Raw genomic sequence first — 72,089 nt, forward strand, 5'->3', positions numbered from 1 at the left:
TAGTTGTCTAGTGATACCATCATCAGTTGATCCAGGAAAAAAAAAATATTGATAGAAAATAAAAGCTAAATAAATGGTCTACATCTTTTAGCTATGGACGGCACAGAGAACACCAATACCCGAGCGCACCTGAAAAATAAAGCAATTAGCGCTCTAAACAGCTGACTGACAACAGCAAACAATGATAAATCAATGGATAAATCTATTGCATTGGAATAGAGGCATAGGCTATTTTTTTTAAATAACTTAGGTCTAGGACCCTTTTTTCTCCACTTCCTGCCTAAATGACGTGCCCAAAGTAAACTGCCTGTAGCTCAGGCCCTGAAGCCAGTAGATGCATATAATTGGTACCATTGGATAGAAAACACTTTGAGGTTTGTATAAATGTTAAAATAATGTAGGAGAATATAACACAATAGATATGGTAGGAGAAAATCCAAAGAAAAACCAACCAGGTTTTCCTCTTAGAAAGGCAAGAGATAAATGAAAATTACCTCCCTGGATGCAATTCCTATGGCTTTCTCAGGTTGTCAGCAGTCTATGTTCAAAGTTTCAGGCTTGTAACTTCAAAAACAAATAAGAAATAACAGTTTTAGTAGAGGGACACAGTCTTGGAAATTCATGGATGCGCGCGTCATGAAGACATTACGCATTACGTTTCCTATTGAACATACTTCTTCCGAAATAAATATTATAGTTTGATTACATTTTAGGGTATCTGAGGAGTAAATATAAATGTATTTTGACTTGTTGAAACAAAGTTTAGGGGTAGATTTTCAGATTCCTTTCTCTGCAAGGTAAACGAGTGGATTACTCAAATCGATGGTGCCAACTCAACTGACTTTTTGGGATATAAAGAAGGATTTTATCTAACAAAATGACACTACATGTTATAACTGGGACCCTTTGGATGACAAATCAGAGGAAGATTTCCAAAAAGTAATTGAATATTTTATTGTCATATGTATGAAACCTGTCGGTGGAAAAATATTTTGATGTGGGGCGCCGTCCTCAAACAATCGCATGGCATATTTTCGCTGTAATAGCTACTGTAAATTGGACAGTGCAGTTAGATTAACAAGAATTTAAGCTTTCAGCCGAAATAAGACACTTATATGTACATAAATGTTTAATATCCATAAGATTTATGATTATTTATTTGAATTGCGCGCCCTCCATGTTCAGCCCTACTGAGTGGACAGCGCTGGACAGGGAGACGGTTTGTGCAGTCACGTAGAAATAAATGGTTTAAACCAGGGATCATCAACTAGATTCAGCCGCGGGTAGATTTTTTTTCTTGAGCGGGTGGTCAAGGGGCCTAAACATAATTACGAATCATTTGTACACTGCAAATTAGACCGCAAGAAGCCCAAAAGGAATTGTTTGACTAAAACATAATAATTTCAAACCTTGTTACATTTCGATATGATCACGTGTCTCTATTATATGTGGGGATACTTGGGAACAGATTTCTTAAATTAAAATCACTTGGAGCTGATTTCCTGGTGTTTTTACAGTTTATTACGTACAACAATGAAAGAAAAATGTATATTTATTTTGTTCAGAAAACTTTGGCGGCAAAATAAAACCATCACGTGCCAAATTCAACCCGAGGGCCGCCAGTTGGGGAACCAGGTGGTTTAAACCATGGGGGTGGGGGTGTTTGTTTAATTTGGAAGCTCTTATTTTCATATGTACCACTGTAAAACATATTTACCAATAGGAGAACGGTTAAATTAGCATTATTTAGAGACCACACCCAAAGTTTGGCATTCGTTGCATTTAGGGGAGCTCATGTCTCATTCAGGGGCGAGGAGCTTGTGTAAAAGGATCTCAAGTTCAAGGGGATCTCAAGTACAAAGGTATACTTGAACTTCCCTTTGTTTAAATGGGCATAAATTATACCAATAGGGAGACAGTGTAACCGTATTCAATGCTTGAGCACTGATATGACCTATCAAGTCGACATGATTTGCTCTGAGGGGGTGATAGCAAGCATTGAATAATGTGGTTCTGTATGCACCTCTGTAGGATCCGATTATGCCCATTTAATATGGGCAATTATGGGCAATAACCAGTACTTCCTACCCCCTCCATCACTCTGGACAGGAGCGGAGACCATGTTAGTAAGAGGCACAGCTGCTAGACGAGGGCTGACAGTAACATCAGAGATAGATCCAACTCTTCCCTTTGCCTAGGTGATTTGGTGATTTGGTACAGTGCACAGCACAGGGGAGAGATGATGGAGCACAGCTTGAGCCAAATGTCCCAAATGACACCCTATTCCCTTTATAGTGCCCTACCTTTGACCAGGGCCCATAGAGGCTTGTAATAGGTGTAGTGCTGACTGTTGCCATGTGTCACTGAACAGATTATAGAGGCATGACCGAAGCCGAAATCAACCGAACATCCACATACGGATGAAATAGAAACTGGAAAATACATTATTTCACACCTTTGGAGTGGTTGAAAACAACCCAACCTGAACATCTATCCTCATCTTCTATTACTGCTCCTTGTACACAGCAAACGGCCACTACAGTATAAGGAGAGTAGAAGGAGAGAATAGTCATCAACACCAGCAGAAGTAGGAAGTCAAGCTTACTGAGATATGAGTCAAGGAAATAGATACTATGTAATACAAAAGCAGACTTTGGAATATTCTGACAAATTTCTCTGCTTTTCCAATACATGTCATTGATTTCCTTGCTATCAGCTGGACCTATAACTGGACACATAACTTCCTCTGAGGGTGAGGTAGAGAGAGGACAGAGGGTCATACATACAGACATAAAGTAGTACCCTCTTTTAGCAACCGAATAAAATGCAACAGTCTGAATTCAAATACAGAGTAGCTTTATTTATAGAATACAGCATCAGTTTTTGCAAAAATAGTTCTATCATAGAGAAAAATCTACTTGGTCTTAAAGGTCCAGGCATACGTCCCAAATTGCACCCTATTCCCTACATAGTGCACTACTTTTGACCAAAGCCCCTATGGGCCCTGGTCAAAAGTGCTGCACTAAATAGGGAAGCGGGTGTAATTTGGAACACACTTCGGGTTATAGTAACAGAGTCCCCAATACATATATTAACTAGCAGAAGTAAGAGACGAGGAAAACAGTAAATAGACAGGACAAGAGGAAAAAGCATCAAATGAAATAGGCAAGACTTGTGATAATAATAAACAGGAAGAAGGGAAAAACGACTACTTGAAGCATGCGGTGCTTAAAGTAAGGGCGTTGAAATACCATGCCAAGAGTGTTCTCTTTCTAGTGAACATTGAAATACAAAAAAAGAACAAAAAAAGAACAAAAAAATAGATTGGTGTACACCTAATGTCTCATCAGAATGGACAGTAATTCAGCACTATGATAACAATGTAAACCATGTGGAAATGAATTAGCCTGTACCCAGATCTGTTTCTGGCATCTTGTCAACTCATTTTCATGCCAAACATATTGGCACCCAGAAGTGAATGGGATTCGTGGAAAGAAAAAGCAGGTTCGTTTTCAACTGGCCCTCATACTCCGGGAATGTCAGTGTGAACTATCAACTATCAGTACTTATCTATCTAATGTGTGTACATTGTACAGGTAGTCACATACATATAGATTTGAGGAAAGTCCATACAAGTGAATGAAATAGCATGAGTCCCACATGGCACCCTATTCCCTATATAGCGCACTACTTTTAAACAAGAGGGCCCTGGTAAAAAGTAATGCACTATAAAGGGAATAGGGTGACATTTGCCATGCAGGCATGAACTATGACCCTTGACCTTACGTACGTGTGTTTCGTTGGTGGTGAAATGGTGCTTCATTTCTTTAAACACCCCAGGACCTCTGCTGATATAAGTAACATGTATACAAAAAGGTGTCTTTCAGGATTTCTTTAGATCCGTTTCTATGCAATAACACGCTTTATTTAACAGGTCTCCAACTAAAAAAAAAAAGAAAATCCCCTCACCTGTTGTACAATAAAATAAAATAAAATCCAAGTTGCAATGGAGTTTCAAGACTGCAAAGTCCCTCTCCTACCTTCTCTATCTGCATCAATAGGATCCACGTACCTTTTATTCACATATCTATTATAATACACACTCTGTACATCTTCACATACACACATATTTTCTGGTGTGTGTTTTCCAATCACTGATGTCAAACTGGTGAAATTAAGCTGTGTAAAAGTACCTTTCACTTTGTTTTCATACTAACGAACGTAAAGATAATAAAACTGGAAGAATTTAAATCAACTCCAGTCTTTGAGAAATGTGTAGATGTGTCCTTGCTGAATCGCTACCAAATTGTTCTTATGCATGACAAACATTGTGCGTGGTCATCATATTATTGTGCCCTTCCCACACCCAGGTCAATCACAAAAACATGAGATCCCTCTCAGAAGTACATCGGCAGTAAGTTCAACCTTCCTATATCGTCACAAATCCCATAAAATTCCCTCTGTAATGGCTGCCTCAGGATAGTATTCTGACTTGAGATCCGCAAGCTTAACTCGGCTTTTCACGCAAGTTTCCCTATTGATGTCGTTGAATGATTTACGTGGAAATCCAAGGTACTTGGGCTTATCTCAACTCTGAATCGTTACCATCAGTAACCAGATGGATCCTATGCACAGCAGACAGATAATGAAGGACGCATAGATTGGGGTGGTAGTTGGGTCTAGGCCTAATCCGACTTATCCTTTTTCTTTGGTGTCACTTTACTGGCTACTGCGGAGCCTACCGCTCCAACTCCTCCCGTCACCACGGAAACGCCCCCTTTGACTAATCCCACGCCGGCGGCCGGCACGCTGGTCACCACCGTCTTGGTGATGTCATAGCTCTTACAGCCCACCCAGGCCACGCCTCCCCATGTCGCGCCGACCGCCCCTCTGGTCATGTTGAAGAGACCGCCGGTCACCCTCCAGATGACCCCCGCCTCAGTCTTAGGGTGGTCCTTCTCGCCGTCTGGAGGGGGGAGGGTTGGGAGAGGGGGGGGGGAATGAGGGAGAGAAAAAAATATGACTATTTATTTATTTATAGATTCATAGTTTGTGTCTAGGTGCCTGAAAGAAAGTGCCAGGTGACACCTTCCCATTAGTCCTCTTCAGGGGTGTTCTATGGCTGTAGATGTTAGAGGAAAACAAAGCAGGTGATCTTTCCAGTCCCCTCAGAGGAACAACGAGGACCACCATACGCCAATCCATCATCCTGCATTTCCAATGCCTATCCTACATAGTCGACAACTTTTGACCAGGCCCCAAAAAGGATCTGGTCAAAAGGAAAGCACTATGAAGGGACTATAGGGTGCCATTTGGGACACAGAGCCTCTCTTTAATAATAGTTCTACCTAGAATACAACATCTCAATACAAAGATTAATGTCAGATATCTGCCACTTACTTACATAAGGAGAATGTTGAATTGGTGTTTGACTGTATCACTCATTATTGTAAATTGTTATTGTCTGACCTAAAGCCTCAGGTCCGCAAATAAGGTCTATTACATGGCCTGACTGATACAAAGCTGATGATGGGGACTTGTGTGGACTAAGAGTTCACTTTAAATCGCTCATATTGTATTAATTTCCTAATTCACATACAGTTGAATTTGGAAGTTTACACACACCTTAGCCAAATACATTTAAACTCAGTTTTTCACAATTCCTGACATTTAATCAAAGTAAAAATTCTCTGTCTTAGGTCAGTTAGGATCACCACTTCATTTTAAGAATGTGAAATGTCAGAATAATAGTAGAGAGAATGATTTATTTCAGCTTTTGTTTCTTTCATCACATTCACAGTGGGTCAGAAGTTTACATACACTCAATTAGCATTTGGTAGCATTGCTTTTAAATTGTTTAACTTGGGTCAAATCTTTCAGGTAGCCTTCCACAATAAGTTGGGTGATATTTGGCTCATTCCTCCTGACAAAGCAGGTGTAACTGAGTCAGGTTTGTAGGCCTCCTTGCTCACACATGCGTTTTCAGTTCTGCCCACAGATTTTCTATGTGATTGAGGTCAGGGCTTTGTGATGGCCACTCCAATACCTTGAGTTTGTTGATTTTGCCACAACTTTGAAAGTATGCTTGGGGTCATTGTCCATTTGGAAGATCCATTTAAAACCAAGCTTTAACTTCCTGACTGATGTCTTGAGATGTTGCTTCAATATATCCACATACATTTCCATCCTCATGATCCCATCTATTTTGTGAAGTGCAGCAGACCCTCCTGCAGCAAAGCACCCTCACAATATGATGCAGCCACTACCGTGCTTCACGGTGGGGATGGTGTTCTTCGGCTTGCAAGCGTCCCCTTTTCTCCTCCAAACATAACGATGGTCATTATGGCCAAACAGTTCTATTTTTGTTTCATCAGACCAGAGGACATTTCTCCAAAAAGTATGATCTTTGTCCCCATGTGCAGTTGCAAACTTTAGTCTGGCCTTTTTATGGCGGTTTTGGAGAAGTGGCTTCTTTCTTGCTGAGCGCCCTTTCGGGTTATGTCAATATAGGACTCGTTTTACTGTGGATATAGACACTTTTGTTCCTGTTTCCTCCAGCATCTTCACAAGGTCCTCTGCTGTTGTTCTGGGATTGATTTGCACTTTTCGCACCAAAGTACGTTCATCCCTAGGAGACAGAACGCGTCTCCTTCCTGAGCGGTATGGTGGCTGCGTGGTCCCATGGTGTTTATACTTTTGTGCAATTGTTTGTACAGATGAACATGGTACCTGCAGGCGTTTGGAAATTGCTCCCAAGGATGAACCAGACCTGTGGAGGTCTACAATTTGTTTTCTGAGCTCTTGGCTGATTTATTTAGATTTTCCCATGATGGCAAGCAAAGAGACACTGAGTTTGAAGGTAGGCCTAAAAAAACATCAACAGGTACACCTCCAATTGAGTCAAATGATGTCAACTAGCCTATCAGAAGCTTCTAAAGCCATGACATAATTTTATGGAATTTTCCAAGCTGTTTAAAGGCACAGTCAACTTACTGTATGTAAACTTCTGAGTTGTGATACAGTGAATTATAAGTGAAATAATCTGTCTGTCAACAATTGTTGTAAAAATACAAATCGTCTGTTCCCAGTTGCAACACTCACTACCGAGTTCCAAACTGCCTCCGAAAGCAACGTCAGTACAATAACTGTTCGTCAGGAGCTTCGTGAAATCGGTTCCCATGGCCGAGCAGCCACACACAAGCCCAAGATCACCATGCGCAATGCCAAGCGTCAGCTGGAATGGTGTAAAGCTTGCTGCCATTGGACTCCGGAGCAGTGGAAATGTGTTCTCTGAAGTGATGAATCACGCTTCACCATCTGGCAGTCTGACGGACAAATCTGGGTTTGGTGAATGCCAGGAGAACGCTATCTGCCCCAATGCATTGTGCCAACTGTAAAGTTTGGAGGAGGAGGAGGAATAATGGTCTGGGGCTGTTTTTCATGGTTCAGGCTAGGCCCCCCCTAGGGAAATCTTAACGTTAAAGCATACAATGACATTCTAGACAATTCTGTGCTTCTAACTTTGTAGCTGCAGTTTTAGGAAGGCCCTTTCCTGTTTCAGCATGACAATGCTCCCATGCACAAAGCGAGGTCCATAAAGAAATGGTGTGGAAGAACTTGACTGGCCTGCAGAAAGCACTGACCTGAATTGGAATGCCGACTGCGAGCCAGGCCTAAAATTGCCCAGCATCAGCGCCAGACCTCACTAATGCTCGTGGCTGAATGGAAGCAAGTCCCTGCAGCAATGTTCCAATATATAGTGGAAAGTCTTCCCAGAAAAGTGGAGGCTGTAATAGCAGCAAAGGGGGGACCAACTCCATATTAATGCCCGCCCATGATTTTGGAATGAGACATCCGACGAACAGGTGTCCACATACTTTTGGCTTATGCCGTGTATATTACAATATACAGGTCACTGCCAAAATAAAGGAAACACCAACATAAAGTCTCTTAAAAAGGATTTGGGCCACCACAAGCTCCCAGAACAACTTAAATGTGCCTTGGCATAGATTCTACAAGTGTCTGGAGGGATGTGACACCATTCTTTTCCAAGAAATTCCATAATTTGGTGTTTTGTTGATGGTGGTGGAAAACGCTGTCTCAGGCGACACTACTGCATCTCCCATAAGTGTTCAACTGGGTTAAGATCTTGTTGCACGCACGCACACAGAGAATGAAAATATAAACGCAACATGTAAAGTGTTGGTCCTATGTTTCATGAGATGAAATAAAAGGTCCCAGAAATGTTCCATACGCACAAAAAGCTTATTTCTCTAACATTTTGTGCACAATTTTTTTTAAATCCCTGTGAGCATTACTCCTTTGCCAAGATAATTCATCCACCTGAACGGTGTGGCATGTTAAGAAGCTGATTAAACAGCATGATCATTAGACAGGTGCACCTTGTGCTGGGGACAATAAAAGGACACTCTAAAATGTGCAGTTTTGTCACACATCACAATGCGACAAATGTCTCAAGTTTTGAGGGAGCATGTAATTGGCATGCTGACTGCAGCAATGTCCACTAGAGTTGTTGTAAGATAATTGAATGTTCATTTCTTTACCATAAGCAGCATAACAACGTCATTTTAAAGAATTTGGCAGTACGTTCAACCGGCCTCACCACCGCAGACCACGTGTAACCACGCCAGCTCAGGACCTCCACATCTGGTTTCTTCACCCGCAGAATCGTCTAAGACCAGCCACCCGGACAGCTGATGAAACTGAGGAGTGTTTCTGTCTGTAAAAAATCCCTTTTTGCGGGGAAAGACGCATTCTGATTGGCTGAGCCCCTTCCCAGTCATGTGAAATCCATAGATTAGGGCCTAATGAATTTCAATTGACTGATTTCCTTATATGATCTGTCACTTACTAAAATTGTTGAAATTGTTGCATGTACATTTTTTGTCCAGTATATATATAAAAAAAAGTCCTGAACACTTGTACTTGACCCCCCACCCCCCCCCTTCTAGCTCTGACTTTTCTGATTGCTACTTTATTTCTGAAAGGTGGACCATGCCTGGGATATGTGGTCGTCCGACCTAGCTATCTTAAGATGAATGCACTAACTGTCATTCTGGATAAGAGCATCTGCTAAAATGTCAAATGTAAAACATGTGAGTATCGTGACAATATCGTATTGTGAGGTCCCTGGCAATTCCCAGCCCTTAAATACAACTATATACACTTTATTGAAGCTGTCATCCACCACAAGCCTGTTGGTATAAAACGCTTATTAGTGGAAACTTGGCTTTACAGCCCGGGGAAAATAAAAGGCACCTATAAAATGGGTAATGGTGTTGTTGGTCTATGTAAGGTCTGTGGCTGTAGTGAATCACAATGCATGTCCATGGTTGTTGCCACTGCTTACAGATGACTGAGTCATAGGCTAAGGCTTTAAAATGTGGCATAAAATGTGGACAGAAAAAGCTTTTTAAAAGTAACTTTGTAGGAGAGAGAGAGAGACCTTTCCCTCCCCACATACCCCCACAGAAACAACTATGACAAAGTGAAAAACAAAAACGGAGTACATCTCGTGAAGCTCTGTCGAACACTGGGTCTGTACATAGTCAATGGTAGGCTGAGAGGGGACTCTTTTGGTAGGTACACCTACAGCTCATCCCTTGGCAGCAGCAACTACTTCCTCACCGACCTAAACCCAGAGTCTCTCAGAGCCTTCACAGTAAGCCCACTAACACCTCTCTCAGACCACAGTAAAATCAGTGTATCTGAAAAGAGCAGAACCCAACCATGAAGCATCACGGCCCAATAAATTACATGGTACAAAACAGGCCTATAGATGGAGTGCAAACAGTACAGACATCTACCAAAAAGCAATTAGTAGCCAAAAAATACAATCTCTCCTGGACAACTTTTTAGCCTTAACATTCTCCTACAGCAATGAAGGTGTCAATTTAGCCGTTTGGAACATAAACTTTATATTTGACAAATTAGCCTCCTTGGCTAATCTCAAGAAGCATAAGAGCAAACCAGAAATAACAGATAATGAAAAATGGTTTGATAATGATTGCAAAAATCTAAGAAAGTAATTGAGAAATATATCTATTCAAAAATACAGAGAACCAGACAACAAAAATATACGGCTTCAATTTGGGGAAACACTGAAGCAATACAAACACACCCTAAGAACAAAAAAGGAACAGCACATTAGAAATCAGCTGGATGGAATTGAGGAATCCATAGAATCAAACCACTTCTGGGAGAATTGGAATAAATTAAACAAACCTCATGAGGAATTGGCTATCCAAAATGGGGATTTGTGGAGAAATAACTTTGCAAACCTCTACAGCAATATAACAAAGAGCCCAGAACAAAAAGATATACAAGAAAAATGACAAATCCTTGAATCAGCAGTCAAAGACTATCAGAATAGTTACTAGTTACTTCCGGCGCCGACAGAGATGGCCGCCTCGCTTCGCGTTCCTAGGAAACTATGCAGTTTTTAGTTTTTTTTACGTGTTATTTCTTACATTGGTACCCCAGGTCATCTTAGGTTTCATTACATACAGTCGAGAAGAACTACTGAATATAAGAGCAGCGTCAACTCACCATCAGTACGACCAAGAATATGACTTTCGCGAAGCGGATCCGGTGTTCAGCCTTTCACCCAGGACAACGGAATGGATCCCAGCCGGCGACCCAAAAAAACGACTTCGTAAAAGAGGGAAACGAAGCAGTCTTCTGGTCAGACTCCGGAGACGGGCACATCGTGCACCACTCCCCAGTATACTTCTCGCCAATGTCCAGTCTCTTGACAACAAGGTTGATGAAATCCGAGCAAGGGTAGCATTCCAGAGGGACATCAGAGACTGTAACGTTCTTTGCTTCACGGAAACATGGCTCACTGGAGAGACGCTATCGGAGTCGGTGCAGCCAGCTGGTTTCTCCACGCATCGCGCCGACAAAAACAAACACCTTTCTGGTAAGAAGGGGGGCGGGGGCGTATGCCTTATGGCTAACGAGACGTGGTGTAGTCACAAAAACATACAGGAACTCAAGTCCTTCTGTTCACCTGATTTAGAATTCCTCACAATCAAATGTTGACCGCATTATCTACCAAGGGAATTCTCTTCGATTATAATCACAGCCGTATATATTCCCCCCCAAGCAGACACATCGATGGCTCTGAACAAACTTTATTTGACTCTTTGCAAACTGGAATCCATACATCCTGAGGCTGCATTCATTGTAGCTGGGGATTTTAACAAGGCTAATCTGAAAACAAGACTCCCTAAATTGTATCAGCATATCGATTGCGCAACCAGGGCTGGCAAAACCTTGGATCATTGCTATTCTAACTTCCGCGACGCATATAAGGCCCTGCCCCGCCCTCCTTTCAGAAAAGCTGACCACGACTCCATTTTGTTGATCCCTGCCTACAGACAGAAACTAAAACAAGAAGCTCCCACGCTGAGGTCTGTCCAACGCTGGTCCGACCAATCTGATTCCACACTCCAAGACTGCTTCCATCACGTGGACTGGGATATGTTTCGTATTGCGTCAGACAACAACATTGACGAATACACTGATTCGGTATGCGAGTTCATTAGAACGTGCGTTGAAGATGTTGTTCCCATAGCAATGATTAAAACATTCCCAAACCAGAAACCGTGGATTGATGGCAGCATTCGCGTGAAACTGAAAGCGCGAACCACTGCTTTTAATTAGGGCAAGGTGACCGGAAATATGGCCGAATACAAACAGTGTAGCTATTCCCTCCGCAAGGCAATCAAACAAGCTAAGCGTCAATATAGAGACAAAGTAGAATCTCAATTCAACGGCTCAGACACAAGAGGTATGTGGCAGGGTCTACAGTCAATCACGGATGACAAAAAGAAAACCAGCCCCGTCACGGACCAGGATGTCTTGCTCCCAGGCAGACTAAATCACTTTTTTGCCCGCTTTGAGGACAATACAGTGCCACTGACACGGCCTGCAACCAAAACATGCGGCCTCTCCTTCACTGCAGCCGAGGTGAGTAAAACATTTAAACGTGTTAACCCTCGCAAGGCTGCAGGCCCAGACGGCATCCCCAGCCGCGCCTTTAGAGCATGCGCAGACCAGCTGGCTGGTGTGTTTACGGACATATTCAATCAATCCCTATCCCAGTCTGCAGTTCCCACATGCTTCAAGAGGGCCACCATTGTTCCTGTTCCCAAGAAAGCTAAGGTAACTGAGCTAAACGACTACCGCCCCGTAGCACTTACTTCCGTCATCATGAAGTGCTTTGAGAGACTAGTCAAGGACCATATCACCTCCACCCTACCTGACACCCTAGATCCACTCCAATTTGCTTACCGCCCAAATAGGTCCACAGACGATGCAATCTCAACCACACTGCACACTGCCCTAACCCATCTGGATAAGAGGAATACCTACGTGAGAATGCTGTTCATCGACTACAGCTCGGCATTTAACACCATAGTACCCTCCAAGCTCGTCATCAAGCTCGAGACCCTGGGTCTTGACCCCGCCCTGTGCAACTGGGTACTGGACTTCCTGACGGGCCGCCCCCAGGTGGTGAGGGTAGGCAACAACATCTCCACCCCGCTGATCCTCAACACTGGGGCCCCACAAGGGTGCGTTCTGAGCCCTCTCCTGTACTCCCTGTTCACCCACGACTGCGTGGCCATGCTCGCCTCCAACTCAATCATCAAGTTTGCGGACGACACAACAGTGGTAGGCTTGATTACCAACAACGACGAGACGGCCTACAGGGAGGAGGTGAGGGCCCTCGGAGTGTGGTGTCAGGAAAATAACCTCACACTCAACGTCAACAAAACTAAGGAGATGATTGTGGACTTCAGGAAACAGCAGAGGGAACACCCCCCTATCCACATCGATGGAACAGTAGTGGAGAGGGTAGCAAGTTTAAGTTCCCCGGCATACACATCACAGCCAAACTGAATTGGTCCACCCACACAGACAGCATCGTGAAGAAGGCGCAGCAGCGCCTCTTCAACCTCAGGAGGCTAAAGAAATTTGGCTTGTCACCAAAAGCACTCACAAACTTCTACAGATGCACAATCGAGAGCATCCTGGCGGGCTGTATCACCGCCTGGTACGGCAACTGATCCGCCCACAACCGTAAGGCTCTCCAGAGGGTAGTGAGGTCTGTACAACGCATCACCGGGGGCAAACTACCTGCCCTCCAGGACACCTACACCACCCGATGTTACAGGAAGGCCATAAAGATCATCAAGGACAACAACCACCCGAGCCACTGCCTGTTCACCCCGCTATCATCCAGAAGGCGAGGTCAGTACAGGTGCATCAAAGCTGGGACCGAGAGACTGAAAAACAGCTTCTATCTCAAGGCCATCAGACTGTTAAACAGCCACCACTAACATTGATTGGCTGCTGCCAGCACACTGACTCAACTCCAGCCACTTTAATAATGGGAATTGATGGGAAATTATGTAAAATATATCACTAGCCACTTTAAACAATGCTACCTAATATAATGTTTACATACCCTACATTATTCATCTCATATGTATACGTATATACTGTACTCTATATCATCTACTGCATCTTTATGTAATACATGTATCACTAGCCACTTTAACTATGCCACTTTGTTTACATACTCATCTCATATGTATATACTGTACTCGATACCATCTACTGTATCTTGCCTATGCCGCTCTGTACCATCACTCATTCATATATCTTTATGTACATATTCTTTATCCCCCTACACTTGTGTGTATAAGACAGTAGTTTTGGAATTGTTAGTTAGATTACTTGTTGGTTATTACTGCATTGTTGGAACTAGAAGCACAAGGATTTCGCTACACTCGCATTAATATCTGCTAACCATGTATATGTGACAAATAAAATTTGATTTGATTTGATTTGAGAATCCTGTGGATACCCCAATTACAGAATAATAATTATTGGAAAAACTAACCCAAAAAGGCCTGTGTTGCTGTTGGTATTTTTAAATGAAATCAAATATACAGACAAATTCAAATTGGCTATACTCAAACTCTTCAACATTATCCTCACTGCAGGTATTTTCCCCGATATTTGGAACCAGGGATTGATCACACCAATCTATAAAAATGTAGACAAATTTGACCCCAAATAATAAGGAATTTGCGTTAACATCAACATGGGAAAAATTCTCTGCAATATTATAAATAGCAGACTACATCATTTCCTTGACGAACACAACGTCCCGAGCAAGAATCCAGATTGGATTTTTTTTAAATTATCGTACAACAGACCACATTTACACCCTCCACACTTTAATTGATAAACAAGTAAACCAAAACAAAGGCAAAATCTACTCGTGTTTTGTATATTTCAAGAAAGCATTTGATTCAATTTGGCACAAAGGTCTTTTTTATAAACTAAAAGAAAGTGGTATTGTAGAGAAAACATATGATTTTATTAAATCAATGTACACTAATAACAAATGTGCGGTTAAAATTGGCAACAAGCAAACAGACTTCTTCTCTCAGGGACGGGGAGTGAAACAGGGCTGCCCAATAAGTCCAACACTATTTAACATCTACATTAATGAATTGGCAAAAACATTAGAAGAATCGGCAGCACCTGGTTTCACCCTACATAACACTGAAATCAAGTGTTTGCTGTACGCAGATGACCTGGTGCAGCACCTAGATCGTCTTCACAGGTTCTGTCAGACCTGGGCTCTGACCGTTAACCTAAAAAAAACGAATATAATGATATTCCAAAAAAGGTCCGGAAATAAGGATGACAAATATAAATTCTATTTGGACACAGTTCTATTAGAACACACCAAAAACTACACATATCTAGGACTAAATATCATCAACACAAGCTGTGAATAAGATGAGAGACAAAGCAAGAGCATTCCATGCCATTAAAAGGAACATCAAAATCGAAATACCAATTAGAATCTGGCTCAAAAGGTTTCAATCAGTTATAGAACCAATTGCTCTATATGGCAGTGAAGGTCCAGTCTCTAATAATGAATTTACCAAATGGGACAAACATCCAATCGAAATACTGCATGCAGAGTTTTGCAAGACTGTATTGCAAGTGCAAAGAAAAACTCAAAATAACACATGTAGAGCAGAATTGGGCCAACACCCCCTCCTCATTCAAATAGAAAAAAGAGTCATCAAATTTTACAACCATCTAAAAACAAGTGACCCCAAAACATTCCATCACACAGCTCTACCATGTCAAGAGATGAAACAAGAGAAGAGTCCCCTCAGCCAGCTGGTTCTGAGGCTCAGTTCACCAACTCAAACCAACCCCATAGAGCCTCAGGACAGCACTCAGAAAATCTGGCCCAACCAAATCATCACAAAACAAAAAGAAAAATATATCACCTATTGGAAAGACAACAAAAAAATTGAAGTAAACTTCAATGCTATTTGGCTCTAAACAGACAGTACATGGTGGCAGACTATCTGACCACTGTGACTGATAGAAAACTGAGGAAAACATTGACTAGGTACAGACTCAGTGAGCACAGTCTGGCTATAGAGACCGGTCGTCACAGACAAACCTGGCTGCCCAGAGAGCACAGTCTGGCTATAGAGGCCGGTCGTCACAGACAAACCTGGCTGCCCAGAGAGCACAGTCTGGCTATAGAGACCGGTCGTCACAGACAAACCTGGCTGCCCAGAGAGCACAGTCTGGCTATAGAGGCCGGTCGTCACAGACAAACCTGGCTGCCCAGAGAGCACAGTCTGGCTATAGAGGCCGGTCGTCACAGACAAACCTGGCTGCCCAGAGAGCACAGTCTGGCTATAGAGGCCGGTCGTCACAGACAAACCTGGCTGCCCAGAGAGCACAGTCTGGCTATAGAGGCCGGTCATCACAGACAAACCTGGCTGCCCAGAGAGGACAGGCTGTGCTCACTCTGCTCCAGGGGAAAGGTAGAGACAGAGCTGCATTTCCTATTGCACTGTGACAAATACTCAGACCTAAAAGAATATTTATTTCCCAAAATTATAATTCAATCCAAAGAATTTGAAACGATAAAAGATGAAGAAAAAAAATCAAATACCTGTATTTATTAGGTGAAAAGCCAAAATGTGCTGTTTTGGCAGCTGTCCTGCCACAACCTCAGGGACAGCCAGTGAAAAGTGCAAAGTAATGTCGATAATATTTTCCATTTTGTTTTGTTTTGTCTTTCATATGTCTTCTCAGTCATGTTGACACTGGTCCACTACCATTGCTTTAATGTATTGTTGTTCTCATTAATATTGTTGTTGTAGTTGTTGTTAATGGTAATCCCATGTCCACTACTACTATTATTATTGCTGTTGGTCCCACCATTTATTTATATATAAATATATATATATTTTATATTTAAATATTATTTTTTATTTTTCGATATGTATACATTGGCAATGTAAGTAAGTAATAATGAACTTGCCATGTCAATAAAGTCAATTGAATTGAAAGAGAGAGAGAGAGCGAGCTTTGGCAATGTGTACATTTTAACGTCATGCTAATAATATATAGAAATTGGGGGAAAAGTACCATGCTAATTAATGTCTCCAGTGTTTAGTGAAGTCACATTCATTTCCTGATTAATACATCTTCATTTTTGGGTAAATCCAGCCCATTTACTTCATTGTACAGTAAAAAAAGGCCTTTGCAGCCCATCACCTACTTCCTAGCACAGATATAATGTACCACTTCACCCTGGGTGATAAAGTACCCCCTATCCCGTCCTTGCATGATTTGACACAGTGATGTATATTCTCCCGTCTCAATCCAAGCATAACATTGAGGTGACAGAACTGTATGTCTTTCAGCCCCCCATTCCCCCTCCCACCCCCCTTTGGCTTGACAAACATGAATTCCCTAATGTCGTAGCTAGCGAGGAGTGAGTGGTGAGCTTTTCACGTCATTCCTTTTTACACTAACGACATGACTTTATAGAACGATTAGCCCTTCTGCTCCTCAAGGCGCCACCACTAGGCTATCGGACCCACCCCTATCTGACTGAGAACATGAACATTATACACGCAGGTTCCTTCACTTCTCTGCTAAAAAAAGCTGCATAGGACAAACAGGCCCCTGTTCAAACTGTTGTAACAGTAAAATAAAGAAAGTGAAGTAGCCTTACTGTTCAATAACTACCTGGAATACTATTCAACAGTTAATAAACCACATTTCCAGTAGCTTCCTATCTGCATTAGGTACAGATATAAAACCAACTGCGTATTAATGTGTAGGCACGCCAACAAATTCTCTTTCCCAGGCTGTGCCAAGTGTGTTGGCAGAGCCGTTACCATATGCTATTTATAGACGTCTTCATCTGTGGCTGAAAGAAGCCTATCCGTGCACCCCCTGCTGTACACACGGTCATTCTCTTCACCACGTCAACCTGCACCTCTGGATAGTGGAAGGTCTGTCATAGCCCTTCATTCACATGGCCCGAGTCAAAAGTTGTGCACTACTATATAGGGAACGGAGTGTCATTTGGGAGGTGTGCCCTAGATCTCCTTATGCTGTCTAATCCTCAAACGTAGAGGCTTCTCATTAACAATAACGGAGGCCAAGACACACTAACACAAACTGTCACTAACGCCCGGTGTTATCACATCCCTGAGGGGTGAGATATAGTAGAATGTCACAACCTTACACTTCCTAAGCAACACCCTAACGTTCTACATCATTAAGAGTAGGCCTACCAGGAATTCTGCCTGGGTATGAACTCCCTGGAGATGTACAGTGCCTTCAGAAAATATTTAGGACCTCCACATCTTTTTTCCCCCACATTTTGTTACGTTACAGCCTTAATCTAAAACGGATTAAATAGACACAATACACACACACACAATACAACAGAAAAACAGAAAGACCTTATTTACGTAAGTATTTAGACCCTTTGCTATGAGACTCGAAATTGAGCTCGGATGAATACCGTTCCCATTGATTATCCTTGAGATGTTTCAACAACTTGGAGTCCACATGTGTTAAATTCAATTGATTGGACATGATTTGGAAAGGCACACATTTGTCTATAAAAGGTCCCACAGTTGACAGTGCATGTCAGAGCAAATACCTAGCCATGACGTCGAAGGAATTAAAAAAATAATAATAATTCGCCAAAATGTCTAAAAATCTGTTTTTGCTTTGTCATTATGGGGTATTGTGTGTAAATTGAGGGAAAACTTTACAGTACACTGCTATAAAAAAATTATAAAACAATTCTGTTATGTTGGGCACCTACTGACCAAAAATATTTGTTATGATATTTTGATAAAATAAAGGTTTAAGGAAATACAGGAAGACACCACATTACTACAAGACAAAACAGCTCAATCAAGCCTGATGGTCTTGTAAGTATAAAAGCAAAGCTTGCTTTCACATCATTTAAAAAAGCATGAAAAGGTTGCATAATGGTCATTCTGTAGGGTGTGAAGAATCCAATACCTTGCTCTTCTAAGAGTATAAATTATAAACTGTTTGAGAAGGCAAACAGCCGAAGCAACCTGCCTACACATAGTCTAAGATACAATACCAACATAGCTACTGGTGTAGTTCAAAGCTGTGTGCTGGAAAACCTTGGTAGAGCATGGGTGGAATAGGTATTGCTGTGCTCATGTGAATTTCCTTTATTTCTCGGCTTCAGACCAACGCGTAGTTTCCCTTACCGCCGTGTTTTGTTTTGAATAATAACAGTATGCATTTTTATGGAAGAATTTCAAATGTAATTAGAGGTAATCACAATAAGCGTATCCTTTCCCAGAAGTCACTTTAAGCAGGCCCACACACAATCATTGTACAGTATTGTACAGTAAAACCCTTAAATCAGACCCCCCAAAAAAGTCAAAAGCAGTGTTGATTTTTTTATTCCACAATTGTGCAAGTATTGTGGAGTGCACACAGCGACTTTTAAGAAATACGCTAAAAGGCACAGAGACACACGATAGAACTAAGAATATCATGCCTTTGAGCCTCTGAGCTTTTGAAGAACAGCTGTGGTACTGCTCCCTGAGGAACCCAATAAGCCCGCATCCTTGTGTTCAACTGGGAAGAGGGCAAGGGACTTTAAAGTGTCTGAAACGGCACCCTATTCCTGTGCATGCTTGCAACTTCAGGATCAAAGGAGAATCCGGCCAGTGAGGGTTTGAAGGTCCTTCTATGGAGGCGGCTGAGGCAGTGCTCTGGCCCCTATGGATAGCCGTGCTCAATACAACCCGATTATGCACCACAGCAGTAGGCGATCTCTTCTTACTTACTTTTATTTACTCAAGGGAGCCCAATTGAGACCAATGTCTTATTTGCAATGGTTCCCAGAGGGAGAAAAAAAAAAATCATCAACACAACAACAAAAAAGATAAACACTACAAGACCGTTATAAATACATTACATCATGCTATTACAATAAGTTACTGTATAATAGTCAATTGAAACAATTGCAAAAACACATTTTACAACAGAGTTTTAAACTACCTGATGGGCACCAGGGAATGTGTCATTTGTTTTGTAAGGTATTCCATAACTGAGGTGCGTTAAAACTAAAGGTGGAGTTACCAAACTTAACCAACCCTGCAAACAAGTTTGGTATCTCATATTTTTATATTTCAACAGGGAAGGGAGGTATGTTGGAAGTTTGTGGAGCAGAGCTTTGTGAACAAGAAGTGAGTAATGAAGTGATCTATGGGACTTTAGAGAGGTCCAGCCAACCTGATATAGGATGCAGTGATGAGAATTGAAACTGTCACCTGTAATAAAGCAAAGGGCACTACGGTAGATGGTAACCAATGGTTTAAGAGTAGTAGCTACTATATGTGACTCGTTTCAGGAAACTAGGCATATGTCAAGCATCACTACTTCACAGGAGAGCCATTTGAACGTAAACTTTCTTCAATCAAAATGTGTGTTTTTTTGGCAGAAATCCCTTCCAAAAAATGTGAACTTTCATGTACCTTAATAACAAATTTGTATGCGATCTGTAAATACGAATAAAATTGTTAAATTACGAGCCAGGTTGGTTTAGCCACCGAAAAAGGCAGGAACCTTCCCGCTAGCCATGATTGGCTGAGATAATGGGTGGGCTGGACATGCTGAGAGATGAGAATTGCTCCACTTTCTGGGGTTTTGAAACCAGTGGAATGCCCGATGGAATTAGAGTATGATAGCTAAGGAGAGGGAGAAAATTATGGCGTTTGATTACAAATATGCAAATATGCAGAGAGAAAAAGGTTACTTGGCTTGTTGTGGCGTGCCGGGTGCCTGCAGGTTGACTTCGGTCGTCAGTTGAACAGTGTTTCCTCCGACACATTGGTGCAGCTGGTTGACGGCTTAAGCGGGCGGGCGTTAACCTTTTCACACGTACCAACAAACGGATGTGATTCATCTACAGTGGTCCCTGGAGCGTATGCTCAAACCGGTGGGATTAGAGCGCTTATTTAGAAGTCCAGTTTCGATTGACGCAACAATCAGCTTTGAGCTGGCTACACTGTTTTTTTTTTCACAGAAACATTTTGCACAAACGCAGTCCTTACAAAGTTATGTCCAGAATGTGGCCAGTTTATTTTTGGGTGCAATGTTCAGACATTCACAGCTTGTAAAATAATAATCACATTGTTCCTCAACTGCATTTTCTCGCTCCGAGTCTCTACTTTTATCTAATGTCAAAAACAACATTTCAAATGTTGCAACATAAGACTGAATCAAGCCGATCGGTCACATATAACATACACAGGGTTTCAACTCGGAACCAACCCACTAATTCTACACAGCATCCTTTCCATCCTCTGCAGTGAGAATGTGAGATACATCAAATCTAGGCCTATATACCATCCATAGGACCGAATTTCATTGACCGATAATAAACCAAGCTGCTGATGGAGCCAAATATTCCCTCACTGCCTGTGTGCTGGAACAACCTCTAAAACCATCCTTTGACTGTGTCCTAAATGGCACCATATTCCCTGCATAGTGCACTACTTTTGACCAGAGCCCTATGGTAGTGTAGTGTACTATATAGTGCAGGGTTATTAAACTCTTACCCTATGAGGTCTGAAGCCTGCTGTTCTACTGTTCTGCCTGATAATTAATTGCACCCACCTGGTGTCTCAGGTCTAAATCAGTCCCTGGATAGAGGGGAACCATTTCTTTAAAAGCAGTGAACTGGCTTTGAGGTCCAGAGTTGAATTTGAGGGATGTAGGGAATAGGGTGCCATTTAGGACACATCATTGTCTCTTCTTAGTAAGGAGCTCCTCTCAGGGGGCCAGTATATTGCAGAGGTAAGGTATGCCTACCATAATGCTTGCCATAAATAATAATCCCATAAAACAAAAAGACAAATGGCTCCCTCCCAAATTGTAACCTCTTCCCTATGTAGTGGACTTCCTTTGACCAGGGCTCCAATCAAAAGTAGTGCACTGTATAGGGTAAAGGGTACTATTTAGGACAATGACAATAAACCCGTTGAGGGTATAATATCTGCATGGCAGTTAAACTCTAACAGGGGAGGAAGCTATAGCAGCCTGCAGGCTAATTCAGCCTCTGCTGAGTATCAGCGAAAAGGGCAGCGTGCCAAACGGCACCCTATAATAGCATTCCCTATATAGCCCCATAGTTTCTGGTAAAAAAAATAGGGTCCCATTTGGGATGAGGAGGAAGAGGATCTAGACTGCAGCATGTAGATACTGCAGTGTGGAGACTACCAAGTCTCAGATGGACCATTACAGGCACGCACACACACACTAGACCATTAGAGACTAGCTTTAATGTGCACTGATAAGCATACAGGGAACTGCTGCTCGTGGCATGGCATCATCTCTCTCCTTGTGTGTGTGTGTGTGTGTGTGTGTGTGTGTGTGTGTGTGTGTGTGTGTGTGTGTGTGTGTGAGAATGTTACATGGGACCCTGGTGGATAAGAAGCCCAGGAGACCTCTACTGTACAGTATATAGATCCTCACTCAGCCCTTACCTTGGCCTCCACCCTAGTAATAGACTGTTCCCTCTGCTACCGGACGGCAAGCGGTACCAGAGCACCAAGTCTAGGTCCAAGAGGATTCTAAACAGCTTCTGCCCCCCTTTTACGCCGCTGCTACTCTCTGTTATTATCTATGCATAGTCACTTTAATAACTCTACCTACATGTACATATTACCTCAATTACCTCGACTAACCGGTGCCCCCGCACATTGACTCTGTACCGGTACCCCCTGTATGTAGTCTCACTATTGTTATTTTACTGCTGCTCTTTAACTACTACTTGTTACTTTTATTTCTTATTCTTATTCGTATATTTTAAACTGTATTGTTGGTTAGGGGCTTGTATTAAGCATTTCACTGTAAGGTTGCATTCGGCGCATGTGACTAATACAATTTGATTTGATTTGATTAAGCACCTCATAACATCTTAATGGGAATCCCAGGCCTGCTCCTAAGTGATTACACAACCAAGAACTGCATGCATGCTGCTATAACAGACACGATCTATCTACCTGGTCCCAGATATTTGTGGTCTGTTTTGGCCAACAGTGTTTTGGGGTGACAATGACAATAGGAGACAAGGTTATATACTGAGTAGGGCTGGGAATGGCCAGGGACTTCACAATACAATATTATCACGATACGTAGGTGCTAGTATGATATGATGTCCCAAACATATTGCTCACTCTAGTCTGCTGAAGTGTCGACAAGACCGAGCTATAATAACGAGACTTGATCAGTAGTGGAAATATAGGGACAAAGGACAAATACTGGAGTTTTGGTGCAGGTACAGACACCAAGTGCAAGAACAATATTGTGCTATTGTCAAAATGATATCATATATCATCAAGAATAATATCCCAATATGTAACAATCGATCCCCCCCATCACTAACATAGCAGATGCCATTCGTCCTGGGCCTGCACTGCAGCTTAAAAAGCTAACCAGGACTTTTCTGTGTTTATTTATTTGAGAGCTTTGTGCAAAATACAGCTAGCCTCTCTGATCCTTTAATATCCTTACGTGTTTAAGTAAGTATGACTTTACACTTGACTGGTCCATAACAAATCACCAAAAGAACAGCTGGATTCCTCTGCACCCACACAGACACACTCGCTCGATGCTCTCAGACAATGTGTTTGGCTTTCACGACCCACACGGCTTTGCGTTTAGCGCCCTGCCTGGACCTCGTCAAACCATTTCACAATCACAGTCTTTTGTTGGATTAGACTGGTCCTATTTCTCGAACACGGCTTAGTGCTAAAACAATTCTGTACACAAGGATGTGAAACAGAGAATGATATCAATACCATACTGCTCTCTCAATCAACAGCGAGCTCTGAGTATTTGGGACAAGGTGCGAAGAGGGAAGGCAGGAAGCCTCAAGGTAAATACAAACAGTAGTCTATGTGAACAAGGAGAGCAGTCGGGAACTCGGGAGATCTACAGTGGAGACTACCACCTCACCTCAGTGTCTCGTTGAGGGAGATAACAGGAGAAAAAGATAAACGTCGCATCTGATACAGGCTGTTGGTGTCCCCAGCAACCTGGCAATAGTTGGTAAGTACACAACAAACACAATCATTTTTTCCCAGAATTAATAACTGTTATGTCTACTTTAAGGAATATATATCCAGTATTCATGCTGCAGTAGTTTATGTGTCGGGGGGCTAGGGTCAGTTTGTTATATCTGGAGTACTTCTCCTGTCCTATTCGGTGTCCTGTGTGAATCTAAGTGTGCATTCTCTAATTCTCTCCTTCTCTCTTTCTTTCTCTCTCTCAGAGGACCTGAGCCCTAGGACCATGCCCCAGGACTACCTGACATGATGACTCCTTGCTGTCCCCAGTCCACCTGGCCATGCTGCTGCTCCAGTTTCAACTGTTCTGCCTTACTATTATTCGACCATGCTGGTCATTTATGAACATTTGAACATCTTGGCCATGTTCTGTTATAATCTCCACCCGGCACAGCCAGAAGAGGACTGGCCACCCCACATATGCTCTCTCTAATTCTCTCTTTCTTTCTCTCTCTCGGAGGACCTGAGCCCTAGGACCGTGCCCCAGGACTACCTGACACGATGACTCCTTGCTGTCCCCAGTCCACCTGACTGTGCTGCTGCTCCAGTTTCAACTGTTCTGCCTTATTATTATTCGACCATGCTGGTCATTTATGAACATTTGAACATCTTGGCCATGTTCTGTTATAATCTCTACCCGGCACAGCCAGAAGAGGACTGGCCACCCCACATAGCCTGGTTCCTCTCTAGGTTTCTTCCTAGGTTTTGGCCTTTCTAGGGAGTTTTTCCTAGCCACCGTGCTTTTACACCTGCATTGCTTGCTGTTTGGGGTTTTAGGCTGGGTTTCTGTACAGCACTTTGAGATATCAGCTGATGTACGAAGAGCTATATAAATAAATTTGATTTGATTTGATTTTGATTTGATTATACTGGTTCTGTGTCTTAGGCTGAGTTTACACAGGCAGCCCAATTCTGATATATATATATATATATATATATATATATATATATTTTTTTTTTTTTGTACTAATTGCTCTTTGGACCTATCAGATCAGCTCTGAAAAAGATATGATGTGAATGGTCAAAAGATCAATTAGTGGGAAAAAAATATCAGAATTGGGCTGGCTGTGTAAACACAGCCTAATTGGTTCGACTATCAACCTCATCTAAAAGACAATGGGGGTAAAAATTGACAATAAAAAAGACCTGTTATTTAAATATAAGACTGAGATTGGACATTTTAGAACCAAAATAGACCCCAAATAACACATTTGTTCACAATTTGTTAGACTAATTTCTAAACCCAGAGGCCCAAACATTGCCATAGTTCCGAGAAACACCTTGTGAAGAAGACTCGACAGACCAGACAGGGGTTTGGGGATTCAATGGGAGAATTTATATATTTTTCTTTAGTTGTTCATTTTCTCCAAATCTAAAGCCAAAACCTAGTTTCAAGCCAATGTCTGAAGTAGCTGAACATGTTATTACTCCAACCTCGTGAAAGTGATACTTATTAATTTTAGTCAAAAACAACTTTATATCAAAGGAGTGCCTTGCACGTCGGCACGAGACGACCGTCAGACCTGATGACGTGTTTCTGCACATTAGCTTTGCTAGCCAGCGTCAAAATGACATCGCCTATGAGCATGATCAAGGATTTCTATTGGAGAGGGAAGTTTCTCGATATCCTAGTTTGTAGTGTCTTTGCTAATTCCACACTGTTTCTCAATTACCTGAAAATAAAATGACAGTTCACCGACTGTTTTTGTCACCATACAGCCTCCTCCACATCACCCCAGAGTGAGCCGAGCATCTTTCTCAGCTTCTCTCTCAGTGCTTCTTAATTAGTGTTGTCTCAAGGAAGACAAAGCAATGCGGAGCTGAGCAGTGCTGACTGAGGTGATGACTGTAGTCTCAGTGAACTCAGACCTTCTCCACGGCACAGCACACCTCATATATGAAATGCAATTAAAAGCTAGCTGCAAGCATCTCGACCTAGCAACTGAAATTATGCGTTTCTCACTCAAATGCCTTGGAGCGGTGCTACAGTAACACTTTAAGGCACCCTGTTCCCTATTTAGTGCACTACTTTTGTTGAACAGAGCAAATGTAGGCACTACAAAGGGAATAGGGTGCCAAATGGGACGCGAGCCAACACTTTAAAAACTCACTCTGTTTTGCTTAGTTTCAAGTTGCTCGGCGTACACATCACGGTGTACACATCACGGCGTACACATCGCAGACAATCTGAAATGGTCCACCCACACAGACAGTGTGGTGAAGAAGGTGCAACAGCTCTTCTTTGAACATCAAAAGACTGAAGAAATTTGTCTTGGCCCCTAATTTGTCTTGGCCCCTAACACACTTTTACAGATGCACCATTGAGAGCATCCTGTTGGGCTGTATCACTGCCCGCAACCGCAGGGCTCTCCAGAGAGTGGTGCAGTCTGCCCAACGCATCACCGATCACACTGCCTGCCCTTCAGGACACCTACAGCACCCGATGTCACAGGAAGGCCAAAAAGATCATCAAGAACATCAACCACCCGAGCCACGGCCTGTTCACCCTGCTATCATCCAGAAGGCGAGGTCAGTACAGGTGCATCAAAGCTGGGACCGAGAGACTGAAAAACAGCTTCTATCTCGAGGCCATCAGACTGTTAAATAGCCATCACAGCCGGCCTCCACCCAGTACTTGCCCTGAACTTAGTCACTGTCACTAGCCGGCTACCACCCAGTTACTCAACCTTAGAGGCTGCTGCCCTATGTACATAGTCACGGAATCAGAGGTTACTTTAATAATGGAACACTCGTCACATTAATAATGATATTTACATACTGGTTTACTAATTCCATATGTATCTACTGTAATCTATTCAATGCCACTCTGACATTGCTTGTCCTAATATTTATACATTTCTTAATTCCATTCTTTTACTTTGAGTTTTGTGTGTATTGTTGTGAATTGTTATATACTACTACTGCACCGTTGGAGCTATGAACACAAGCATTTCGCAAACACCCGCAACAACATCTGCTGGGCACAGTGTGTGTACGTGACCAATACAATTCGATTTGACATAGGAATGATTTGACCTACCTACAGCGGCTTCAAATAGGACACTTACTCGGCTAGACTCTCTTGTTCGCAGCAAGGCCAGATCCGACCGGGTTGATACCGGACTGCATTCTTTATAAAAACAAATTGGACTTGCCGCTTGCACACTCAGTATTATAGAAACAATCTCTAAACATAGGCTGAGCAATAGGCTTGACTTCGTAAGCTCCTTATAATATAGGATACTGAAATAGCATGGATCGGGCTAAATTGAAAATTTTTCTTTCAGAAGAAATATGAAAGGCATACGCATAACCATGGTAGCAATTGAAAGGGAACGGTTTGGAGATAATGGGAAAATGTTAGTACACATCCAAAGGTGAGGACACAACGGTTCACCTGACACAAGACTGAATCCAAACATTACGCTGTTGATTTTATGTTCATTTGACATTTACTGGACTTTTTTTTTTTTGCAGCATTTGTTGATGATGAAATCTGAAAACACTCTGGATACATTCAATAACATGATATTGCTGGAAAATGTGGAATGGGTGCAACGTAAGACAAAACAACTACAAGGATTTGAGCGAGAGGAATAACTGGTGTCTCCAAGTGGCCACAAAGTGTGCACGGTTCCTAAGCAATTTCGATGCACTTTTATGACTCAAAGAAGAGTCTTCAACTATAAGATACTTTTTTTGAGCTCTCCTAGCTATTCCGTCGAGGAATTGGAGCAAGCAACAACTTGTAGTTGTTTCGTTTGGAACAATCCCACAATTACTGTTGTGGTTTAGGCAATCCAAAAACGGTCCATTTATTAAACACAATCTGGGTCAGGTGGGAATGATTTGAAAGCTTGTTCTATTGCCAACATGACTAGCTAAGTTATAAAATACGATCCTACAGTGTTACCTGTCAAAAGGCAATAAAAAAAAAACATTTTGGTGTGCATGGAAAGGAGTCATGATTGCATTCAGGTGCATGTGCGCCGGCTAATTTTCTTCACAATAAACAAACATGGGCTTCTTCTATTCAGAACAACCCAGGGTATGACGCCATGTCATCTTGTAACTGTACATCACATAAAGTGATCATAAACGCTGACACTGTATGAGCCTTATGATTTGGAGACGTGAAGTGCACATTTGCACGGCTGTTTGGCTTGCTTGTACGACATCAAAGAGGTATTTGATTATAAATCCTCAACGTCTTATCTTTCAAAAATACACACAGAGTCCTTTTTACTTTACAGCATTTCCCTCACTCAGACAACCAAAAAATGTGCTAAAGCGTTGCCCAATTACCGGAAGGGATAGGGGCGTCTTCTCATTGCGCGTGTTGCTCAAGTTCAGCTCGGCTGTCAGTCAAAACCAATACAGCACTGTAAAAGAGCTCTGACGTCATGTATAGCATGATACTGTACAGTCATTAACGTTATTATTTAGGAGCTTATTAACTGCCCAAATCTGCCATTTTCAACCCGTATAGAGTATGAGTGTAAACAGTTAACAACACCCCCCAGCCCCCACCCTTCCCAATTTGCCAGTTACCCACTGATATGTATAAAAGGGGAATGTATACCTGCAAGAAATTGGTAAATAAGAGGCTGTTTGAAAGGGGGTGATATAAACAATGCCTTTTTTTTTCTTTTTCTTTTTCATCTTCTGTCTGAAATGGGTAATACAGTCAGTCACACAGACACGCACAAGCTTTGCTGACAGCCAGTGTACGTGCCTAGCTTGCTAACTGAACATGGTCCCCACAGACAGCAGGGCTAGTCAGGGCCAGTCAGCCCTAAGGATAACCAGGGCAGGGTGATGGAGACGTGTACAAACATCAGACAAACCGATCGTGTCACCTTATATTTGCCCTCATGACTCTGCATTCGACCCCACACTCCTCTCCTCAAGGCTGCATAACTCACTGTAACTCCCAACAAAACAACCTTCTAGGGCTGGGAATTGCCAGGGACGATATTATCACAATACTTACGATACGTATTGCAATTCTCATGATTCTATATGTATTGCAATTCATTACTGTGATTTCATTGCGATTCCATGGTCCAAACATGTTGCTCACCATATTGTCTGCTGCAGAAAGACAAGCGAGACCCCCCCCCTCTCTCCCACCTGTCAGACTGTCTTCTAGTAAACTGCCATTACATTGTTAATGAGTAGATAAGGGTAGAAGTAGATAAGTGTCTAAGACGGATCACTGTTCAACAATTATCAATCTACGGCAGTGGGGAAACCAAGCAGGCAGTCAAATAATAGATCAGTCTATCACAAAATGCCTGTGGTAAATGACCTCATGAATCTGGGTAGGAGTTTGTGCGTGTGTGTGTGTGTGTGTGTGTGTGTGTGTGTGTGTGTGTGTGTGTGTGGTTAGTGTTCCAGCCAGCAGCACTCCTGTAAAAAAAAACAACAATAAAACATCGCTCAATCATTACAGAATTTCAACAAATGTTTTAGAAGATTCTAGAATTAAAGATGGCACTCTCAAAATTGTGTACAATTTCAGACAGTAGTTCTGAAAGTGGTGCTCACGAGCCAAGACGGGACCCCGTTATTCATTTTGTGTGATATATCATATACATTTTGCAATTCGTGTGATATTTTAACGAATCAAATTTGTGCAATATGTTACAAATTTGTTGTGCTTAAGATCCCGGACTGCATCTTTAAAACTCTGCTATTCAGCCTACAAGCATAAAGACCTCAAGTTTCTCCTCACAGAGCTTCTAAATAATTTATTCTCTTCAGCCCAAACCTCAAAGAATCCTCTTGTTTGTCATCTTCTGAAGCAAGCCACAAAATAATAACACTTCACCTCTCTCTCGACTTCTTATGGGGAAATAGCACTTTGCTCGTTCCAACAAAAGCATTAAAGATCAAGCCAATTCCACAGTCATGAATAAAATGTCACTTTGCCTTTTGATATATGCAACAGAACTATGACATTTCAAGGGTTTGATGAAAAGGTTAAGATATTCTTAAAGATATTGCTCTTTCTATAACAAGGAGGGAGGTTCTTCCAATTAGGTGTAAGAAGCTCTCACTCACTGATACCAAGTGTACCGAAGTTCTGCTCATATTTGCATTTTTTAAAAATCTCTCTGCACCTTAGCAGCCTGGTTGATTCCCACAGATCTACAGCAGGTCTCACCCCCACCCAAGAGGGGCTGAGGAAACATGCAGCCTGGTTGATTCCCACAAATCTACAGCAGGTCTCACCCCACCCAAGAGGGGCTGAGGAAACATGCAGCCTGGTTGATTCCCACAAATCTACAGCAGGTCTCACCCCACCCAAGAGGGGCTGAGGAAACATGCAGCCTGGTTGATTCCCACAGATCTACAGCAGGTCTCACCCCCACCCAAGAGGGGCTGAGGAAACATGCAGCCTAATGACTGGTGAAATTACCATCGCCCGAACGAGAAAGTAAGCTACAATACACTGTCAATATCCATAGAGTAAATGGTGTTGAAAGTAAGCTCTGCTGTCCCTATTAAGTCAAACTATTTTCCTGTGGGCATCCAACATTCACCCAGGAAAAACACATCCCATATCAGTGTCCCCAAAGTAAAATTCTGAAAATGATTTCAAAAATGAAAGTGAAGTGATACCCCAAGGCTGCATATCAGAAGGGCACTCACTACCTATGGTGATAAGTAAGAGCGTCTGCTAAATGACTTAAATGTAAATGTAATAAGTGGTTTGTGAAGTGCGTGGGATGCATCCCAAATTGCACCCTATTCCTTACATCAGGTCTGGGCAACTTTGATGGGAGTGGGGGCCACAAAACATCTGAACTCATCATGAGAGCCCACAATTACTTGCGGGTTAAAAATTCTTCAAGCTCTGTCAAATTGGCTGTTCATATTTGCTAGAGAACCATTTTCAGGTCTTACCGTAGATTTTCCAGTAGATTTAAGTCAAAGCTGTAACTCTGCCACTGTGGAACATTCACTGTTTTCTTGATAAGCAACTCTAGTGTATATTGGGCATTGTGTTTTAGGTTATTGTCCTTCATTTTTCAGTAATTTGTCAAAAAAAAAAAAAAAAACGTACCCACTTTGACATTATGGGTAGGCCAGTGACCAAATAAATCTCTATTTAATCCATTTAAAATTCAGGGTGTAACACAACACAATGTGGAAAAAGTCAAGGGTTGTGAATACTTTCTGAAGGCATTGTATATGGGCATACTTTACTTCCATCGGAAATACTCACAATTCTATATGTACTGTGATTTGATAATGTGCACTGATAAGCATACAGGGAGCTGGGAGCTGCTGCTGGTGGCATGGCATCGTCTCTCTCCTTTGTGTGCGTGTGTGTGTGTGTGTGTGTGTGTGAGAGAGAGGGAATGTTACTTGGGACCCTGGTGGATAAGAAGCCCAGGAGACCTCTACTGTACAGTATATAGATCCTCACTCAGCCCCTACCTTAGCCTCCACCCTAGTAATAGACTGTTCTCTCTGCTACCACACGGCAAGTGGTACTGGAGCGCCAAGTCTAGGTCCAAGAGGCTTCTAAACAGCTTCTACGCTCAAGCCATAAGACCCCTGAACATCTAATCAAATGGCCACCCAGACTATTTGCATTGACCCCCCCTCGCTATTGTTATTTTCCTGCCGCTCTTTAATTACTTGTTACTTTAATTTCTGAATCATATTTTTTTTAAACTGCATTGTTGGTTAGGGGCTCGTAAGAAAGCATTTCAATCTAAGTTCTACAACTGTTGTATTCGGCCCATGTGACTAATAAAATTTGATTTGAAGTACAGCCCTACTATCGCTAGCTAATTCTACGTATGGAATATACTGTATATGTATATACACAGTACCAGTCAAAAGATTGGTTACACCTAGTCATTCAAGAGTTTTTCTTTAATTTGACAATTTTCTACGTTATAGAATAATAGTGAAGACATCAAAACTATGACATAACACATATGGAATCATGTAGAAACCAAAAAAGGGTTAAACAAATCAAAATATATTTGAAATTTTAGATTCTTCAAAGTAACCAATTTGTAAGTCGCTCTGGATAAGAGCGTCTGCTAAATGACTTAAATGTAATGTAAATGTAACCACCCTCATGCGGGTGGTTGAGGGAATGCCAAGAGTGTGCAAAGCTGTCATCAAGGCAAAGGGTATCGTCCAAAATAATATCGTCCAAAATAATATTGCGATACAGTTACGCATCACCCCCCCCCCTCACTAATCAGCAGATCCAACAATGTCTTCTCTTTCTGCCCTGATGGAATATTTCCTCATAATTCCTGCCAGCCAGATGCGCCAGCAGCTCTGGCTCTGGGCTATATCATCAGCAAAGCTGCGTACTCAAATAAAAAGGAGCAGAATAAAACATTTAAAAAGGGAGATTGTTTTTATTTTTAAGTTTGAAACAATAGCTCTAACAATTCATTCTCGGCACCATATCAGGCTCTAGAACGCTTCATCGATGACGTATTCCTTCTATTCCAGGGCACAGCAGAGGAACTTCCTCGATTCCACGCCTTCATCAATACAAAGAGTGAACACTCGAAATTCACCCTCACCTTTGATGCACGTGAAACAAGTTTTCTTGACATGCTGAGTAAGAGGGAGGGGAGTGGCTTTAGCCCTGACCTATACAGGAAGCCAACGGACAGAAATTCCCTGTTACACGGAGACAGCTTCCACACTACATCCCTAAAAAAGAGCCTCCCCTCAGCCAATACCGTCACATACGCAGGATTTGTAGTACAGAGTGACTATGACAAACAAGCCTGCTATATGGATGAGCGTTTCAGACAGCGGGGTTACCCAGAGAAATGGCTCCATGACGCAAGGGTTCGTTACAAAAATATCACCCAGGATGACAGCCTCATGCCCAAACTACCCCGCCCTCCTGACCAACGCGTTCAATGCGTCATTCAGTACTCTCCACATTGGTAAACAGTTTGACCACGTCATAAATAAAACACTGGCACATCTTGAGCACTGATCCACAACTGGAAAAGATGTTAAAAGAACCTCCGCGGGTAGGTCTTCAGACACGCCCCCAACATCAGTCACATGGTGGTGAGGTCTGATCTTCCACCAGTGCCATGTAGTATCCTTCTAGACAATGTACCCGGACGGTAATTATAGATGTGGCCGATGTACCCTGTGTAACTTGACGAACAAACGCCCAATGTTCAATCACTCTACTACAGGCAGGGCCATTAAGATTAAGGGGCATCATTACATGTTCCACAAAAAAATGTGATATACCTGATCAAGTGTATTTGTGGTCTATGCTGTGTAGGAAAAAACGAAACAAGCGAAACAAGCTCGAAACGAGGATAGCAGAACACAGCAGTAATATCAGGAGCCTTGACCAGAGAAACACTGTGGCTGCGCATTTCATGGAGGCTCGTCTCAACATTAGCTCTCTTAGATACATTGGTGTTGAACATGTTAAGACTCCTAGGATATGGGGGGATACTAATAATCTATTACTGAGAAGATAATTCTTTGGATTCACCGTTTGTGTACCATGTCTCCTAAAGGTCTGAACCAAGAGTTTGATATCAGACGGGAGATGTCTGCCGTTTTACAATCCCATAACCAATTGGCTATTGTGTATGTTTTTTCACGTTTTTTGTAACTTCTTTTGTACATGATGTTTCTTCCACAGTGTATTATGACCGACAAGAGCTTCTAGATATCAGGACAGTGATTAACCACCTCGTACTCGAGGAATATTTTTTCTTAAACGAGTAGGACGGGAAGGATTTACTTCAGATGCCTGACAAGGCCCTCATCTCAGTCATTCGCAAGAAACGTAGGTATCGAGGGCGAAGGTCCGGGTGCCTTGTAAGGATCCGCAGCCGAGAAGGAAATCTACCTTTACCATCGGCCCTATTAACCAATGTACAATCAATCGATAATAAAATAGACGAACTACGATCACGTATATATCCTACCAACGGGACATTAAAAACTGTAATATCTTACGTTTCACCATGTCATAGCTGAACGACAGCATGAATAACATACAGCTGGCGGATTTTAAGCTTTTTCAGCAGGATAGAACAGCAGCCTCTGGTAAGACAAGGAGTGGAGGTATATTTGGGGTGGCGGTATATTTGTAAAGAAAAGTACTTCATGATAAGCTGGAGACCACACTATTTACCAAGAGAGTTTCATCTGTATTTTTTGTAGCTGCCTATATACCACCACAAACCGATGGAGGCACTAAGACCCCACTCAATGAGCTGCATACGGCTATAAGCAAATAGGAAAATTCTCATAGAGAGGTGGGGCTCCTAGGGGCCGGGGACTTTAATGCAGGGAAACTCAAATCGGTTTTTACCAAATTTCTACCAGCATGTTAAATGTGCAACCATAGGGGAAAAAAACTCTAGACCACCTTTACTCCACACACAGAGACGCGTACAAAGCTCTTCCTCGCCCTCCATTTTTCAAATCTGACCATAATTCTATCCTCCTGATTACTGCTTACAAGCAAAAACTAAAGCAGGATGCACCAGTGACTTGCTAAATAAGAAAGTGATCAGATGAAGCAGATGCTAAGCTACAGGACTGTTTTGCTAGCACAGACTGGAATATGTTCCAGGATTCTTCCGATGACATTGAGGAGTACACCCCATCAGTCAATGGCTTCATCAATAAGTGCATCGATGATGTCGTCCCCACAGTGACCGTACGTACATACCCCAACCAGAAGCCATGGATTACAGGCAACATCTGCACTGAGCTAAAGGGTACAGCTGCTGCTTTCAAGGAGCAGGACTCTTAACCCGAAAGCATATAAGGAATCCCGCTATGCCCTCCGACAAACCATCAAACAGGCAAAGCATCAATACAGGACTAAGATTGAATCGTACTACACCGGCTCCGACGCTCATTGGATGTGGCAGGGCTTGCAAACTATTACAGACTACAAAGGGAAGCACAGGCGAGAGCTGCCCAGTGACACGAGCCTACCAGACGAGCTACATTACACTGAAGTATGCATGAGAGCATCAGCTGTTCCAGACGACTGTGTGATCACGCTCTCCGTAGCCAATGTGAGTAAGACCTTTAAACAGGTCAACATACACAAGACCGCAGGGCCAGATTGATTACTAGGACGTGTACTCCGAGCATGCGCTGACCAACTGGCAAGTGTCTTCACTGACATTTTCAACCTGTCCCTGACTGAGTCTGTAATTCCACCATGTTTCAAGTAGACCACCATAGTCCCTATGCCCAAGAACACTAAGGTAACCTGCCTAAATGACTACGACCCATAGCACTCACGTCTGTAGCCATGAAAGGCTGGTCATGGCTTACTTCAACACCATTATCCCAGAAACCCTAGACCCACTCCAATTTGCATACCGCTCCAACAGATCCAACAACACTCAACACTGCCCTTTCCCACCTTGACAAAAGGAACACCTATGTGAGAATGCTATTCATTGACTACAGCTCAGCATTCAACACCATATTGCCCTCCAAGCTTATCACTAAGCTAAGGACCGTGGGACTGAACACCTCCCTCTGAAACTGGATCCTGGACTTCCTGACAGGGCACCCCCAGGTGGTAAGGGTAGGTAACAACACATCCACCATGCTGATCCTCAACACGGGGGCCCCTCAGGGGTGCGTGCTCAGTCCCCTCCTGTACTCCCTGTTCACTCATCACTGCATGGCCAGGCCCAACTCCAACACCTTTCATCAAGTTTGCCGATGAGACAACAGTGGTAGGCCTGATCACCAACAACAATGAGACAGGCTATAGGGAGGAGGTCAGAGAGCTGGCTGTGTGGTGCCAGGACAACAACCTCTCCCTCAACGTGATCAAGACAAAGGAGATTATTGTAGACTACAGGAAAAGGAGGACAGAGCACACACCCATTCTCATCCACGGGTCTGCAGTGGAGCAGGTTGAGAGCTTCAAGTTCCTTGGTGTCCACATCACCAACAAACTATCATGGTCCAAACACACCAAGACAATTGTGATGAAGGCACGACAAAGCCTATGCCCCCTCAGGAGACTGAAAAGATTTGGCATGGACTCTTCAGATCCTCAAAAGGTTCTACAGCTGCACCGTTGAGAGCATCCTGACTGGTTGCATCACTGCCTGGTATGGTAACTGCTCGGCCTCCGACTGCAAGGCACTACAGAGGATAGAGCATACGGTCCAGTACATCACTGGGGCCAAGCTTCCTGCCATCCAGGACCTCCATACCAGGCGGTGTCAGAGGAAGGCCCTAAAAATTGTCAAAGACTCCAGCCACCCTAGTCATAGACTGATCTCTCTGCTTCCGCACGGCAAGCGGTACCAGAGCACCAAGTCTAGGTCCAAAAGGCTTCTTAACAGCCTCTAACCCCAAGCCATAAGACTCATGAACAGCTAATCAGACCCTCTTTTACGCGGCTGCTACTCTCTGTTTATTATCTATGCATCGTCACTTCAACTCGACCTACATGTACATATTACCTCGACTAACCTGTGCCTCCGCACATTGACTCTGTACCGGTAACCTCGCTATTGTTATTCTCCCGCTGCTGTTTAATTAGTTGTTACATTTATTTTCTATCTTTTACTTATCTATTTTTTACTTAACACTTTTCACAATAAGGTCTACTACACCTGTTGTATTCGGTGCATGTGATACATACAATTTGATGTCACTTTGATTGGTCTTGCCTTCCAGGTCTCCTACTCAATTGTGCAGTATATTATTTTCTGTAACTACTACATATGTGCATCTCATTGATATCAGATTATTAGAGATACACATCTCACTGATATCAAATGATCAGACATACACAAATTGTTTTGTGCGTAATGGTCATATAAGGTGAAATGTTTATATTGTTCAGGAGGAGAGCACTCAGTTGGTTTGTTTGACCTGACGAAGATCCGTTTCAGATCTAAACCTTGTCCATAAAGTGGGAGCATTAACAGTGTGCGGGCCTTCTTGTTCTTTACTAGTATTCTTTATTAGCCCGGCACCTATGTTTTTAAGGACGTGAGTATGACCGCACACTCTTCTATGGAAGCCAGAAATAAACCATTGTTCTCAAATCAAATCAAATGTTATTTGTCACATACACATGGTTAGCAGATGTTAATGCGAGTGTAGCGAAATGCTTGTGCTTCTAGTTCCGACAATGCAGTGATAACCAACAAGTAATCTAACTAACAATTCCAAAACTACTGTCTTATACACAGTGTAAGGGGATAAGGAATATGTACATAAGGATATATGAATGAGTGATGGTACAGAGCAGCATACAGTAGATGGTATCGAGTACAGTATATACATATGAGATGAGTATGTAGACAAAGTAAACAAAGTGGCATAGTTAAAGTGGCTAGTGATACATGTATTACATAAGGATGCAGTCGATGATGTAGAGTACAGTATATACGTATGCATATGAGATGAATAATGTAGGGTAAGTAACATTATATAAGGTAGCATTGTTTAAAGTGGCTAGTGATATATTTACATCATTTCCCATCAATTCCCATTATTAAAGTGGCTGGAGTTGGGTCAGTGTCAATGACAGTGTGTTGGCAGCAGCCACTCAATGTTAGTGGTGGCTGTTTAACAGTCTGATGGCCTTGAGATAGAAGCTGTTTTTCAGTCTCTCGGTCCCAGCTTTGATGCACCTGTACTGACCTCGCCTTCTGGATGATAGCGGGGTGAACAGGCAGTGGTTCGGGTGGTTGATGTCCTTGATGATCTTTATGGCCTTCCTGTAACATCGGGTGGTGTAGGTGTCCTGGAGGGCAGGTAGTTTGCCCCGGTGATGCGTTGTGCAGACCTCACTACCCTCTGGAGAGCCTTACGGTTGAGGGCGGAGCAGTTGCCGTACCAGGCGGTGATACAGCCCGCCAGGATGCTCTCGATTGTGCATCTGTAGAAGTTTGTGAGTGCTTTTGGTGACAAGCCGAATTTCTTCAGCCTCCTGAGGTTGAAGAGGCGCTGCTGCGCCTTCTTCACGACGCTGTCAGTGTGAGTGGACCAATTCAGTTTGTCTGTGATGTGTATGCCGAGGAACTTAAAACTTGCTACCCTCTCCACTACTGTTCCATCGATGTGGATAGGGGGGTGTTCCCTCTGCTGTTTCCTGAAGTCCACAATCATCTCCTTAGTTTTGTTGACGTTGAGTGTGAGGTTATTTTCCTGACACCACACTCCGAGGGCCCTCACCTCCTCCCTGTAGGCCGTCTCGTCGTTGTTGGTAATCAAGCCTACCACTGTTGTGTCGTCCTTGATGATTGAGTTGGAGGCGTGCGTGGTCACGCAGTCGTGGGTGAACAGGGAGTACAGGAGAGGGCTCAGAACGCACCCTTGTGGGGCCCCCGTGTTGAGGATCAGCGGGGAGGAGATGTTGTTGCCTACCCTCACCACCTGGGGGCGGCCCGTCAGGAAGTCCAGTACCCAGTTGCACAGGGCGGGGTCGAGACCCAGGGTCTCGAGCTTGATGACGAGCTTGGAGGGTACTATGGTGTTGAATGCCGAGCTGTAGTCGATGAACAGCATTCTCACATAGGTATTCCTCTTGTCCAGGTGGGTTAGGGCAGTGTGCAGTGTGGTTGAGATTGCATCGTCTGTGGACCTATTTGGGCGGTAAGCAAATTGGAGTGGGTCTAGGGTGTCAGGTAGGGTGGAGGTGATATGGTCCTAGACTAGTCTCTCAAAGCACTTCATGATGACGGAAGTGAGTGCTACGGGGCGGTAGTCGTTTAGCTCAGTTACCTTAGCTTTCTTGGGAACAGGAACAATGGTGGCCCTCTTGAAGCATGTGGGAACAGCAGACTGGTATAGGGATTGATTGAATATGTCCGTAAACACACCGGCCAGCTGGTCTGCGCATGCTCTGAGGGGCGCGGCTGGGGATGCCGTCTGGGCCTGCAGCCTTGCGAGGGTTAACACGTTTAAATGTCTTACTCACCTCGGCTGCAGTGAAGGAGAGACCGCATGTTTTCGTTGCAGGCCGTGTCAGTGACACTGTATTGTCCTCAAAGCGGGCAAAAAAGTTATTTAGTCTGCCTGGGAGCAAGACATCCTGGTCCGTGACGGGGCTGGGTTTCTTCTTGTAGTCCGTGATTGACTGTAGACCCTGCCACATGCCTCTTGTGTCTGAGCCATTGAATTGAGATTCCACTTTGTCTCTGTACTGACGCTTAGCTTGTTTAATAGCCTTGCGGAGGGAATAGCTGCATTGTTTATATTCGGACATGTTACCAGACACCTTGCCCTGATTAAAAGCAGTGGTTCGCGCTTTCAGTTTCACGCGAATGCTGCCATCAATCCACGGTTTCTGGTTTGGGAATGTTTTTATCGTTGCTATGGGAACGACATCTTCGACGCACGTTCTAATGAACTCGCATACCGAATCAGCGTATTCGTCAATATTTCCATCTGACGCAATGTCTGAAACATGTCCCAGTCCACGTGATGGAAGCAGTCTTGGAGTGTGGAGTCAGCTTGGTCTGACCAGCGTTGGACAGACCTCAGCGTGGGAGCCTCTTGTTTTAGTTTCTGCCTGTAGGCAGGGATCAGCAAAATGGAGTCGTGGTCAGCTTTTCCGAAAGGGGGCGGGGCAGGGCCTTATATGCGTCGCGGAAGTTAGAGTAACAATGATCCAAGGTTTTACCACCCCTGGTTGCGCAATCGATATGCTGATAAAATTTAGGGAGTCTTGTTTTCAGATTAGCTTTGTTAAAATCACCAGCTACAATGAATGCAGCCTCCGGATAAATGGTTTCCAGTTTGCAAAGAGTTAAATAAAGTTCGTTCAGAGCCATCGATGTGTCTGCTTGGGGGGGATATATACGGCTGTGATTATAATCGAAGAGAATTCTCTTGGAAGATAATGGGTCTACATTTGATTGTGAGGAATTCTAAATCAGGTGAACAGAAGGATTTGAGTTCCTGTATGTTTCCTTCATCACACCATGTCTCGTTAGTCATGAGGCATACGCCCCCGCCACTCTTCTTACCAGAAAGATGTTTGTTTCTGTCGGCGCGATGCGTGGAGAAACCCTTTGGCTGCACCGCATCGGATAACGTCTTCCCAGTAAGCCAGAGTGCTCATATACTGTAGAATGCCTAGTTATGCTGAAACCAAACATGAAAACTAGCCTCTTATGTATTAGAGAGAATATAACATACTGTAGTACAAAGCCTGTTCTGCAGTAAGACAATAGGAATCATGTTCTTTATGGTGAATTATTGTAGGCTACGAAACAGAATGATAATGCATCCACGAACAGCTTGACGAACAATCACCATATTCTGAGTCAGATAGTAGTCAGATAAAACCATTTCCCATCCAAGCACACAACTTCTACTTTAGAGGCCAAGATTGCTGTAAGGCTACAGTTTGCTGGTAAAATGATTCCTTCAGTGCCTTCAGAAAGTATTCACACCCCTTGACCTTTTTCCACATTTTGTTGCGTTACAGCCTGAATTTAAAATGGATTAAACAGAGATTTGTCATAAGCCTACACACAATACCCCATAATGTAAAATTGGAATTTTGTTTACTTAAAATTACTTAAAAATGAACAACTGAAATCAATAAGTACTCAACCCCTTGGTTAAAGCAAGCCTAAATAAATGTACCTTGTATCTACCTCAATTACCTCGTACACCTGCAAATTGACTCTGTACTGGTACTCCTTGTTTATAGCGAAGTTATCATTACTCGTCGAGTATCTTTTACTAATTTTACTATTACGTGTTTAACTTATCTATTATTTCTCTATTTTCTTTCTCTCTGCATTGCTCGGAAGGGCCCGTAAATTAAGCATTTCACTGTTAGTCCACACCTGTTAACGAAGCATGTGACTAATACGATTTCATGTAATTGTATTTGATTCCTCTGTTTTCATGGTTGAAACTAGAATCTAGCCTTCGAAAGGAAAACAATAGAGTAATCATGGTAGATCAAATGTCTTGTCAACCAGCAACCTTCAACCACTATACAGAATCTTATTGATTCATCAACTGTGTGATTCATCCTGTTTTCTTTTGTAATATCACTGGTAGGCTGTGGACTTTGTGTCATTTCATTTCCCCTGGCTCTTCGTCCACATAAAGCCTGGTTTAAAGCTACAGTCTGTGATTCAAAAAACAACAAATAGGGACCCCGCCACTTGTTTTGGTACATAATTGAGGAATGTGGCTACAGTAATGAAACCTTATATTTTGGGTTATGATAAAGACAGACAGTGGTACTCCAAAGGTATTACAATTATACAATGACTATGAGGTTAAAATGCAAACTGTCAACTTTAATTTGAGGGCATTTTCAATTATATCGGGTGAACTGTTAAGAAATGACAGCACTTGTGGCACGATTTTAGGGGACAAAAAGTATTGGGACAAATTCACTTATACAGTATGTGTATTAAAGTAGTACAAAATTAAAGGTGCAATATGCAGAAATAGCCATTTCCTGGTTTCTAAAATTCTAATAGTTCACTAATTTAAGTTAATGTGACAAAACAAGCAAGTAGAGAATCATTGTACCATCTAAACCTCTGTGAAATATTTTTCAATAACCAAAAATATTGTATTTTCAGCTGTTTGAAGCTGGTGTACAAAACTGAGAGTAAAAGATGCAAACATGAAACGTAAGAACGGGAAGCATAGAAATAGCACACATAGAACAGATCTACTGCTTCTTAGACTTGCTGTCAATGCGAATGACATCTCTGTAACTCACATTTCTATGTGAATTTGGTCACCTTGCCCAAAAAGTTACATATGACAGCTTTTATTATTTGGTCACATATTCATAGCACACAACGACTACATCAAGCTTGTGACTCGACACATTTTGTAGGATGCATTTGCTGTTTGCTTTTGCTTGTGTTTCAGATTATTCTGTGCCCAATAGAAATTAATGGTAAATAATGTATTGTGTCATTCTGGAGTCACTTTTATTGTAAATAAGAACAGAATATGATTTCTAAACCTGCCTACATGAATGTGGATGCTACCATGATTATGGAGAGTCCTGAATTAATCGTGAATGATGAGTGAAACAGACAAACAGATATCATACCCCCAAGACATGCTAACCTCTCACTGCTACAAATAACAAGAGAGGTTATCAAACCCCCAAGACATGCTAATCTCTCACCGCTACAAATAACAAGAGAGGTTATCAAACCCCCAAGACATGCTAACCTCTCACCGCTACAAATAACAAGAGAGGTTATCGAACCCCCAAGACATGCTAATCTCTCACCGCTACAAATAACAAGAGAGGTTATCATACCCCCAAGACATGCTAACCTCTCACCGCTACAAATAACAAGAGAGGTTATCGAACCCCCAAGACATGCTAATCTCTCACCGCTACAAATAACAAGAGAGGTTATCGAACCCCCAAGACATGCTAACCTCTCACCGCTACAAATAACAAGAGAGGTTATCGAACCCCAAAGACATGCTAACCTCTCACCGCTACAAATAACAAGAGAGGTTATCGAACCCCCAAGACATGCTAACCTCTCACCGCTACAAATAACAAGAGAGGTTATCGAACCCCCAAGACATGCTAACCTCTCACCGCTACAAATAACAAGAGAGGTTATCGAACCCCCAAGACATGCTAACCTCTCACCGCTACAAATAACAAGAGAGGTTATCATACCCCCAAGACATGCTAATCTCTCACCGCTACAAATAACAAGCGAGGTTATCATACCCCCAAGACATGCTAACCTCTCACCGCTACAAATAACAAGAGAGTTTATCATACCCCAAGACATGCTAACCTCTCACCGCTAAAAATAACAAGAGAGGTTATCATACCCCCAAGACATGCTAACCTCTCACCGCTACAAATAACAAGAGAGGTTATCATACCCCCCAAAATATATATCTGAACCACAACAAAAAACAAACAGCAAATGCATCCAACAAGTTTGTAGAGTCACAAGCTTGATGTAATAATTTCATGCTAGGAATATGAAACCAAAGACTAAACTTTTGACTACTTTAATACACATAAGTTCATTTGTACCAATACTTGATCCCTTAAAATGGGGGGGACTATGTACAAAAACTGCTGTAATTTCTAAACGGTTCACCCGATATGGATGAAAATCACCTCAAATTAAAGCTGCCAGTCTGCACTTTAACCTGTATTGTATCATTTCAAATCCAAAGTGCTGGAGTACAGAGCCAAAACAACAAAAACCGTGTCACTGTCCCAATACTTTTGGAGCTCACTGTAGGTTAAATTCTCCAAGAATCAATTGGTCTACATCAATAATTGAAATAACCATTGAACAGCTTCCCAAATCCCAGACTGCCTGCTCTAAGTCCAGCTCTCCCCTCCCCGAGCCTCTCCCCTCAGCCCACTCTTGACACTGACTGACAGACAAGATGAGAAATAAGGCTGAATTTCTGCTGGCCCTGACAGGACCCAATCCCTCATCTGCTGGGATTTATGGAAGAAAATCTAAGTTGTTCAGCTCCTTCCTCCAGCCTGCATAACGCACGCACGCAAACGCACACACACACACACAGACACAGACACACACAATCTTGTGTCAGTGTTTGTGCTTCGGGGAGATCTAACAGAGACATCCATCCATCCTCCGAACCGTTTCCACTGCAGCCAGATAGGGTATTACTGCTTACCTCTGGGATGTATGGCTACATTTGGATGGGTAGCAGGGTGCATGTGTGTGTGTAACACACACACAGAGAGACAGACAGAGTGAGTGAGGGAGTGGGGGGGGCAGAGAGACAGAGAGAACGAGTGGTGAGAGAGAGAGAGAGAGAGAGAGAGAAAGAATGAGAGCAAGACAGAGACCAAGACAGAGAGCGAGAGAGTGAGACAGAGAGTGAGAGAGAAAGAGGGGAAAATAAGACATTTAAGATTAGATCTGACAGAGTGGATGAGGATATGTTGATGGGCCAGCCTGCCAGTGTTCAGGAGGCCGCAGCATGCTCCAGCATGTTCTCTCACCAGGAGCAGACTGGTTGACTATCTGTGTATCTGTCTGTCTATAGCATCTAATAGTAGGCAGATCATTTCCTTTGATCAAGCCAGAGTTGAAAGCTGACCTGGTAATTTAGATACTCAATATTTCATTTTCAGCAAAAGATACACTATATATACACACAAGTATGTGGACACCAGTGGAGGCTAATGAGAGGAGGACAGCTCATAATAATGGCTGGAATGAGAGTGTAATGGCTGGAATGGAGCAAATGGAATGGTATCAAACACATGAAAACAAAACAAAAACGTTTCTGATACCATTCCATTCACTCCATTCTGGCCATTATTATGAGACGTCCTCCCTTCAGCAGACTCCACTGGTGGACACCCCTTATAAATTAGTGGATTCAGCTGTTTCAGCCACACCTGTTGCTGACAGGTGTTTAAAATTTAGCACACAGCCATGCAATCTCCATAGACAAACACTGGCAGTAGAATGGCCTTACTGAGGAGCTTAATGACTTTCAACATGGCACCATTGTAGGTTGCCACCTTTCCAAAAAGTCAGTTTTTTATATTTCTGCCCTGCTAGAGCTTCCCCAGTCAACTGTAAGTGCTGTTATTGTGAAGTGAAACGTCTAGGAGCAACAACGGCTCAGCCCCGAAGTGGTAGGCCACACAAGCTCACAGAACGAGACCGCCAAGGGCTGAAGTGTGTACCGCCCAAAAAATTGTCTGTCCTCGGTTGCAACACTCACTACCGAGTTCCAAACCATCTCTGGAAGCAACGTCAGCACAAGAACTGTTCGTCGGGAGCTTCATGAAATTTGTTTTCATTGCCGAGCAGCCGCACACAAGCCTAAGTTTACCATGCACAATGCCAAGCGTCAGCTGGAGTGGTGTAAAGCTCGCAACCGCTAGACACTGGAGCAGAGGAAACTAGTTCTCTGGAGTGATGAATCACGCTTCACCATCTGGCAGTCCGACGGACGAATTTGGGTTTGGCGGATGCCATCTGCTCCAATGCATAGTGCCAAATGTAAAGTTCGGTAGAGGAGGAATAATGGTCTGGGGCTGTTTTTCATGGTTTGGGCTAGGCCCCTTAGTTCCAGTAAAGGGAAATCTTAACGCCACAGCATTCAATGACATTCTAGACGATTCTGTGCTTCCAACTTTGTGGCAGCAGTTCGGGGAAGGCCCTTTCCTGTTTCAGCATGACAATGCCCCTGTTCACAAAGCGAGGTCCATAGAGAAATGGTTTGTCGAGATCGGTGTGGAAGAACTTGACTGGCCTGCACAGATTCCTGACCTCAACCCTATCAAACTCTTTTGGAATGAATTGGAACACCGACTTGATTTTGAAATGAGATGTTCAACGAGCAGGTGTCCACATACGTTTGGTCATGTTGTGTAGCTCGTTAAATGGGCTCATTTATTAAGAGCAAGAAAAAGGCGTCAGGTAGCCTAGTGGTTAAGAGCATTGGGCCAGTAACTAAAAGGTTGCTGCTTTGAATCCCAGAGTCAACTAGGTGAACAATCTGTCGATGTGCCCTTGAGCAAGGCACTTAACTCCTAAGTCACAGGATAAGAGTGTCTGCTAAATGACTAAAATGCTAAAATATATATAAAAAAGTAAAGTACTACCGATCGACATCCAGTCTAGTTGACTGAAAATGAAGCCCAATGAAATGTTTTCAACAAATGCAAAAATATAAACTAGTCGACATATTAAGACGGCGTTTCCATTTCTATTTCCAATATTATGTTTCTTGTCTATGATCACGATGTGCACTAAACTGCATAGTGCATGGAGTTACACCTAGAGGTTTCAATGGAAAGGTGAGAGGTCAGAGGTTACAGGTCAAGATCATTTTCAATAATTCCACACACAAAGGCATGTGGTGCTGGCTTGGAGATATGGAAGCCTACAGTGTAAGCTATGCTGTCATCTGAGCCAACGTTCTCTAACCTACTGTATCTACTTGTAATACAGCCATATGGCAGAACAGAAGATACAGGCAGTGTTGAAAAGTGAAGGTGTTTAGACAGGCTGGTAGATTATCATGTTTGTAGCATGTCTCCCTGACCAATCCCTTGTGTCCCAGGAAAAAAAAGAGGACCAAAGTGAAAGCAGTACTCTGCTCTCATCTCAGCCAAGGCTATCTCGCTTACAAAGGTTGTCCTTGTGATCTGGCCATAACTTCTAACCGGTTGGTTGATGGTAATGTTTGTACCATCTCTGACGGCTAGCATCCCCTTGTGGTCCTGAAAACCAAAGAGGGCCAAACATTTTCCTCTGAAACCATTGATTTATTTATTTGATATCCAGGCACCTGGGGCAGACTAGAAATGTGAGTAGCTGAGCCAGTTTTAGGACCAGACAGAGGAGCTTGGCTAAAAGCACACTCCTCATTTCTCTCTGCTGACCTCCACCTCCACATAACAACACAGGCTAAGTGACACTGGCCTCTTGTCCTCCTTTCCCACCATTGTGGGTACTTGACAGTTTAGGCTATTTCTCCACCCGACACATAGGACACTCACAGCTGCTCGTAGACATGGTGGTAGAGCAGAAACAGAGGGGAATATTAGCTCGAAATGTGGCTAGATTAACCCATTCTCTTTCGGACTTGTTCCTTTATCGTGCACGCCCTGATTCCTTACACCACAGAAGGTAGGCTATATATACGATAAGTGTCAGGGAGAGATAGGGGTAGAGAGAAAGAGACAGAAGAGAGAGAGAGAGGGGGGAGACAGAAAAAACGGGAACGAGAATGAAAAAGACAAAGAGAGAGGAGAGAGGAAAGAGAGATGGGCCAATAAAGTAATGAAGTGTCATAATTTGCCTGTGCAGATGGCAGGCTTGGCGCCTTGCTGAATTTCATTGTTCGTGCATAAAGTGAGCTACAGAGAGTCTGCCAGTCACTTGAACACAGCAGCCAGTGAGGAAGGAGAGTTCTTCTCACAACCTGTCAGCCCCACCACATTCTGAATGTACGCCTTCTGACAAAAAGGAGCTGATAAGAGAATAACACAGTGTGGAATATAATTGGACATGAAACATTCACAACACAAACTTCAACACAAACAGCTTGCGTTTCTTAAAGGCCCAATGCAGTAGTTTTTAGATTAATATCAAATCCTTTCTCTGTAACAATTAAGTACGGTTTCCATTATAATGGGAAAACATTGCTTTTTTTGGGGGGGGCAAAAACCGATTTCTCAGGCAATCATTTTGCTAGGACTGTCTAGGAGTGGTCTGAGTGGGGAGGGGAAAACTGAAACAAGCTGTTTTTCAGAGAGGTTTGGAACTCTTTCTTATTGGTCTATTAACCAATTTGCTGCATGGTGATTTCACCATGGAAGGCCGAAACTACCGCCCACGGAAACTTGATGATTAGAAGGTCCTGTGTAGATTGTATTTTCAACCAACAACTGGAAATAACACTGATCAAATGTTTTCACACTTTTATAGTGTTAGTATCATCAGCTGTTGTACAATAAAACACTGGAAAAACTGAATTTTGACTGCACTGGGCCTTTAATCTAAATTGTTCATATTTGACAAGTAGACATTTCCATCCTCTCTCCAAGAGACAGAAAATGTTGTTTTCATCATTTTCTTAAAATGTCTCGCTTGCTCCTAAAAGCATGTAGCATCTGACAAGACTCCCGGGGGAGGAATGAGTTAACAGCAAAACAGAGATATGAAAAACCATTCAAGAAATACCTCTTTTGCAGTCAAATGGGATACAAATAAGGGTTGAGGGGTATCCAGATATTCATACCGTCATACCGGGATATATGGTATTACTGGAAGTGCACACAAAAGGCGCTATTTATATTGATGCACAAAACTATTTAGGCAACAGGGATCTTGATCCAGGGAGGGGATTGATTGTCTCTGCTGTAAAAAATAAAATAAGAAAGAAGCTTGATCTTACCATCTAGCAAGTTAGCAAACCAAATGCATAACTGGAGCCCTGAACTGGACATCATTTATTTGGCACATCTTAGATAGTTAACGTATAAGTAGTGGCGTGTCACGCACCCCTGCAGCGCCCTCAAGGGGGAGGGGGATTTTCATAATGACAAACCATGATGCGCTTGTGTTCTATTTGTACCTTCCCCGGGGATAAAACTCAACTAGCTCTCGCAGTCTCATGTCAGAATTAGACGTTCATCCATGTTTCTCAAACGTTAAAAAAAAATCGAAATAAATGGCGAAGTTGTTGCAAATGTCAAATTTCAAAGGGTTTAAGGTTAAGTGTAGGCATTAACTCAGAATGGTTAAGGTTAAGGGTTAAGGTTTGGGATAGGCTTAAAACATCAATCTCAAAAACAACTTTCTATCACTGGATTCAAACTTGCAACCTTTGGAATCCGAGGCAGATGCTTACGCACTTTCACCATCCCTGTCCACAACACCTGAGCCAAACAGAAACCTCTGGTTCCCCGTCATGGTGTGTTCCATACTTGAATGGGGGAGATGAGTGATATTGTTATAATGTAGGGCAGATGTCCAAACAGAATTCTAAACACTGAGTGCGTGTGCGTGCATGCATACTTTGGGTCCTCCTCCCTAAGCTCTGATATAGTGTTGTCGCACGATACCAACATTTTAAAAAGATATGATACCAGGCCAAGTGTCGCGACACGATACCGAGTTGTATCGCAATACAACGGTGGAAAGAAATCAGTGGCCTAGCATCCTGTTCGGCCCATCCCCCAGATGCTTGTTCACATTTTCTAAACATTCGCCGAAAAACCTGTCACAGAAATTCACACTTCTACTCATTACAACACATTTAATTTAACTTCACACTGTTCAGTGTATAAAATAATATATTTGCTCATATTTGCAAAGGCCTACCTGTGATTTGGCTGGAGGAATAGGAGGAAGGAATGTACATGCAAAATGATCTGCATGTCATTGTGTCAGTAATGGGAAAACACTGGATGAAACCTTCAGTCAACAGACATACACTCTCCTTCCCTTTCTCACAAACTCTCTTGGTCTCCTTCACTTTCATAAACACACACCACTCTCTATCTCCCACAAACACACACACTGTTCCCAAATGTAAAAACGTTTAGCACCAAACAAAGTGTAAGGAGCACCAGAAAGAGATAGATTATTGATATAGTTAGGCCTATATAAATCCTATCGTTGAAGCACATTTCATGAGTAGCAGAACCTTTTCCTTTCTTCCTGTGCGAATCAAATTTGCCTAAACCTACTGTCAAGTTGCCAGGTTGTTAGCTAGGTAAATCAAATGTATTGGTTACATACACGTGTGTAGAGTCATTAAAACTCGTTTTACAACCACTCCACACATTTCTTGTTAAGTCGGTTAGGACATCTATTTTGTGCATGACACAAGTAATTTTTCCAACAGTTGTATAAAGACAAATTATTTATGTGCCTTTAAACAGCTTGGAAAATTACATAAAATGATGTCATGGATTTAGAAGCTTTTGATGGGCTAATTTACATCATTTGAGTCAATTGGAGGTGTACCTGTGGGTGTATTTCAAGGGCTACCTTCAAACTCAGTGCCTCTTTGCTTGACATTATGGGAAAATCAAAAGAAATCAGCCAGTCTGGTTCATCCTTGGGAGCAATTTCCAAACGCCTGGAGGTACTACGCTCATCTGTACAAACAATTATACGCAAGTATAAACACCATGGGACCACGCAGCCGTCATACCGCTCAGGAAGGAGACGCCTTCTGTCTCCTAGAGATGAACGTACTTTGGTGCGAAAAGTGCAAATCAATCCCAGAACAACAGCAAAGGACCTTGTGAAGATGCTGGAGGAAACAGGTACAAAAGTATCTGTATCCACAGTAAAACGAGTCCAACATCGACATAACCTGAAAGGCCGCTCAGCAAGGAAGAAAACACTGCTCCAAAACCGCCATAAAAAAGCCACTACGGTTTGCAACTGCACATAGGGACAAAGATTGCACTTTTTGGAGAAATGTTCTCTGGTCTCATGAAACAAAAATAGAACTGTTTGGCCATAATGACTATTGTTATGTTTGGAGGAAAAAGGGGGAGGCTTGCAAGCCGAAGAACACCATCCACAACCGTGAAGCATGGGGGTGGAAGCATCATGTTGTGGGGGTGCTTTGCTGCAGGAGGGACTGGTGCACTTCACAAAATAGATGGCATCATGAGGCTGGAAAATTATGTAGATATACTGAAGCAACATCTCAAGACATCAGTCAGGAAGTTAAAGCTTGGTCGCAAATGGGTCTTCCAAATGGACAATGACCCCAAGCATACTTCCAAAGTTGTGGCAAAATGAATTAAGTACAACAAAGTCAAGGTAATGGAGTGGCCATCACAAAGCCCTGACCTCAATCCTATGTGTGGACAGAACTGAAAAAAATGTGTGCGAGCAAGGAGGCCTACAAACCTGACTCAGTTACACCAGCTCTGTCAGGAGGAATGGGCCAAAATACACCCAATTTATTGTGGGAAGCTTGTGGAAGGCTACCCAAAACGTTTGACCCAAGTTAAACAATTTAAAGGCAATGCTACCAAATACCAATTGAGTGTATGTACATTTCTGACCCACTGGGAATGTAATGAAAGAAATCAAAATTGAAATAAATAATTATCTCTACTATTATTCTGACAATTCACATTCTTAAAATAAAGTGGTGATCCTAACTGACCTAAAACAGTGAATCTTTACTGGGATTAAATGTCAGGAATTGTGAAAAACTGAGTTTAAATGTATTTGGCTAAGGTGTATGTAAACTTCCGACTTCAACTGTACATATGAGACGAGCAATGCAAGATAAGTAAATATTATTAAAGTGACATTATTAAAGTGACTAGTGTTCCATTTATTAAAGTTGCCAATGATTTCAAGTCTGTGTATATAGGCAGCAGCCTCTCTGTGCTAGTGATGGCTATAACGGTATGATGGCCTTGAGATAGAAGATAACAAACAATGTTGTTCAGTCATGTTATCAAACCAATAACGGCCTGCGACATGGTTTGTGAAATTATATAAAATGCACACGAATCTCGATAGAAAGTACAAAAAGCATCTCTGATAATATGGGTCATATTTGTTTTTAACAGTTTAGGCTAGAGACCAGACATTTTCTTTGGTGTAAAGCTGCAAGCAAGCCATTTTCCCTCTGACACTCAGAGGCTGCATGACAGTGCACTTGCAAAGTCTACTCTGACCGGTCTGTGATCTTGGTTATAACAGGCGATGAAATGATACAATGCATCAACATTGCTCACTTTGCGCGCTGCTCGAATGTAACAAATGTACAAATCTAAGTCTGCATCCCCGCTCTCGCCATCACTGCTAAATTAGATATTTTTTAAACTGACCGGAGGAATAGCTGCCTGTGAAGAGCGGACGGAGAGGATCAGGCGAGTGAAAGGCATTGCATGGTCAATCCCACCTCTGCATTGGCCGTGCAGGATTTACAGTGAGTGATATGGCCTCTGCAGAAGTTGGGCATTCATACTTATTGCGCTTCGCGGAGCAGCTCAGAGCTGTTGAGTAGAGCCGTTGTGAAGGAAGTTGTCAACCTATCTTGTCAATGGGGAGCTATACGGAGCACTCTGAATTTTTACAACATTTGGGAGGCGCACAGCATTGAGGTACAGAGCTCAATTTGGCATGCCACCAGAAGCTCCGCAATTGCGTCACACCCTCTCGAGTTTGGACTCCCGAGTGGCGCAGCGGTCTAAGGCACTGCATCTCAGTGCAAGAGGAGTCACTACAATCCCTGGTTCGAATCCAGGCTGTATCACATCCGTCCGTGATTGGGAGTGATTGGCCCAGCGTCGTCCGGGTTTGGTCGTGGTAAGCCGTCATTGTAACTAAGATTTTTTTCTTAACTGACTTGTTAAAGAAATCAAATAGAAAATACAGAGCATACAACCAGATTTTCTGATCACGCATAAATTAGCTTTGAGGGCTGGTAGGGGATGCAGCTGGCTGATTACAGATGTGGATATTATTGGACCTACCCGAACAAGACACTAGTGGCTGTTGCTGAAATTCAACTGAATTTATAAACAAAACGGACTTAATTAAAGTTTTTTAACAGGCGCAAGCAGATTCATTAGATCAGTTGAGCTGAAAAAGTTGGTAGTATCATTTGAAACGGTACTACGGTACTCTAAAATGTTGGTATCATAAGTATCATGACATTTTGGCACTGTGATATTACCGTGGTACAGGTCTACAGTGCAACACTACTCAGGCCAGTCGGTAAATCCAACTAGCAGTCAGACGAGAGATGTCGATCGTGAGTGATGGACTGAGAAGCTTTCTCCTCACCCAACAGTATGGCACTTCAGAATGACAGTGCATTTTATGGCCAGATAACCATTTCCAATGAGCTGACAACACATAGAGGTGACACAAATTGGAAGTGAGGTTTTCCTGGAAGCAGGAAGACACGGGCTGAGTCTGAAATGACACCCTATTCACTATGTTGTGCACTACATTTGACCAGAACCCTATGGCTATATACAGTCCAGTGTAGGGAATATGGGTGCCATTTTGGATACAGACATAATGTGGATGGAGACAGTTCCAGATGGCATCCACACAGAACTTTCACACAATCACAGGATTTGACAATAACAGACAGGGTCGATCTATGGAGCATAGCCTTAGGAACTAGAAATAATCTATCTGTGAGCACTATGTTTGCTTTGTGTGTGTGTGTGTGTGTGTGTGTGTTTCCTGCTCATTAAACACAGAAAGGTTTAGTCTTCCCCCCGACTCTTCCTGTGTTAGAGATGGATACGTGCGTACACACACACACACTTCACTGTGTTGGATATGGATACACTCACAGCAGCATAAAGGAGGTAAAGTATGAGCAACAGCAACATAACCCATAGCCCCTCCATTACAAGACAAAGTGATCAACGTCTGCTTGATTATATTATTATGAAAACGTTAATGGCTCTATAATTTAAAATAAATACTGATGATAATCACAGCAAGCATCAAACCCTTATTTAAAGCAACCCGATTGTCACGGTATAACCTTTCAGAGCCACGTGAGTGTGTCTATGAATATTGCCTATGCCAGTGCTCCAGTATTACTGGGATAAGATCAAGGCTGTGAATCTGTGATGCCTGGGAGTGAGTCATACAGAAGGCTGGAGCTTGGAGGTGTTCTACTAATCAGAAGCGAAGCAGAGACACAGGTGGACAGGCTGTTGGGATAGGACTTTGGGGGGGGAGTAGTGTGTATATATATATATATATATATATATATAGTGGGGAGAACAAGTATTTGATACACTGCCGATTTTGCAGGTTATCCTACTTACAAAGCATGTAGAAGTCTGTAATTTTTATCAAAAATCCAAAAATCACATTGTATGATTTTTAAGTAATTAATTTGCATTTTATTGCATGACATAAGTATTTGATACATCAGAAAAGCAGAACTTAATATTTGGTACAGAAACCTTTGCAATTACAGAGATCATACGTTTCCTGTAGTTCTTGACCAGGTTTGCACACACTGCAGCAGGGATTTTGGCCCACTCCGCCATACTGACCTTCTCCAGATCCTTCAGGTTTCGGGGCTGTCGCTGGGCAATACAGACTTTCAGCTCCCTCCAAAGATTTTCAATTGGGTTCAGGTCTGGAGACTGGCCACTCCAGGACCTTGAGATGCTTCTTACGGAGCCACTCCTTAGTTGCCCTGGCTGTGTGTTTCGGGTCATTGTCATGCAGGAAGACCCAGCCACAACCCATCTTCAATGCTCTTACTGAGGGAAGGAGATTGTTGGACAAGATCTCACGATACATGGCCCAAAGAAGGATGTTTCCACCTCCATGCTTCATGGTTGGGATGGTGTTCTTGGGGTTGTACTCATCCTTCTTCTTCCTCCAAACACGGCGAGTGGAGTTTAGACCAAAAGGCTCTATTTCTGTCTCATCAGACCACATGACCTCCTCCCATTCCTCCTCTGGATCATCCAGATGGTCATTGGCAAACTTCAGACGGGCCTGAACATGCGCTGGCTTGAGCAGGGGGACCTTGCGTGCGCTGCAGGATTTTAATCCATGACGGCGTAGTGTGTTACTAATGGTTTTCTTTGAGACTGTGGTCCCAGCTCTCTTCAGGTCATTGACCAGGTCCTTCCGTGTAGTTCTGGGCTGATCCCTCACCTTCCTCATGATCATTGATGCCCCACGGGGTGAGATCTTGCATGGAGCCCCAGACCGAGGGTGATTGAACGTCATCTTGACCTTCTTCCATTTTCTAATAATTGTGCCAACAGTTGTTGCCTTCTCACCAAGCTGCTTGCCTATTGTCCTGTAGCCCATCCCAGCCTTGTGCAGGTCTACAATTTTATCCCTGATGTCCTTACACAGCTGTGTGGACAGGTGTCTTTTATACAGGTAACAAGTTCAAACAGGTGCAGTTAATACAGGTAATGAGTGGAGAACAGGAGGACTTCTTAAAGAAAAACTAACAGGTCTGTGAGAGCCGGAATTCTTACTGGTTGGTAGGTGATCAAATACTTATGTCATGCAATAAAATGCAAATTAATTACTTAAAAATCATACAATGTGATTTTCTGGATTTTTGTTTTAGATTCCGTCTCTCACAGTTGAAGTGTACCTATGATAAAAATTACAGACCTCCACATGCTTTGCAAAATCGGCAGTGTATCAAATACTTGTTCTCCCCACTGTATACACACACACACACACACACACACACACACACACACACACACACACACACACACACACACACACACACACTGTTGCTGAGAGCTCAGCTGTGTGACAGTCCATCCATCACAGTTACACAGCACATCACCGTCCTCCCCTGATGTGTACTGGATCTGTCAGCATGATGGAGCAGCCTCGACTGCACCAACAGACAGGACAGGAGAAACAGGGACAAAAAGTCAATAAAACTTCATTTGGTCCTATTAATAACTCGTAACAGATGGAATTCTAGCCGATACCCTTCAGGAGCAACTTTGGTGAGAAGTTATGACAAGGAACAAACAAGCACTGTGATTTTGGCTTTTCTGATGTGCAGGTTGTGTTGTGGTGGTTTCTACTGGCACTACAGTATGTGACTGTCAATTGTGAGAATGACTGATTCAAGTTGCTTTGTCAATAATTGACAACTGATTTTCAAATGGGTATCGTACTCATACTGTAGAAGAACATAAAATGTACATGGACATCTCCAAACTTCACATTCCATGGAGTCCTTGAGCTGCAGTGAACTATATAATTGGCCAATAAGATTAATTTCATGCCTGTCATGGTTACTGTTCACAATTGCATCCGATAAAAAAATATATATAGTTAAGAACAAGGCCTATTCTATCTGGTGTGCATTATAATGGCAACCACTGTAAATAATCGAGCCTAATGTATAGTCCAGGCCTTTCTATGACTGAAACGATATCATTGATATCACTATACCTAGTCAGTTGCACAACTGAATGCATTCAACCAAAATGTGTCTTCCGCATTTAACCCAACCCCTCTGAATCAGAGAGGTGGGGAGGGCTGCCTTAATCAACGTCAGCGCCCGAGGAGCAGTGGTTGTTGGGGTTTAACTGCCTTGCTCATGGGCATAACATTAGATTTTGGTTGCTGGCCCAATGCTCTTAACCGCTAGGCTACCTGCCGCCCCATTCCGCAGATGAGTTCTTAGGGTAAGCCTCCTCTGTTTACACTGACTGCTTCTGATTGTGTTTTAACATGGCACCGCATATCCTGTTGGGCATTTTCTGTTCTAATCCTGTTTGTTTGGGTCCAGAGAATACAGATTTGTACCGGGTCTTAGACTAGCTCTCAACTGCAGCAGGGTAGAATGGAAAACTGGTAAAGTAGAAAATCACATTAAGTCCCTCTCCTCCCAAGAAAGACTTACATTTACCTCACAGGCTTTTTCTGAAATTACAGTGGAAAAGACCTTGAAAGAAATATTAATTTCAACTCTTGCAGACTGAATGATGGGTGAAACATGACTCCTTGCTGGGAGATTGTGAAGCACTAAAATTGATAGGATGTAGAAAACAGTTCATATTCACAAGGTAACTATAGGGATATAAAGTAGCCTAGTTAACGTACCAGGCATGTACAGGAACTTGCAATTAAAATACCCATACCAAGCTCATAACAACTGGCATGCAATGCACTACTTTCAACATTGGATTAAAGCCAAAAGCAATATTATAAACTGGGTGGTACGAGCCCTGAATTGTGATTGGCTGAAAGCCGTGGTACTGTATATCAGATCGTATACCATGGGTATGACAAAATATTTATTTCTACTGTTCTAATTACGTTTGTAACCAGTTAATAATAGCAATAAGATCCAACAACTCCACATTGTGTCATCGTGCATAAGAACAGTCCTTAGCTGTGGTATATTGGCCATATACCACACTCCCTCAGGCCGTATTACTTAATTATGCCCTAATACCGACTGATCACCAAATGCAATGCATTCGGAAAGTATTCAGGTGACACAACAATAAAATACACATTTACAATAGGCCTATATCTAAAAATACATACATACAAATTATATACAGTGCATTCGGAAAGTATTCAGACCCCTGTACTTTTCCCTCATTTTGTTAAGTTACAGCCTTATTCTAAAAAGTATTAAATATTGTACTTCCCCTCATCAATCTTAACACAATACCCCATAATGACAAAGCAAAACCAGGTTTTTAGAAATGTTTGCAAGTATACAAAAAACAGTATACAAAAATCTAAACTGGAAATATCACATTTACATAATAAGTATTCAGACCCTTTACTCAGTACTTTGTTGAAGCACCTTTGGCAGCGATTACTACAGCCTCAAGTCATCTTGGATATGACGCTACAAGCTTGGCACACCTGTATTTGTGGAGATTCTCCCATTCTTCTCTGCAGATCCTCTCAAGCTCTGTCAGGTTGGATGGGGAGTGTCGCTGCACAGCTATTTTCAGAGATGTTTGATTGCGTTCAGGTCCAGGCTCTGACTGGGCCACTTAAAGACATTCAGAGACTTGTCCCGAAGCCACTGCTGCGTTGTGTTGGCTGTGTGCTTAGGGTTGTTGTCCTGTTGGAAGGTAACCTTCTCCCGAGTTTGAGGTCCTGAATTCTCTGGAGCAGGTTTTCATCAAGGATCTCTCTGTACTTTGCTCCGTTCATCTTTGCCTCGATCCTGACTAGTATCCCAGTCCCTGCCACTGAAAAACATCCCCACAGCATGATGCTGTCACCACCATGCTTCACCGTAGGGATGGTGACAGGATTCCTCCAGATGTGACGCTTGGCATTCAGGCCCAAGAGTTAAATCTTGGTTTCATCAGACCAGAAAATCTTGTTTCTCATGCTCTGAGTCTTTAGGTGCCTTTTTGCAAACTCCAAGCATGCTGTCATGTGCCTTTTACTGAGGAGTGGCTTCTGTCTGTCCACTCTACCATAAAGGCCTGATTGCTGGAGTGCTGCAGAGATGATTGTCCTTCTAGAAGGTGCTCCCATCTCCACAGAGGAACTCTGGAGATTTATCAGAGTGACAACTGGGTTCTCGGTAACCTCCCTAACCAACGCCTTTCTCCCCCTATTGCTCAGTTTAGCCGGGTGGCCAGCTCCAGGAAGAGTCTTGGTGGTTACAAACTTTTTCCATTTAAGAATGATGGAGGCCATAGTGGGGACCTTTAAGGTCTCTTGGGGACCTTTAATGCTGCAGACATTTTTTGGTACCCTTCCTCAGATCTGTGCCTCGAAACAATCCTGTCTCGGAGGTCTACGGACAATTCCTTTGTTCTCATGGCTTGGTTTTTGCTCTGACATGCACTGTCATCTGTGGGACCTTATATAGACAGGTGTGTGCCTTTCCAAATCATGTCCAACCAATTGAATTTACCACAGGTGTACTCCAATCAAGTTGGATCTCAAGGATGATCAATGGAAACACGATGCACCTGAGATCAATTTCGAGTCTCATAGCAAAGGGTCTGAATACTTCTGTAAATAAGGTATTTCTGATTTTATTTTTAATACATTTGCAAAAAAAAAATATATATATTTGTTATTATAGGGTATTGTGTGTCGATTGATGAAGATTTTTTATTTTATTTCATACATTTTAGAATAGGACTGTAACGTAACAAAATGTGGAAAAAGTCAAGCGGTCTAAATACTTTCCGAATGCACTGTATAATAGCATCCCATTCTGGCAATGCCTCTGTAAATTATAGCAACATATTGTTCCAAATATGCCGTAGTAAATGCTTTGGTGAGTCAGGTTGCAGTTATTTACAGTCCTTGGCCAAAAATAGTGTTGTCCTCTTTTCCAGGGAGAGAATTAACATAATCTAGGTGTTGTGTCGTGTCCATAAATTACATTAAAAAAGAGAGGCATAATACTTTTCTCAAAAACAAGATGAAGGCAGAGTATATATTCATATTCCATTTCATGTTTCCTAAAAATGTACTAACCGATACAAGATTTTCTCCCACTAGGACCAATACACTTTTCACCTCAATGAGGTGAATAAGGACCACATTTCTTTCCATTGAAGTTGAATATTAACAGGCGCAATTAGGCTAGATATGATTGATGCAATGTGTTGGGACGAGACTGTGGAAGGCATCAGTGTGAGAGCAAGACGTATGTCTTCATCTTAACAGCAGACCTTGGTTCAAACACCTCATGCTGTGCGCTTAGGAACACATGGTTCTAGTACGTAAAAATGGGTTGAATTCGGGGGTAAATGTGAAGTAATGACCTTATACGTGTAGCCTGTATACGCACCACACATCACAGATAGAGCCTAGATCTTAGTATATGTTTTCACTGCCACCTACTGCCACCTTTATGTTCTATCATTAAATGATGTTCAAAACCTTCTGTTGGCCAATATGCCACTCTACAGGCCACTAGGCCACACTGCATCATCAGATACTGTATGATCCGATTGATACCCATGACCACAGGCTGAATGACAGAGCTGGTGACTTGACTCTTTCCAGCCTACAGACGGACGCCCTTTCTGAGCAAATACAAACTGTTGTTACAAGAGTGGACATTCATTCATGTAAGCCAGGGCTCTCCAACCCTGTTCCCGGAAAGCTCCTGTCCTGTAGGTTTTCCCTCCAACCCGAATCTAGCGTACCGCATTCTAATCATTAGCTAGTTGGTAAGATGAATCAGGTTATATCTAAGCTGTATCTCTATAAAACATCAGCGTCAGAGATTGAATATAAATAATACCCCATGTTTCTAACGTTCACCAGGACAAAAACGCACAATAATCTTTTTTTCTTTCTTTCGATATTTCAATAGTAAACTTCAACTGAAACTTGGATATGAACAAGAAGACCATGATACTACCTTCAGGAGGTTCTTCGCGTAGATAAGGTGGAATTTCCTCATTGTCAGAGTTGTCTACTGGTGTTGAACTGCTACTGCCTTCCTCCACCACCTCATTTTCATCGCTCGGGACCTACGGGACAAGACATGACCGTGTGAGAATTGCATCCACATAGGCATTACTGAATACAGAACATTATATCAGACTGTTATATATCATATAGTCGTATTTACCAGTTCAGATGAGGACATCATTCATACAACATAAACAATAGTATGCAGTATGTCTACGGTGATAGTACTGGGGATGAACTAAATAAATGTAGTATAAGAAAGTAATATATATATATATTTTTAAATTTAATATCAAGACTTTATGTTTGATATAAGAATATAAAACAATATAAAATAATAGAATAAAGAATGATGAGGTGGCTCTAGGCAACAAAATAATCCTATTACACTGACACTCATCATTGGCCAGACAATAGAGGCAGCTGGAATACTCTGACAGCATCATGTCAAAGTGGCTACTGTGTAATCGTGTTCCTGTAACCAACATGAACACAAAGTAACCCGCAACATGTTCTGCAGCCGTGGAGTCACTACACACGTAGCAAACTGGTTCTTGTTTTTCACTGAAAGAGCATCACTACTAAGCTACTGTAGTAGGCTATGCAGGGGGAGGGACTCGAGTGATGTCGTAGCTACACGATATGCATTTTCTTCTGTGCAGGACGCCAACATTTGTACAATTATGTGATACGTCTGCAATACAATGGCAATAAAAACAATGTTTTATTGATCGTTAATGCGAACAGCACAGATTTCCACACCAAAACATTTAACGTTAGTTTACGATTTCAACAAAAACAAAATCATCCCCTACTCACCTTCATCTTCCGCTAGCTAGAACCAGAATACTGATCTCTTTCCGAATATTGCCAATTCCACCACACAAGTAAAATTAGCTAATAAATGTGACGCAAAAAACACAAAAGGTGTTAAAATAAAAAAAATACCCATATAATGGGGACCAGAGATTAGTATTGCAAAATGTTGCAGTGTTTTGCTCTCAAAATAATAACCGGAAGTGACGTTTGGGATGTTTACGGAATTCTTCTTCTTTAACTTGTGATGATTTTCAGTCGCAAGGGGGTAGCATCGAATCAAATAATTCAACGAGCAGCATAACGGTCCATTATTAAATCAAATCCAAGTTTACTTGTCGCGTACACAGTTTAGCAAATGTTATAACGGCGAAATGCTTATCTTACTACCTTCTAACAGTGCAGTAAAATGTCAAACAAGTGCACAAATAATCCAAAACTACAAACACGAAGTCAAGAACGTTAGAACGAATCCAATTAACAATCCCAAGTAACTGTGTATCAGTAATACAAATACAGTATACATACACTGAAAATAGTAATACAAATACATACACTGAAAATATATACTAAGAATTATATATACAGTAGTATATATATTAGAATGAGCTATGTCAAGAATCCAGTATATAAATACACATTTTGTATAAACAGTGTATCAAACATGCAATGTACAGTAGAAGATATATTAAAAAGTCCACGTCTTCGGATATAAACACACTGTGAAAAACAGTATTAAAGAAACAGGAAGTGTCCAATGTGAATGTCTATATACATGGGACAGCAGCATCGGCTGTGTGTGTGTGGGTGTGAGTGTGTGTCTGCATATGTTGCGAGTATGGGCATATATGTGTGTGTTAGTGTACAGAAGCAGTTAAAAGTTTGAAAACACGTACTCAAGGTTTTCTTTATTTGGACTATTTTCTACATTGTAGAATAGTAGTGAAGACATTTTAACTATGAAATAACACATGAAATCATGCAGTAACCAAAAAAGTGTTAAACAAAAGTAGCCATCCTTCGCCTTGACAGCTTTGCACACTCTTGGCATTCTCTCAACCAGCTTCATGAGGTAGTCACCTGGAATGCATTTCAATTAACAGGTGTGCCTTGTTAAAAGTTCATTTGTGGAATTTCTTTCTGTAACAATACAGAGGCGGATGCAAGATGCAAGCAACGATGGTTTAATGAATACAGGTTACAGCAGCAACAGGACAGACAGACTGTACTCAGACGGAATCCGACCCAGGGACTAGGGCGCATCCTCCTATGTGAGCGTGCTGAGAAACCCAGGGGAGAGTGTCCGGATGGGTAGGAAGGAGCACAGCAGATAATCCACACAAGGGCGGCGAGAGATGAGCACGGACACACGACACAACCTCAGGGAAGTAACAACGATCTGACAACAAGAAACACTGGTTACAGAACATATAAAGGGAAGATAAGTGATTCCAGCTGGCGCAGACAATCAGGCCGAGATTGGGAACCACGCCCACACAAACATGGGAGGAGAGAGAGAGAGAGAGAGAGAAGGAAAAGGAGGCAGTGGATTCATGAACCGTGACACTTTCCTTCTTAATGCATTTGAGGCAATCAGTTGTGTGGTGACAAGGTAGGGGTGGTATACAGAAGATAGCCCTATTTGGCACATGCCCATTCATCAGAGGGACACACTTCCTCTTCCAGACCACCACATGCATGTGAGTTTGAGCACACACACCTCACCCCCCTTCTTGGCTTCCATGGCAACCCCCATATGAACCTTTCCCCAATAGAATCTTCCCCCACGGGAACCACACCTGTTGGCATTCCTACAAGCAATCACAACATTGTTTCAATGATGTATAGAACTTTTCTCGCAGCTCACAATTTATTCTGTGGCAGCACAATGACCAAACGATATACTGTACTGCATGTGAGGCTCTTGATCATATCTTTGATTGTGACACTGGTGAGGAGGAGAGAGGCCAAGAAACTGACAGTTAAGATGCATTAGACGAGGAAGTGTCAGAAGTTGAAGACAACACAGAATATGATCCAGACAAAGAGACAACCGATGTGGAACAATCCAGTGATCAGGAAAAGGGCCCTGCTGAGGTTGTTGTTACATTCCAGTCAAACAATGGGAATTTGTCCTGGTCTTCATCCCCACCTGAGAGGAGAGGTCGGCTGTCGGCTGAAAATGTTATCAGGATGACCCCAGGGTGAATGAGATACGCCATATCCTGGGTTGATGACATAAAATCCTGCCAATATTTAAACATTTGGTTTCAAAGTAGTCTGTGATAAATAGCACAATATGTTTCATCTGAGTATTTGTTATAGTCAAAATAATTCATACATTATTATTTTTATACTCAAAAACGAGTTGTATGAGCTCAGGTCAATGAGTCCTACAGGCCATAAATCGCAAATAAAAGTTCAAAACTTGTAATGTTCACAATAACTTACGTTTTTAAAAAGATCTAACACAACATTAAGTGATAATGTGTGTATTATTATGGATTTATAATCAGCTGTAATGGGGTGGTCATTTTGGACTGGGAACACAGAACTAATTAACATGAAACGAACACAACAGGAGGGTTAAGACAAACCAGAACGTCAATAACTTCATCAAGCACTATGATGAAACTGGCTCTCATGAGGACCGCCACAGATAGGAAGACCCAGAGTTAGCTCTGCTGCAGAGGATAAGTTCATTAGAGTTAACTACACCTCAGATTACAGCTCAAATAAATGCGTCACAAAGTTCAAGAAACAGACACATCTCAACATCAACGGTTCAGAGGAGACTGCGTGAATCAGGCCTTCATGGTCAAACTGCTGCAAAGAAACCACTTCTAAATGACACAAGTAAGAAGAAGAGACTTGCTCGGGCAAAGGAACACGAGTAATGGACATTAGACCAGTAGAAAGCTGTCCTGATGAGTAAAAATTTGAGATTTTTGGTTTCAACCGCCGTGTCATTTGTGACCCAACACACCTCCAGACTGTGTAAGGGCTATTTGACCAAGAAGGAGAGTGATGGAGTGCTGCATCAGATGACCTGGCCTCCACAATCACCCGACCTCAACCCAATTGAGATGGTTTGGGATGAGTTGGACCGCAGAATGAAGGAAAAGCAGCCAACAAGTGCTCAGTATATGTGGGAACTATTCGAAGAGCATCTCCATTGAGAGAATGCCAAGAGTGTGCAAAGTTGTCATCAAGGCAAAGCATGGCTACTTCTCTCAAATATATTTTGATTTGTGTAACACTTCTTTGGCTTCTACATGATTCCATATGTGTTATTTCATAGTTTTGATATCTTCACTATTATTCTACAATGTAGATAGTGGTAAAAAAAAAAAAAAAACAACCTTGAATGAGTAGGTTTGTCAAAACTTTTGACTGGTACTGTATACTGTATGTGAGTTGGAGTCTGCATGTGTATGAGCTGTGTGTGTGTGTGTGAGTGTGTGGGGGAAGAAGTCTAAGGTGCAGGACAGAGTACCGGGCAGGTAAACGGCTAGTGATGACTGTTCAACAGTCTGATGGCCTGGTGATAAACGCTGTTTCCAAGCCTCTTGGTCATGGCTCTGATGCACTTGTACCATGTGCCAGACGGTAGCAGAGTGAACTATCCATGGCTGAAGTCCTTAATGATCCTCTTGGCTTTCCTTATTCATTTTTTATTTTTTATTGAACCTTTATTTAACTAGGCACAGAGTGCTGTAAATGTCCTGGAGGGCAGGCAGCGTGCACCCCATGGTGTACTGGTTTGACCGCATCACCCTTTGAAGAGCCGTGCGGTTGAGGATGGTACAGTTGCCGTACTAGGCGGTGATGCAGCCCGACAGACTGCTCTCAATGGTAGGTCTTATGCGCCAAATCTCTTCAGCCGCTTGATGTTGAAGAGACACTGTTGTGCCTTTCTGCACCAAGGTGTCGATGTGATTAGACCATTTCAGGTCCTCTGTGACATGGACGCTGAGGAACTTGAAGCTTTTGACCCTCTCCACTGTTGCCTGCTGATGTGGATGGGGGCGTGCTCTCTGATCTGTCTCCTGTAGCCCATGATCAGCTCCTTGTTTTTTTTAGCGATTTTCATCAACTAACTTTATGACAAAAAATATACACAATCGTTTGTCTCTACATTAACTAACATATTCCTCTCAATTGTACATGTTTTGCTTGACTCGTTATGACGTTATAATTACTTACATTTGCTTCCCCCTTAATGTTTTGTCAACCATCTTTGCTGAAGAAAGTCAACAGGGACGGGTGGCTCGCGTCAAATTCGTCATTGGAACCCCTCGATATGATTGGTCATATAAATCCTTGGGACCCAAATGCATAATGAGTGCTCTAAATCCCCCTTGTGGTGGTCTGTGTCAATGAAGCCGTGACGCTGCGGTGTAAGCTCACAACTTCTAAAGGAAGAACCACTGTATATCATTTAGGTGACTAGAAAAGGGAAAGGAATAGAATGAGGGGCCCGGCAGTCTGTTTAGTTGATCAGGTGCAAAATAGGTGGTATTTATTTACAGTGCAGGTGATATAGAAGACTGGATCCAGACAAGTGGTGAGGAAGGCCAAATCCATCATGTCTGACTGTGCTGACTCCCTACCAGGGCACTCCAAACCTGTTCCTGGAGAATAGAGTGAAGATGAGGAAGTTGGCTAGTCTGTCCTAATGACAAGGGGATGATCATGATGATGTTGATGATGACGGTGATGATGACATGTTTTTTTGATGATGGCGATGATGACATGATTTTTTTGGTCAGCATATTCTTGATGACAATGTTGATGGGATGATTTTAGAATGTGCAAAGAGCATGTACTTTGTAGGCCTACTATTGTTTTTTTTGTGCTGCTGTAAATGCTAATGTTGATTATTAGTATTGTTTACATCTATATTGATGGCTGTCAGCCCATTACTGATGAACTGGGCGATTTGTATTCAGTATAATTGTGTTGTTGTCATTGTCTATCATTGTGATCCATGTGGATTTGATATGTTTTCATGTCTCACCTGCTGCAAAACCAATTGCCCTCTGGGACAAATAAAGTTGAAAGTTGAAAGTTGAAATGTAAATACTGAAGTCAGAACTAACTTTGAAGACAACTGGGAATTCTGAGGAGAAAAAAAACAAGCGCCGACTGGGAAAATACGTTTTGAACGGTCATCCAACTCAGAATTCCAAGTCGGGAACTCAGGCCTCTTTCTAGAGCTCCTACCTAAAGGCCACTGACATCATGACTCAATCTTGTTTTTTTCAGAGTTCCCAGTTTTCTTGAAAGCCCATCATGCCTCACCCTAATAATTTGGTCCCTTTCCCCCTCATAACTTACCCTAATGTTCTGACTTGGTGCTGCACACCTATAGCCTGTTTTAGAGAAATGTAATCATTGAATATTGTAAGAGCTTTAATTGTCTGCTTATATGCCCCCTTTATTTATCCAATGGTTCTGACTTGGTGTACTGGGAGAGTACTGTAAGAACGGCCCATGTTCTGAATTCTGTCACTGTACATTTCAAAAGTCAAATGGTTATATTGACTACGTCCATGTGAGTGCGTTCATTAATGCCTTCATCGGAATTACGGATTGCCTCTTAACTGCTCGTCGTTCACTTATGCCATAGTTTGTACATCTCAATTGTAAGTAGAAAACATATTTGTTTAAGTAAATCAGCCATATCAGCTATGTTTTTTAAAAGGCAGTAAATGAGGCTGAATTAACTGCTTCGCTGCCAGACAAGATTCCGCTGATGGCCAGGTGTAGCGGTGGTAATGATTCACTCCATGGTGCTGAAAAGAAAGCTCTGCTGTTTGTACAGCTTTATGTAGGCCCTAACAGTTTGAGGGCACCGTTTGTCACCGTTACAGTGCAATTAATGTATTGATTACTGTTGTGTTGTGTAGTGACATTGATGGCATTTTTTTTTTACCCTACTGAGATGTACATGCTAAAATATCTACTGGTAACTTCACAGCAATTTCTAGCTGCCCAAAATGTAGCTAGCTAGCAGGCTCAGTTAAATATAAATCCCACTAGATACAACCATGTCTCATAGTCACGTCATGTGATTTGTAAATGAAATAGGAATAAAATAATGTGAATTGAATGTAGTTTCCCATCTTCCCATTTATAGTTTCTGGCGCAGCACAGAATCGCCCTTATCCAGGTGGTGTGACAAAGGCATTTCATAACAGACCTGCTAACTTTCTTTGTTGCTACTTTTAAGGTTGGAACCAACATGCAGTACCTCCATCAGGAAGAGAGGAAGGAGCCATTCGTCCGCCAGCTCAGGGACAAGCTGCACTATTCACAGCCCCGTGTCATGTTCAATGTAATTGCATTTCTGGACTTTTTGAAACTTCATGTATTTGTATTGATTTAAAAATGTACAAATAAAAGGATATGTTTGATTTAAACATGTCTTGAATGCTTATTTGTTTTAGCAGTTAGTGATAATTCCCTAAGTGTTAAAATAATGAACAAAACTATAAATGCAACATGCAACAATTTCAAAGATTTTACTGGGTAAGAGTTTATATAAGGAAATCAGTCAATTGAAATAAATTCATTAGGCCCTAATCTATGGATTTCACATGACTGGGCAGGGGTGCAGCCATGGGTGGGTCTTGGAGGGCATAGGCCCACCCACTTGGCAGCCAAGCCCAGAACCACCCCCCCTCAGAATATCCTGCAGGTGAAGAAGCCGGATGTGGAGGTCCTGAGCTGGCAAGGTGACACGTGGTCTGCGGTTGTGAGGCCGGTTGGACATACAGTACTGCCAAATTCTCTAAAATGACGTTGGAGGCAGCTTATAGTAGACAAATTAACATTCAATTCTCTGGCAACAGCTCTGGTGGACATTCCTGCAGTCAGCATGGCAATTGCACACTCCCTCTTAAATTGAGACATCTGTTGCATTGTGTTGTGTGACAAAACTGTACATTTTAAAGTGGCTTTTTACTGTCCCCAGCACAAGGTGCACCTGTGTAATGATCCTGCTGTTTAATCAGCTTCTTGATATGCCACAGCTATCAAGTGGATGGATTATCTTGGCAAAGGAGAAATGCTCACTAACAGGGATGTTACAACCTTTTTGTGCACATAGAACATTTCTGGTATTTTTGTTTTCAGCTCATGAAACATGGGACCAACACTTTACATGTTCCATTCATATTTTTGTAAAGTGTACATTTCTGTTTACATCATCAAGCGTTTATGTACGTGTTATGAATGACCAAAGGTGTCTGACTTTATAGTAAGTACAGCGTCATGTGATATAAGGCATTCATGTATATGTTATAAATGACCATAGGGGTCTGACTTTAAATTAAGTACAGCGTCATGCTATCTAGAGACTTTATGGATGTGTTATGAATGACCAAAGGTGTCTCATTTCAAACTAAGCATTACAGGACACTACATAAAGTGTCAATAAATAGGTATTTAATGTTCTGCTTATTTATGAAGTTTCTTTCATGGTTCACAGACTACTGTAGGGTGTGAGAGGTATTTAAGTGGTTTAATGGACCTGCAAAGCTTGCGTTTGTGTGTGTGTCAGAGCCAAGATGATTTAGAGTAGTCCAACCTGAGACTACTGCACCAGGTATTCCTCTTCTGTTTCTATGCTGGAGACCAGGGCTCGATTACAACCGGTTACAATGGTGCCAACATTTTGTTACTGATGTTTTAGCGAGGGAGTCGGTGAATGTGTCAAAGACCTGACTGGGCCCAGCACCGCGTGAAAAGTTTGTTTTTATTGTGTGCGTGTTTGTGTACTGAGGAACATGTAACTTGGTTCCAGAAGACAGACACTTTGAATTTCTTTAGGTTGGGGGCTTCCATCAAGGTACATCTTTCTTGGTGTAACGTTGTCCCAAGGATTTTGCATACAGAGCACATATAAGCCTGAGATATCAACCATTCAAAGTTGGCCTTAGTGGGAGTGAACATTGTGGTGGTTAATTTCTTTACTATCAAATGAGGAGAGAAACTTATCACATAGGTCAGAGTTATACTAAAACTAAATCTTTAACACAGTCAAAAAGTCATAATTATTGCTAAGCCCATTCCCACAATTTATCTTCTTAAAATGTGATTTTAAACTTAACCCAAACTAATGAAGGACCAGTTGATGCATTGGTTGGTCCACCAGACCTTCCGCACATTTAGGTGGAATTGTCTGCAAACAAGATTAGGTGTAATGTGACTAACATGACATCCCTTTAGAGAATATGCCATCCTTCAGCACATCAACCTTTATAAAGCACATGTTTATATCTTACTCGACATCGTGGGTTATGTCACATTTGAAATGGGTAATTATGTCATACAAAGTTATGGCACATTTTATTAACCATTTATAAAGCATGACATACGGTTATACTGTATAAGCTTGGTAACACATTTATGTAGTGCTTATGAAGGCTTTATGAAGACTTTTTAAGCTGAACATAATTTAAAGTTGGACCCAAATGGGTCATTACCTTGTTTGAAATTGAATAGGTCAAGGTTGACCTCACCTGACTTTCCTACTGTACTAACCTAAGAAGTAAACCTCATGGCATGTATGTATGTGAAGGGATTATACGAGACTGACAAACCACTTTGTAATGTGAAAACAACTCAAACTTATCCAAGTGTTTAATGTGACGTAAGGGTATGCGTGTGTTTAATTAGTAGTAGGCAAGCTCACTCATTAGAGAGTTCTTTATCCATGCCACATTCTCATGGTTTCTGTGGATTCGATTTGACATACCTGGCTTCTAAAAACAGCCACATTTGCATGCAAATTATGTTGACTGACTTATTACGAATTCAAACTTCTGCATCATTAATTACAGCAGTGTGCCCGTGGGCCCTGGATTTCAAATGAAGTTAGTTTATTCTGACAGTCATTTCATCTTAACCATGGACTGTTTTCAGATTTTTATGCTAGTTCATCATACTTCCATTTTCTAAATGCATGTTGCATTGATGATGAGTGCATGAGGGGACATTCAAAAGTTGGGTAATGGAATCTCCCCCATGGTTCTGTGAAGTTTACCTATCATTCTATAAGCTCCCAGAGAGACCTGAGTACCTATACTCTGATTACCTATTCTATTACCGATACCTATTCTTAGCCCCCAAGCTGAAGAGAAGCTCCCCCCCACAATAAGTAAGACCGACTAATAATGATCGGCTGGTAACCCCTCTATCACACAACACTAATTGATAGCTTTAGGCAGGGAGAGGAAGGCCATCATTTCCACCCCTAAATGAATAATAATTCTCAGGATTCCTACTGTAGATATTATATGATTTATGGACATGATGTTCCTTCGGCAATGTTGTGAATGAGAGTTAGGTCCCTTTGATCTAATTTAGCTTAATGAGCTTGCAGTGAGTTAACGGCTTTCATGATAATCATCTTATTGGATTACTGGACCTGCCTGGTCTTTACTGTAACATCGGTGTCTCTGAGTGGTGGCCCTGGGACCCATGGCATACTCATGCTTTTCCAGTATGCTCACTAGGAGGTAAATACATATACAGTACAATGTGGAAATACGTAAAGTATAACAGATTAAGACATGTATTTGAGAATGGTCATGTGCACCCTTGCACCTTTTGGATTTTACACAGCATGCTAATGCAATGTTGCATTGCATGGAATCCCCTTCGCAGAGATGTCAACAAGGACGATACCATGTAAGGAAGGGCCCACTCACTCACCAAAGAATCCGTACACAATCAATTCGGTCTTCTTATCTTTGTAAGGTCACCAGTCTAAAGGTGAAAGTTCAGCCAATAAGATGTAACCTATAGGTTTGTCACGCCCTGACTGTAGAGAGCCTTTTAATGTCTCTATTTGGTTTGGTCAGGGTGTGATTTGGGGTGGGCATTCTAGGTTTCGTTTTCTATGATTTTGTGGTTCTATGTTTTGGCCGGGTATGGTTCTCAATCAGGGACACCTGTCTATCGTTGTCTCTGATTGGGAACCATACTTAGGTAGCCCTTTTCACTCCTTTCTGTGTGGGAAGTTGACTTTGTTTATGGCATATAGCTGTTAGTGTCATGGTTTGTTTTGTAGTGTTTAATGTTTTGTTCGGCGTCTTTTCTAATAAAAAGCATATGTACGCTCACCACGCTTCACCTTGGTCCTCTTCATTCAACGGCCGTGACAAGGTTTCTCTCACTGTCTCCCATAAAGTTACGTAATGGAGGTTATATTTAAACAACAAGAGGTATGTCAGTGTGCACTGCATGTTGACCAATGATGTATTTGTATGTCTGGTCTTGACTGGTTTTAAACCACGCTGTATTGTGAGTCTCTGGTTGTCTTTACACTAAATCAGCATTTCTGAGTAACTGATTCATGATGATTGACAAGTTTTCTGTGGCATTGTGTCCATACGTTTGGTCCATACCACTATGTATCAGATCCAAAAGCCCATCCCAATTCCAAACACCATTGCAGTCTAGAAGAAAAAAAACTCCCAACATTTTCCAAGGGAAACCATTCACCATTGTGCTTTGACCAAGTACAGGTAACTTCCAAAATAAAGGAAACACTTGAGAACTTTGGATACAAAGTATATTAGAAGCAGGTGTAGTTGCTGAGTTAATTATGCAATTAATATCCCATCATGCTTAGGGTCATGTATAAAAATGCCCAGTTGCCCATTATTTTGGCTACCATGGCTAGAAGAAGAGATTTCAGTGACTTTGAAAGAGGTGTTTAAAGGGTGTGTGTGTGTGTCTCGGTCACAAGATCTCAACCCAATTGAACACTTATGGGAGATTCTGCAGCGGCGCCTGAGACAGCATTTTCCACCACCATCAACAAAACACCAAATGAGGAAAATTCTCATGGAAGAATGGTATGCATCCCTCCAATAGAGTTCCAGAAACTAGTAGGATCTATGCCAAAGAGCATTGAAGCTGGTCTAGTGGCTCGTGGTGGCCCAAGGCCCTATTAAGACACTATGTTGGTGTTTCCTTTATTTTGGAAGTTACCTGTAGATTTGAATTCATTTTCAAATTCCAACAACGAAGGCAGTCAACACAGGCTACTCTAATGCTCAGTGCTCATACCACTAAGCTGTTCCTATCCTAGGAAACCATTTGAGGAAATAATGGCAGTGCTATTTCTAGTGGGAGGGAATGCTGACTATGAGGGGCTGGCGGTGGTACAAGTTGGACTTTGGTCACATGATCTCATGGCAATAGGACTCTACAAGAGGAATTCTCATTAAACAATAGGCTACTGTGCGCGTTTGTGTGTATTTTGTCTACCAAAGAGACGCTAGTAGTTACTGTTTTAGAGAACCAGCTGAATGCTGTAGTACAGATCCAGCAAAATGAAGGACCAGGTCCTGTGTTCAGGGAAAAGTCAGGGCCCAGATATAACACCTACAGGAGGGGACAGGAGAGCAAAATGTGGCCAGGTGTCACCCTCTAATGTAAGAGGTCAAGGCTTTCTGTACTTAAGTAGCAACGCGCATGCCCCGTCCACCTGAGGAGCTTTCTTTTTTCCCCAGCCATCTATTTCCTGTGTCTTGAGGGGTGCAAAATCCACTTGTCACTCAAATCTCGCTGGATTGATTGGTTTCATTTGACTCCTGCGACTCTTTCGTACTCGTGCTTTTTGTGCCTGTCGTTTTTTTATCTTCTGCTAGCGTTACGCCCGCGGAAATGTTTGTAATGGCCTGTCAAACACACCCCGGTAATGGCTGTTATCATTTGATACAGTTGTAATGTTTACAAATTAGACGAGCTGAAATGTTAAAAGGAACACTCGGATTATAGCGGTCTTATGTCACAAACAATGTATAGATAGGTGTAATCTAGAGCCAAGCGTGTTGATTTTTAAGCTGAGGGTACCCTGCTGTCGACTTATGCAACAGAATGTGACAACAGTAATTATTGAGGCAATCAAGACAGTCCAGGTCGTTTTTGTGGTTGCAGCCCTGCCACCCCTTTACGTTAATGTTTCCATATATGCAAATATTGTATTTTTGTGTATTTATGCAAATTAGGAACATATAGTTTTCTTTATAACACGAAATATCAAATAAACCAGAAGCTCATACACAGGGGGTCCAAAAAGGCAACCGTACAGGCAGGGAAAAGGCTAGTAACGTCATCCGGGAGATCAGGCAAGAGGTTGATAACAGGAAATCCGATAGGCTAAAGTACAGGCAGAGAATAGGCAAAAGGCATCGTTAGTGAGGCAGGCCAAAACTATCATACACTGGAGGATTACATTACAGGAAACACAGCACTCCGAATATTTTGATTAATTTCACCTTTATTTAACCAGGAAAGCTAGTTGAGAACAAGTTCTCATTTAACC

General features: G+C 42.3%; 1 protein-coding gene across 1 annotated transcript; it reads right to left on the bottom strand.

Moving 5' to 3' along the window:
• Positions 1-2,839: 2,839 nt before the first annotated feature.
• zgc:101566 (Transmembrane protein 263-B-like) lies at positions 2,840-59,956 on the bottom strand. The gene is made up of 3 exons (XM_029634894.2): positions 59,747-59,956; positions 58,875-58,986; positions 2,840-4,966 (listed from the first exon to the last, which is right to left on the bottom strand). The coding sequence occupies exons 1-3, from the start codon at positions 59,750-59,752 to the stop codon at positions 4,686-4,688; spliced, it is 399 nt and encodes a 132-aa protein (XP_029490754.1). The 5' UTR covers positions 59,753-59,956; the 3' UTR covers positions 2,840-4,685.
• Positions 59,957-72,089: the final 12,133 nt, after the last annotated feature.

Source organism: Oncorhynchus nerka, linkage group LG25, assembly GCF_034236695.1.
Source record: "Oncorhynchus nerka isolate Pitt River linkage group LG25, Oner_Uvic_2.0, whole genome shotgun sequence".
Taxonomy (NCBI): domain Eukaryota; kingdom Metazoa; phylum Chordata; class Actinopteri; order Salmoniformes; family Salmonidae; genus Oncorhynchus; species Oncorhynchus nerka.

Bases quoted from the DNA above. Each gene is read 5' to 3' on its own strand.
- zgc:101566 (XM_029634894.2), bottom strand. The intron at 4,967-58,874 runs GTAGTATCATGG...TCCCCCCTCCAG, and splicing joins ACGCGAAGAACCTCCTGAAG to ACGGCGAGAAGGACCACCCT.